At 37.2% G+C, this 72,089-nt stretch overlaps 4 protein-coding genes and 1 non-coding gene across 5 annotated transcripts; all 5 read right to left on the bottom strand.

The window, feature by feature from the left end:
- Positions 1 to 6,661: 6,661 nt before the first annotated feature.
- Positions 6,662 to 6,735, bottom strand: TRNAN-GUU (transfer RNA asparagine (anticodon GUU)). The gene has a single exon. It is a non-coding gene; the product is annotated as a tRNA-Asn (tRNA).
- Positions 6,736 to 13,678: 6,943 nt separating this feature from the next.
- Positions 13,679 to 15,930, bottom strand: LOC104235276 (uncharacterized). Its single transcript, XM_009788996.2, has 4 exons — positions 15,662 to 15,930; positions 15,418 to 15,510; positions 14,507 to 14,682; positions 13,679 to 13,942 (listed from the first exon to the last, which is right to left on the bottom strand). Exons 1-4 carry the CDS (start codon positions 15,822 to 15,824, stop codon positions 13,877 to 13,879), a joined length of 498 nt encoding a protein of 165 aa, XP_009787298.1. The 5' UTR covers positions 15,825 to 15,930; the 3' UTR covers positions 13,679 to 13,876.
- Positions 15,931 to 16,950: 1,020 nt separating this feature from the next.
- LOC104235277 (exocyst complex component EXO84C) lies at positions 16,951 to 25,544 on the bottom strand. Its single transcript, XM_009788997.2, has 7 exons — positions 25,341 to 25,544; positions 24,346 to 24,440; positions 20,627 to 21,671; positions 19,240 to 19,755; positions 18,354 to 18,542; positions 17,594 to 17,730; positions 16,951 to 17,512 (listed from the first exon to the last, which is right to left on the bottom strand). Exons 1-7 carry the CDS (start codon positions 25,440 to 25,442, stop codon positions 17,266 to 17,268), a joined length of 2,331 nt encoding a protein of 776 aa, XP_009787299.1. The 5' UTR covers positions 25,443 to 25,544; the 3' UTR covers positions 16,951 to 17,265.
- Positions 25,545 to 29,995: 4,451 nt separating this feature from the next.
- Positions 29,996 to 34,097, bottom strand: LOC104235279 (cathepsin B-like protease 3). The gene is made up of 11 exons (XM_009788999.2): positions 33,858 to 34,097; positions 33,045 to 33,098; positions 32,872 to 32,952; positions 32,599 to 32,755; positions 32,493 to 32,497; positions 32,318 to 32,392; positions 32,109 to 32,234; positions 31,754 to 31,972; positions 30,798 to 30,908; positions 30,674 to 30,709; positions 29,996 to 30,380 (listed from the first exon to the last, which is right to left on the bottom strand). The coding sequence occupies exons 1-11, from the start codon at positions 33,924 to 33,926 to the stop codon at positions 30,246 to 30,248; spliced, it is 1,068 nt and encodes a 355-aa protein (XP_009787301.1). The 5' UTR covers positions 33,927 to 34,097; the 3' UTR covers positions 29,996 to 30,245.
- Positions 34,098 to 36,287: 2,190 nt separating this feature from the next.
- Positions 36,288 to 40,144, bottom strand: LOC104235278 (cathepsin B-like protease 2). Its single transcript, XM_009788998.2, has 10 exons — positions 39,873 to 40,144; positions 38,920 to 38,973; positions 38,749 to 38,829; positions 38,478 to 38,634; positions 38,288 to 38,367; positions 37,941 to 38,066; positions 37,615 to 37,833; positions 37,039 to 37,152; positions 36,901 to 36,936; positions 36,288 to 36,583 (listed from the first exon to the last, which is right to left on the bottom strand). The coding sequence occupies exons 1-10, from the start codon at positions 39,939 to 39,941 to the stop codon at positions 36,446 to 36,448; spliced, it is 1,074 nt and encodes a 357-aa protein (XP_009787300.1). The 5' UTR covers positions 39,942 to 40,144; the 3' UTR covers positions 36,288 to 36,445.
- Positions 40,145 to 72,089: the final 31,945 nt, after the last annotated feature.

Below are 72,089 nucleotides of genomic sequence, written 5' to 3'. Positions count from 1 at the left end.
CAGTATCATTAGTCCTAGCCGGAAGACCTCTTTTTGAGACTAACTCCTACTCAAAGGACTTAGCAATTTCGGCGTCAAAATCTATGACACCTGTTTTGGACTCTTCCAAGGTTTTGCTCCTCATGATATACATAGAATGTGTTTTCTCAACAATGAGGGAAGCCGCTCGGTGTTGAAGTTCTTCTTTAAGTTGATCAGCCTCGGCAGAAAGATTCTGCCGCACGGATCTAACGGATCGGAGACTAACATCGAGATGACGGATAGTAGAGCTGAAAAGTCTATTATGCTCGATGGTCCTTTTATACTTGTCCTCCAACTAGGCATATTTCACCCCAGCGGTAGCAAGCTCTTCAGTTTTGGAGTTTAAGGCTGCCTCAAAATTGGTTAATCTTTCAGCGGAGGTACACTCGCGATCGGATGCAGCAAGAATGACACTATGGACCTCAAGCTATTTGGCCCTAGCCTCTTCAAATTGAACCCTCAGTGGGGAGATCTCTTGGATAAGGGTCTCCACTTCCTACTCGCTTTGCTTCAAACGAGCCTCCAACACAACAACCTTAGCAGCTTTGACTTCCAATTCTCCCGCTCGGTCAAAAGTTGATCTCGCTCGGAGATAAGTTTCGCCTTTTTCCGAATCAACTTTTGGAGGCCCTCGGAAAAAAGGAAATTGGCATGCAAAACAAGAAAGGCAAATTCAAAAATAATACTAAATTAAAGATAGAGGAAATGACAAAAGAAATGAAGAATATACTGATGTGATGTTGCGCATAGCATTGTTCAACAAGCACTCTCCCAAGAGAGCCTGCATCTTTTCCCACTCTTTTTCTGAAGCCAGAGGCTTTAGATAGTTAGCAAGTTCCACCGGCCGGGATAGCAGATTGCATCAGATGGAGATCGAGAGAGTAACATTCCTTTGCGGATCTTCTGAAGGGGCGGCATAATTTTGCGCCAAATTCCCATGAACTGGGAACTAGTGAAGAGAACATCCTCTTCTCGGACAGATGCAACCGGTGGATATGATGTAGCAGTTGCTGGTAGAAGAGTGAGTGAAGAAGGTGATAAAGTTGATGGTGTTGAAGGATGAGAAGCAGCTGCGGTAAATGCATTGCTGGTTGTTTGTTGCTTATCAACCGAAGACGGCAGGGGCTCGGTACTCAGCCTCACGGTACCGGGTGCAGCGACTGGGATCGGGAAACATGAGTTGGCATTATCTACCATCTCAAACTCCCCCAAGGCGTCGAGAGATCGTCCTTAGTTGGTGTAACTAACTCAACAGGTTAAGCATTTTGTTGAGTTGATGAGGATCTCCATCTTTTATGTAGACAAGCTCCTTCATCACTAGTTTCTCCATCATCGTCAATCATCATGGTATATACGGCCGGCCCTAGCAGAGGGCTCGTTAACACAACTTCTGAAGATGGATCGGGGGAGGCATTCTTCTTCCTCTTATTCTTTCACCTAGCTGCGGAAGAACATCTTCTTTTTGGTTGCTTGTTCTCCGGCCGGGGACTCCGAGAAGTAACACTTGCACCAGAATCAGCCTCTGAGACACCTGTTCGAGTAAGCGCCTCCTGAAGCAGCCTCGTCGCATCAACAGGATCAACAAAAACGTCTTCCTCATGGACGACATTCGAGCCCTGGGGTAGACCTGAATTTGGAAAAGAGAAAAAGTATTAATCTATTTCCTCACACAAAATGCAAAGACGATATGAGTACAAGTTACCATGATTTTTGGCCCTCGACCCGTATTTAAGGGCTAGTTCTTTCCACGTGCGGGTTTCGGGGTAGTGACTGTTGATACCCAATTTTTTCCTATATATTTTATAGACATACATACTTTCAAAATAGCATATATACGCATATATAAGTATGCACAAGGTTTTTATAATTTTTCTATAATTTTAAAAGGCTTTAAAATGATTTAATTCTTCCTTTTTTTTACTTATAAATTTCAATAATTATCCTTCAAATTATTGTTGTGATAATTTAATCATCTAAACCCTATATTTATGCCAAAATATTGCTTAAATATTTTTGTGTATTTTTTATAATTGCATTTATATTTTTAAGCCAATTTGCATATAATTACAATATTAGCCTTATTAATGTACAATTACGGTTTATATGTATAAAATGATCTTCTATATTTTTAAAATGTTAAATATATATTTTAAATTATTTTAGTACACGAAATTATTTTTTAGAAATCATCTATTATTTATTATAAATTATATAGCGTTAAATTGATTATTTAAAACTTAGCCAAATTATATTTCAATTTTAGCCTCAATTAAACCCAATACCCCAGCCCAATTTCAGATTAAAATACCCGACCCAGGCCTTAATTACACCTACTCGACCCAAAACCCATCAAATCCTGGGCGTTAATCTAAAAGATCAACGGCCCTCGTTCATTCTTTCCTTTTTTAATTCTAAACGACCCCTAACCCTAACCATTTCTCTACACACCACTACCCTAAGATCCTCTCTGCTCTTAAAACACTCTCAACCTAACTCTAATCTTCAATCACCGACCTCCCATCTCTGGCCATCTCCAGTGACCTCTCATCGTCTCTTAAGCCTTCAATGGATCCTCTCATGTCATGCTTGCCTTCTCTAAGGTATTCAAGGGCCCAGGGCCATGCCGACTTGCATCTAGGGTTCATCACTCGCCTGTTCTTGGCTATTCCAGTGTGATTTCAAGCAAAATCATGCTGTATTTGCTACGATCCTTGGGTTTCTGGACAAGTTTCTTCATCTCTATATGGGTTCTTTCGAAACCCTAATTTCTTTTCTATACCTCCTAGATCTGTACAGATCCAGGACGATTTGAGTTTGTTTCTTGAATGTTTTACACTGTCCTTGAGGTTCTTTACAAAAATCATGTGGTTTCAAGTGTTGTTTGAAGACGTGCACTTATGTGATATGCTTGAGGAGGTAACTGTGAGCCTCTAACTTGATTTATATGCAGTCCCAAATTGTTCTTGCATGTCGCTTAGAATTCTCTCCTTTTAAGCACCTTAAAGGTTGTCTAGAACTGCCCAGCTTTAAAGGTCCTAAAACCCTCCAGGACCACAAAGAAGGGACGAGTAGTGCACGTGTAGGACATTGTCAAGGTTATTAGAATGCTTTAGGCTATGACCAAGGGGAGGGACTTGGGTAGAACGGGACATGATGACTACGCGCTAATATCACGTGTAGCCCCTCATTGAGAAGTGTTTATTGGGCATTGCGTGGGGTGATTCTGTAGGCTAACCAACCTAGGACCCCTCCTTTCCAAAAATCCTTTTGCTTTACTTTTCTATATATACACAAAATGTTCAAAAACTTTGTCTTATTATTTGGGTTATACAACGTCCAACGTGTTTTACTTGCAATTATTTGTTTCAACTACTTATTTGTTAATGGACTAATCCATAAATATAAGTTCGGTCGGGATCCACAGTTGTGGACCAAGAGGGGTGACTAACACCTTCCCCTCAAGGTTATTTCGAGCCCTTACCCTAAATCTTTGGTAATGCAAACCAATCCAAGAGTTAATCGCTCTAGGTGCCCTAACGCACCATAATTCGTTAGATGGCGACTCTTCAAAATACCCAATTCCCAAAAGGAAATAAGTTATTACCCCCCATAAACGTCGAAAACCCGGACCTTTTCCTCCCCGTAAAAGGGGAGGGAGAAAAAGGGGGCACGATAGTGACATCCAATATTTTCTGAACCTACTGGTTCAAGCCTTCAGCCCTAGGTGGAACCCATCGAGTTGATGTAACTGACGATAGGAGGAAGGTCTATAGGGATATGAGAAAATTTCTAATGAAAGAAATATTAAACAGGGAGCTCACGAGTGCAGTTCCATGATTTTGGAAAGGATAAAGCCGTAGCCGGAATGATATCATTGGTGGCAACTATAACAAACTGTTCCATCCACCCACGGAAGTTGTCATCATCCATGCTAGATAATAGAGCATGGTGGCCGCGTTTGCTGAAGTTTATCATTCCCCCCCCCCCCTGAAGATTTTGGGGGAATAGAGGTTCATCATGTGATCTAAGGATAGCCCCTCTCCCGTTTCTTGGAACAGGCGCCGAAGACAAGTAATCGTCCTCCACACTGAAGGACTTACTTGAGCCAAACACACCTTATAGCGGAGACAGAACTCCGCAATGACGGAGCCAAGCTCTCCGCTTAGAGAAAATGCCCCCAAAGTAAAAGGATACGTGTAAAAGTATGTAAAACCCTCCTTGAGTAGCGTTACCCACTCCGCCAGATCAGGAGCGATAATGTCTAAACCCTTGCAACAAGAATCTTCCTTCACATCAGGAATACTAGAAGAACGAATAGAAGAAGGGTATCTGCCAACAACCCATGTACGAGGGTTAGCAGAAGGAAACTTCTCTTCGAAATCTTTGGTGGTAATCAGGTTCTTTGGGCGATGAAACTCACCGTAGGGGGAGCGGCATCATCAGCTTTGCCTTTGTTCTCTAAAGAACTAAGTTTTCTTGAAAAGGAAGTCATTTCTTATAAGAGGAAGAGTTTTTTTTCTCTCAAAGAAGGAAGTTAAAGAAAGGTTGCGGTCGAAAGATGAATCGAGTAACGGAAGTCTTAGAAAATTCAGAGTATTAAAAATGTAAATTAAGGAAGTTGATGCGTATAAGTAAAGGTTTAGACAGCTAAACTCGTGGCCATAATTACCTCGATAGCCGGTAAATATTATACTGAATCGTCGGATGACATGTGTTCGGGGCATTAAATGCGCAGAGACGTACGTCTAATCAACCGTCATAAGCTTTTCAAAGGGGGGCCGTAAAATTCCCGCCAAAAAAGAATGTTTCTACTAAGTTACAGGTGACACAAAGTTATGTCACCGGAAAGTAGGAGAACTATCTGTACAGGGTTAAATATGCTATGTTAAATGATTGCATAAGAGAGTGACACGTCGAGCCGAAGATAGAGGATAGTTAAAACCGAAGACAATTATTCTATCTGTTACCGGAAATAATGTTGCTCATAAAGATGAAATAAATGTCTATCACCCGACAATATTTAATGAAGAATATTCTACAGCATTTAATATACTGCTCGTTATAAAGACTGTCATTTATGCCCGTCATTACACATTCTTCAACGACCATCATAATTGACATTAAAAAGGGCACGATCCTAGGACCTTGTTCCCTAGGTGCAACTATAAATGGTGAGTCCTATTATCATTGTATGGACACAAATTTTCTGGCAAACGTACGCTATAATTTGATTTTATTGTTGTTGTACCTGAAAGCCCTACTCTCGGAACTACTGTTTCTTTTTCATCCAAGTCTAAATATTACATATTTATTCAATTCTTTTATTATTTTAGGATCAAATTAATTCACTTGTCTAGAAACCACGTAAAAATTTAACTGTACCGTTTTATGGGTAAACATATGTACTTAACAAATTTTTTAGTTTTACTTATATAAAAAATAAATTAGTGAATGTTTTTGTTTCACTATTAACCAAAATATACAATCCGTGTCTGCCTTCTTGCAGATGAAACCTAAAATAAGATATGTATTAGTTACCAACCTTTGTACAATAACGTTCAATATATTCTATCGGTTTGGACTAAAGGTGTTTATCGGGCGGGCTGGGACGGGCTGGACACAAAAATGGTCAGCCCGTTAGGGTTACGGGCGGGTTGTTAACGGGCTGAAGTGAACGGGCTGGTGGCGGGCTGGGATTTTTCGGGTTCTATAGGGCCCATACGGGTCGGGCTTTCGTATTTATTTTTTTAACTATCTTATATTTTTCTTTTTCAATGTTATTGATAGTTAAGTACTTAAGGGTTAAAATTAAAGATTAGAATTGAACTTTTAAGGGTTAGAATTAAAAGAACAAACTAAAAGTGTAAAACATAAAACATATGCATAAGTCTATATAAAAAATATTGAATAAGAGTATAAGACATTATGCAATATAAAAAATTCACAATATTTAAGTAACTTTGATATTTTTATTGAATAATATATAGTACTTCTAATTAATTTGCAAGTTCTTTTTTGAATTTTTTAAATATTTGAACTTGCAAATTAAAAGTTTACAACAATTGTTAAAAAAAAAGAAGTAATAGTAAATCAAATGTTTTGCATCATCTTTGTAAGCTCTTCCATGTCAATGTGAGGTGCTTAGTTGGCAACGGTCAGATTTAATTTTAAAAAAATTAAAATTTAATCGGTTTAGCGGGCTGTCACGGGCTGAGGCCCGTTAAGGACCCGTTAAGGGCTTAACGGATTGTGGCGGGTTCGGGTACCCGTTTGGCGAAAACTTAACGTTACTAGCCCGCCCCCCGTCCAACCCGTCCCAACCTGCACACATATGAACAGTAACGGGCTGGACCGGGCTGACCCGGGTTGAACCGGGTTGTTAGCGGGTCAGCCCGACCCAATTAACACCTCTAGTTTGGACACGAAAATGGCATCTGCAGCCGTGGGATCGGTGAGCTGTTGATTCTCTTTTCTTAGCTTTGCTGACACGTAAAATTTATCTTAAGGTACGTTAATATCTACTTGAATGAAATGGCGTAGAATAGGGGGAAGAAGAAACTAATAAAGACTAAATTTTCAACTAAAGGAGTAATTACCAAGCAAGAAAGAAAGAAAAGAACGAAAAAAATGGATCTTCAAGCGCTAGAAGGAGGGCTTGAACCTCCGACCTTGTGGTTAACAGCCACACGCTCTAACCAACTGAGCTATTCCAGCAACCGTGCCCAGAGATTGCATTCATCTCTAAATTTTCTATTCTGTATATTTTATTTTGACCAAACCAATCTGAAGAATTAACCCTAATAGCCGTCCACCCAATTAATTAAACTAAAAATAGTCAGTTCAGGTATAATATATGCATAATATATGTATTATATGTGTATAATTATGTATAATCTATGTATATTGCTAGAAAAAGTAAACAATGAATATCGCCAGCTATTTATGTAAAGATCCCAACAAATATATCTTTATCACCGAGTAGGAAGTTTATTTTCTAATTTGGGCTCCTTGAATAATTATGAATCTTTTTTTTTTCGCTTTTGTTCCTCTTTTCTAATATTTGCCAAGAAACTGTCTCACAATTCAAGGCTCTCTAAAATTTAGAAACTGTTATAAAATAAAAGCAATGCAGTAAAATGTAAACAAGAAGAGATAGAGAGAATGGAGAAGTGTTTTCTTCTTTCACTTTGGTGTAATTTTTCATTGCAATTACATGGCCTTTTATAGGCATAAAAAGTAAAGACGATGGACATAAAATAGAAAATTTAATCTTTAAGTTATTCACAACATGGGCATCCAATGTAGCATCCAATGTAGTATCCAATGTAGTATCCAATGTAGTATCCAATGTACAAACTATTCATAACACTCCCCTTGGATGTCCATGTAAGATAATGTGCCTCATTAAAAACTTACAAAAAAATATTGGGATGTACATAGTTATTTAAAATATGCATTGCTTGCTGCCTCATTAAAAACCTTACCAGGAAAACCCAGTGGGACAAAACTTTGGTTAAGGAAAAGAGTGCAGCGTGTAGTTACTCCCCCTGATGAAAAATCACTTAATGTCTCGAAGACGACGCATTACAATCTTATATATCATCTTTTCAAATATTGAGGTTGGTAATGCCTTAGTGAACAGATCAGCCAAATTATCACTTGAACGAACTTGTTGTACATCTATTTCACCATTCTTCTGAAGATCATGAGTGAAAAAGAATTTCGGTGAAATGTGTTTTGTTCTATCTCCTTTGATATATCCTCCTTTCAATTGAGCTATGCATGCAGCATTGTCTTCATACAATATTGTTGGAATATTCTCTTTCGAAGAAAGACCACATGTTTGCTGAATGTGTTGAGTTATAGATCTTAACCAAACGCATTCTCGACTTGCTTCGTGAATGGCTATTATCTCTGCATGATTTGAAGAAGTAGCAACCATAGTTTGTTTTGTCGAACGCCATGATATGGCTGTACCTCCACTTGTAAATAAATAGCCTGTCTGAGATCGACCTTTGTGTGGATCAGACAAATATCCTGCATCTGCATAACCAATCAATGATGGCTTGGATTCATTTGAATAAAATAAACCCATATCAATGGTCCCTTGGAGGTATCTGAATATATGTTTAATACCATTCCAGTGTCTTTGTGTTGGCGAAGTACTAAATCTTGCCAATAAGCTTACTGAGAAAGCTATATCTGGTCGGGAATTATTGGCAAGATACATTAATGCCCCAATTGCACTAAGATATGGTACTTCGGCACCAAGAAGCTCTTCATCATTTTCATGAGGTCGGAATGGATCTTTCTTTATATCAAGTGATCTCACAACCATCGGGGTACTCAATGGATGTGCTTTATCCATATAGAATCGCTTTAAAATCTTTTCGGTGTATGTCGATTGATGGACAAATATTCCATCTTTCATATACTCAATTTGTAGACCAAGACAAAATTTTGTCTTTCCAAGATCTTTCATTTCAAATTCTTTCTTCAAACAGTCTACTGTTTTTGGAAGCTCCCCAGGAGTTCCAATGATATTTAAATCATCAACATACACGGCGATTATAACAAATTCAGATCCAGACCTTTTTATAAAGACACAGGGACAAATTGGATCATTCTTGTACCCTTCTTTCAACAGGTATTCACTCAGGCGATTGTACCACATACGTCCTGATTGTTTCAATCCGTATAAAGATTTCTGAAGCTTTATTGAACAAGTTTCTCGAAAATTTTTATATGCTTCTGGCACTTTAAATCCCTCAGGTACTTTCATAAAAATTTCGTTGTCTAATGATCCATACAAATAGGCTGTAACAACATCCATTAGATGCATATCAAGTTTTTCTTGCACTGCCATATTTATGAGATACCTGAAGGTGATAGCATCCACTACAGGAGAATATGTCTCCATATAATCAATTCCAGGCCTTTGGGAAAACCCTTGTGCCACAAGTCGTGCTTTATATCTAACGACTTCATTTTTATCATTTCGTTTTCGCACAAAAACCCATTTATACCCTACTGGCTTTATGCCTTCAGGTGTTCGAACTATGGGTCCGAAGACTTCACGTTTTCCAAGTGAAGTTAACTCTGCCTGGATAGCGTCTTTCCATTTTGGCCAATCATTTCTCTGTCTACATTCATTGACAGATTTTGGTTCAAGATCCTCATCTTGTTGTATTATTTCAACAGCAACATTATAAGCAAAAATGTTATCGATAACAATATTATTTCGGTTCCATCTTTTCCCGGTTGAGACGTAACTTATTGATATCTCTTCATTTTAATTATTTTTAGGTACCTGGACCTCCCCTAAGGTCTTATCATTTGTTACGTCTTGGGGCTCTTCTTGAGCCACTACCTCTGTGTTATGTTCACTTTGATCACTTGCTCTTTTTCTTCTTCGAGGATTTTTATCTTTAGAACCGATTGGTCTACCATGTTTCAAGCATGGCTTAGACTCATTTGCTTTAATTAATTGTTCTGTCGGGATATCAACTCGAATTGGAGCATTAGCAGCTGGAATGTGTGACTTAGTCACCCTTGGTAGGTTAGTGAATGCATCTGGCAATTGATTTGCAATATTTTGTAAATGAATAATCTTTTCAACCTCTTGTTCACATTGATTTGTTCGAGGATCTAAATGAGATGGTGATAATGTATTCCGATCTATCTTCTTTTTCAGCTGCTTATTTTCTCCCCCTAATATTGGATATACTGATTCATTAAAATGGCAATCAGAAAATCTTGCCGTAAATAAATCTCCAGTCATCGGCTCTAGATATTTTATAATAGAAGGAGATTCATATCCAACATATATCTCCAACCTTCTTTGAGGACCCATCTTTGTGCGTTGTGGTGGAGCAATTGGAACATATATCGCACAACCAAAGATCCTAAGATGGGAAATATTTGGCTCCTAACCAAAAACCAATTGCAATGGGGAGACTTTATGATAACTTGTGGGCCTTATCCGCACAAGTGTTGCTGCGTGCAAAATAGCATGACCCCATACTGAAATGGGAAGTTTTGTTCTCATAAGCATTGGTCTAGCAATTAATTGGAGGCGTTTGATCAATGATTCTGCTAGACCATTTTGTGTATGAACATGAGCAACCGGATGCTCAATTGTTATCCCAGTTGAAATACAATAATCATTAAAGGCTTGGGATGTAAACTCACCGGCATTATCAAGACGAATTGTCTTAATTGCATAATCTGGAAATTGTGCTCTTAGCTTTATTATTTGAGCCAACAATCTCGCAAATGCCATATTGCGAGTTGATAGTAAGCACACATGTGACCATCTTGTAGATGCATCTACCAAAACCATATAATATTTGAATGGTCCACATGGAGGGTGAATGGGCCCACATATATCACCCTGTATACGTTCCAGAAATGCAGGGGATTCCATCCTAACTTTAATAGTTGATGGTCTAATAATTAATTTTCCTTGAGAACACGCAGCACAAGAGAATTCCTTAAATTGAAGAATCTTCTGATTCTTCATTGCATGTCCATGTGAATTCTCAATTATTTTACGCATCATATTAGAACCAAGATGGCCCAACCGGTCATGCCAAATAATAAAATTATCTTGATTAGTAAACTTCTCGTTTACTACGGCATGTGTTTCAATCCTGCTAATACTTGTGTAGTATAAGCCGGAGGAAAGAGCAGGTAACATTTCAAGCACATATTTCTTACCGGACATTATTGTAGTAATATAAAGATATTCAATCTTTTCATCATTTGTAGTCTCAATATGATAGCCATTTTGGCGAATATCTTTGAAACTTAATAAGTTTCTTTGAGATTTACTACAATATAGTGCTTCATCAATAGCCAAATTTGTTCCTCCTGGTAGTAATAAATTGGCTCTTCCAGAACCTTCAATTAATCTTGTACTACCGGATATTGTATTAACATTCGCTTCTTTCATTACCAAATAAGAGAAATATCTCTTATCTTTTAAAATAGTGTGTGTTGTAGCACTATCCAGAAGACATATATCATCTTTATTAATCTTGAGTCCAACTGAAGACTGGGGAATTTTCATATTCTTCATAAAAAAGACAAATAATACATCATAAGAAATATGAAAGACAAGCAGGAAAAAAACATTAAGAAATACATTAGAAATGTAGAAACTAGCAACACATGATGCATTAGGAAAATACACTCAAGAAAAATAAACTAGTTGCAAACATAAACATAACAACTTTTATAGCTTCATTCCCCAGTAAGATGATTAGTTCTTCAGTCAATATCCTCAAAGAAGTCCCCAACTTCTAAATGAGTAATATTTGTTAGGCCTTCAAAATCATCATCTTTATATGCAAGATGTGCCTTAGAATCATATTTATTTGAGGGACCTGCTTCATCATCATTATTTTGAAAGGTCAAGTGTGCCTCCACATTATTTTCTTTTTTCTTGAGGGAGGCTTGATAAAGTTTGACAAAATGTTCTGGCATACGACAAATGTGTGCCTAATGACCTCTCATACCACATCGGTGACACATACTAGCTTTACCTTTTGAATGGTTAATTTGAGAACCCTTATTGTTCTCCAATTTATTTCCACCATAATGACGATAATTGTTTCGCCCCTGCCATGTCCTCGTGTACGACCATGTCCACGACTTCATTTTTATTATTTTGTTTTCTTTCAAACTTATCATATGTTGCTACAGCATTCACTTCCGGAAATGGAGTTGACCCAGTGGGACGGGCTTCATGATTTTTCATTAATAGAGTATTATTCTGCTCAGCCACAAGTAGGCATGTGATTAACTCAGAATATTTCTTAAAACCTTTTTCACGGTATTGTTGTTGTAGCACCACATTTGAAGCGTGAAAAGTAGAAAATGTTTTTTCCAATAAGTCCTCATCTGTGATAGTGTCTCCACATAATTTTAATAGAGAACTTTAAAGATAGCAGAATTATACTCACTTACGATTTTAAAGTCTTGCAACCTTAAATGTATCCACTCATACCGAGCTTTCGGTAATACCGTAAGTTTTAGGTGGTCATATCGATCCTTCAAATTAATCCATAATTCAAGTGGATCTTTTACGGTTAAATATTCAGTTTTTAACCCTTCATGTAGATGATGACGAAGGAAAATCATGGCCTTCGCTTTATCCTGATTTGATGCTTCATTTCCTTGTATAATAGTATTTCCAAGACCTTTAGCGTCAAGGTGAATTTCAGCATCAAGAACCCATGATAAATAGTTCCTCCCGGTGATGTCAAGTGCCACAAATTCAAGTTTTGATAAATTTGACATAGTGAAAACTATCATAAAAGATGAATAAGTTAGAGAAATAATTATAATAATAAACAATTAATGAAAACAAAACGATTAAGGTAAAAGAAATGAAAATAGAGCTATATCATGTTAACAATCTACTATTTCATTTTATTCTTGCCATAAAGTAGAAATTACATACTTGTTTCATTTCACTTTATATTATTGATATATATGTGTTAATAGAACTGAACGTGACTAACATTATTTATATGTTCCAATAAATATAAAGTAATTAAACTATAAAATTATTGCTTGTCAATTTATTTCTCACAGTTCTTCAAAATGCCTTAAAGATATGTTTTGATCTAGGGAGTCCATGAATATTATAAGTATGACATTAGTGCATAGCTAGTTTGATGACTTTGAGGTCCTCTAAGAGTTGAGCACGGAAGGAAATAGTTATTTTATCACTGCAATGTACTTAAACTATTTAAGATGCTCGAGCGCACAAGTAATCTGCAAACAATGAGCATATGATATGTACTGCCATAAATAAAATGATTATAATGATACATACCTTAATAAAATATGGCTCAACTTAGCGGGAGTTAAGAATAAAATTAGAGCTTCGTGCTGATAACGTGTTATAAAATAAAAGCAATGCAGTAAAATGTAAACAAGAAGAGATAGAGAGAATGGAGAAGTGTTTTCTTCTTTCACTTTGGTGTAATTTTTCATTGCAATTACATGGCCTTTTATAGGCATAAAAAGTAAAGATGATGGACATAAAATAGGAAATTTAATCTTTAAGTTATTCATAACATGGACATTCAATGTAGCATCCAATATAGTATCCAATGTAGTATCCAAAGTAGTATTCAATGTACAAACTATTCATAACAAAAACTACTTTAAATGGATTAATGGAGAGAAACATAACTGAAGAAAGTCTTTTTTTTCTCTTAATAGAAAATATTTTTTGGTGTGTTGCCAAAAGATATTTTATAAAATACCTTCATGCCAAACGCACCTTATAATATACTACTTAACAAGTCCAAATAAAGGGAGGAATTATCATCAATTTGAACTCTTCATTAAACGTAGTCAGCATTTTACTTTAACATGTGATAGTTTATCAGTCATCAGTCGTCCTCTTTGTTCTCTACCTTGTTATTTTTTAGAGTGGAAGATAGCTGCTATTATCAACCTCCCCCAACTACCTTCCCAAAAAAAAAAAAAGGAAAAAAGAGGAAATGTAATTACACCTCTTAAATGGATCATAAGAACAGGGCGAAGTTGTTCATGTGACAATGTAGTAAACGCATTACTTCCAAGGATGTCACATAAAACTGGATACAAATCTATGACTATACGTCGAAAATGCACAGACTTACAGAAACGAAGGGAATTTTTTGAGATATCAGAAATACATGTGTTTAATATGTTCTCGCTTATAGATATTAGATGAAGGATAAACAGAATCCTGGTTGAATAGATATATAATGAAAAACTGGAAAAGAGCATAAACGAGCTCGAAATGTACTGCTCCTTGTGGACATTATCTACTTATCTCAGCATCTCGATCAATTCATAACTCTAATTCTTGATCAATTGATGCAGCTTCCAGGTCTTCAACACTGACTGGTTGATGCAGCTGCATTAATGAAAAGCAACTTTAACAAAGGCTCAACAAAAGGCTACACATCACTAAGTACTCAAAGCAGCGTAATGAATCCATACAAATGCATCAGACCATTTTAATTGCAGTTCCTACATATATTTCTTCTATATGACTCATGTTCCAACATTAGTGTTCATCAGAGGAAAGAAAATGAGAACCAAAACTAGCCAAACATTTGGTTGCAGATCGAGACTACTGGTTCTTATTTGATACGCCTCTCAACAAAACCAAGTAAGACAGTCTCCAATTCATTTCTACCTAAGGAAAGTCAAACTTTGGAGAAGTAAAATATACTCTCAAATGTTTAACAACAAAATTAGCTGACTCGGTGATGCATGTTTCATCATGAACAGCACAATCCAAAGAACAATTTAGGCGACCATGGTGTCACGTCAAAGCAGGTATCATAGTCAGTAGAAACTGCTATTGTCTAAGGAGCAGCTTTGAGATGAACACTTGCTTAAAAAATTTACGGATAATCAAACAGATAGAGCAGGAAAGGCATTTCCCCTTAACAAGTATCAAGAAGAAACGTACTGCTGTTGTAACAGAAAATAGGTGGAAGGCACGCAAGAAAGCATCATTTTCTGAGGGAAGAGAATCATGATTCCACGATGTTATGTTTTGGAACTTCGCCTTCATCCCCCAGCAACTTGAATCTTCGACAGACCTTTTTCTTTTCTCATCAGGCATTTTCTTTCCCAAGACAAACCCTGAAGAAGAGGTATCAAATAAAATAAAGTTAACAAGATTAAGGTCCTAGCATAAATTTAAACTATAATCATTGTAAGACTTTAGGTGGCAGCTGAGTGGTGATATAGGTAGTTTCACTCTATGAAGTTCAAGAAAGAAAAAAGGAAAAAGATGATAGCACCGGAAACAGCAACACATGCAGTGATACATATTAAGAAGTTTGTATCACAGAATTGTATCAAAATTGGGATGGGAGTACATCGTTTGAAGGGACACAAATTAGTGTTTCAAGTCCACCAATACAAAAGGTGAAAGACAATATACTATCATTCAAAAAGCATATATCGTAAGTTCGTCTGGATATTTTTTTTCCAGACCATAGTTCTAAGATTGACAGTGCCTATTGAAATCGGAAGCTAAACCAAAATTTCTGTTAAATCATCAACAGTTGGAAGCCAAACTACCACCATGATTCAATCTCATGTCGTTTATATGGGATTCCACTGTGGGGTTACATGACCTTAGGCTCTGCCACATCAACAGAAAGCTTTTGGCATATGATTTGATAAAGTTCATATCAATTGGTTCAGAGCCATTCAGTAATTATGCCTCCTAATCAGTTATGCTGGATAGGCAATAATAATCAACATACCAGTGTATCCCTAGTGCTACGTTCAATTTTATTTTAAAAGACAAGCTGGTCTGAATGCTACTGTTTTTTTTCTTAAAAAATAAATAAATAAAAGAGAGTTTACCAGAGTAGCCATGAGGAATTGCAACAGTCGTTCCCTGAAGCTTCCTTCCTCTAAAATGAGCTTCCTCCACATTTAACCCGTCAACAATGACACCTTCAATTTCATTCACATATTCAAACACTGACTAACAATTTTTTTTTTAAAAGTTCTTCCGATAACTAAAATTCAATACACGAAAAATAAAAATTCAAGTACACAAAGGAGTATGAGATTGACTTGCACAATAGAAATGGAACAATTATACCAGTGGGTTTTGGTTTGAAGTACTGTGAAACATCAGATGGACCATTGAACTTGATACAGCATGGCAGCTGGTGCACTTTCCCGGTGAGATCCACAACATTCGCCGCCGGCAGATTGCCGTTTAAATCAATTGTGCCTGAAATTCCGCCGGTGTTTCTCTCCATAGCTCAGTTGATTTGGTAATGAGTAGCAAAAAAAGCCCTAATTTTAGTTAAGCTTCTATTTTCCCGCGCTTTTTCATGAATTTTATGTTTATATATAGACCAGTTCATAGAAAAGCTTGGAAATTGGAATATTAGTATCTAGTTTCGAAAAGTATAAAATTGTGACCAGATATAATTAAGTTGATTTTTGGAGAAAGCAAGGTGGCGGATAATTACGGACATAGTTGGGGCAAACTCGAAACTAAAATCGAAATCCAAATTTTTTAAACTTTTTGTTTGGATTTTCGGATTACGAATTGGATTACGGGTTTAATTTTTAAATTTTGGATTAAATGTTGGACTTGGTACTTTAAATTTTCGGATATCCGAAAATTCAAACTTTTTATACTTTATATTTAGTGCATTATCCATATGCAAATAGTAATAAATCAAATACCCTATCCATCAGAATTATCTGATATATTCTATATTAATTACTAAATTACTGTCATAATATTTTCTATTTGGACATGGTTATACTATTGCTAATTCTTATTGGCTTTATTAATGTATCTGTTGTAGTTCCTTGATGATTTCATTACTTGAATACTTTATTTGGATGATTGGTACGAGAATAAGGAACTTTTTAGGCAATTTAACATAGATACTTCATTTGATTGTTCATTTTTGTAAGAAGAAACATCTCAACTTATAGGCTCAAAACAGAAAATCTGAAATATCCAAACCGATTAATCCGAACTTAAAAAATCCGATCTAATCCAAGTTTATTTGGAATGGATTTGGATTGTAACTTCTTCAATCTAAAAACCAAAAATCCAAACCGAACTGGCCGAACCCCCCCCCCCTCCAGAAGCAAGGCAGTAAATTTGTTTTCTTTTTCTTCCTTTTTCTTTTACTTGGAAAGAAAATGTAGTGAATAATTAACCTAATTACAATTAAGTATATTATTACCATATATCTCTCTTTGATTACCTTGCCGTAGTAAAATCTAAGAATTGGAAAAAGGAAACTACTACCACTCTATGGAAAAATAAAAAAAAGGAAAAGGAAAATAATTATGTTCCCTTCCCCCCCCCCCCCCCTCTTTTTTTTTTTTGAATTAAAAGGATACTCATAGTAATAACTATTACATAATTTAACTGTCCTGGGATATGATATAATTGTGTTTTTCATTTACAGCTCAGGTTTGTTGCTCATCTACTCCCATACACCGTTGAGTGCAACACTTAATTCTATAACTCTTCTGGATTCTTCATAACATAATCTTGCAGCAAATAACCCTTTAATCCCTACTAATTAATTGATAATGTGGCTACTATCTGAATACAACAGAAGAGGGGGAACACAAGTACTTACATTTCTCCTACCATCCTAACACATACACTGGCAACAGATAAATTTTTCTAATGCAAAGTCGCCGGAAGTAATTAGACAGCATTGTTTAACTCTCAGGATCAGAGAAATACACAGGGCTATCCAAATCACCCATTTGTGCTGAGGCGAATGACTCAGAGCTATCTACACTTGAGAGGGAAGAAGGTGATCCGTCAGAGTCTGACATCCCTCCATCATGCATGATGAGGTGTTCATCATCAATCTCCGATGTATCTGATCCAGAACCACCTAGGAGAAGCTTATTTATGGCTCCTTTTGCAGTTTCCGTGAACCATTCGTCCTCAGGTAGGGCACTGATAAAGAAAAGACATGTTCAATGATGACCATACCCCCAAGGAAGGTGAACAGCAGTAAGCTAAGTGAACAAGGTATACCTTTGTGGATCTATGCCCCTGGCAGAAAACGTCCTGACTGCACGCGCAATTATGTCTGATGCTATTTGATGCACTTGCCTTGATGGATAGCCCGCAAATCGTGCGATTTCAACAGTGAAGTGCATGTCAAGAATTAACTGTTGAACAAAAAGTTGATATCAAGATAGGAAGACAGTTTTATCATAACTCAAAATATTTGCTTAACAATGGAGCATTTCTTGTTGAATATCGCAAATCTGAATGTTGACATAGCATAGTCCGGACGAAGACTAAGGTATCTTTTTGGTATTTCACCAGGTTAACGGCAATTGGGAGAGTACTTTAAGCTCTTACCTGTCGAACATACAAATAAACATCTTATACTGATCGGGCTAAAGTAATAAGGGCATGGACAAGATACCCTCACTTTCAAACACCTAAATAACCAGAAAGTTACTTTCAGAAAAAAGGAAAGACACAAATGGCTGTCCTATGCCCAACTACATATCCTTGAGAAATGTCCATCAGGAATTCCTAAACAATTGAGGACTTGAATTATGCAATAGACAATACAATTCATTCTGTTGTGCTACTCTTCATACAGAGTTCAAATTAGACAAAGTTATAACAGTTCCTACACGGTATTCCAAATTGAATGAAAAACCCGGGCAGTAGGCTTGATGCCAGGTGATAAGGTGAAGAAAAGTATAAAAAAAAAAAAAAATGTGTATTACTGTATTATATTGAGGTAGTACAGCTAAAGACAGGGTAGTAGATATACCTGCTGCAAACCCAGAGGCTGCAGAGGAGCCGACTCATCCTCTAGAACACTCCAAAACTCTTGTTCATCAGACAACCATATTACCACAGTCTCTGTCAGCCTGGCAAGCAAAACCTTCTGTATCTTCTCTCTTCCTAAAAGAACATCTCCTGCGACAGTTGCTAATTGCTGCAGCTTACCAAATAATGCCTACAGATTTGAACCGTTACCACCTTTTAAGTCACATGAAAGGATTGCTAACATGAAGCATTTATGAGGTTCACTTAGCAGAAACTCTAGAAAGCAAACAACAACATCATCAACCCAAACTCTAGAAAGCACACCAGAAAAAAAAATTACAGAATAATAGAACTTGGACAGGTTGATAAAAACTGTCAAACAGTTCTAAATGACCATCGAATAGACCACATAATTCCAAGTGTTCAGTGCGCAATGGTCCAGATTTCAAATCCCAGGGAGCTTCCCCAGCTTGAACTTCATAATAAAGCCAAACAAGCATCTGCTGAATAATATGATGAATGGTTGTATAATAAAAAAAATACTAAGATTCACCTTATGTTGCTGCTATAAAGCAGTGAGAGATGACAACCAGAAAAAACTGGAACTGAAGGCTTTGAAAGGGGAGTTACATACTAACAGGAAAGCAATAAATGATGAACCAGAAACTCAACAGAAGGAGCATTAATCCACTTGGGATAAAGGGAAATTGCACATGCAGTTCTTCCAGTTCTCAAAAAGGAAACTAATTAATCTTGCACCATTTTAGCGAAGGGGAAAAAGAAGTGAACAAACTAAAGATGGACAAAGGAATTAACTAGGGTGTGCTATTCACAGCACGAATTAGTAAGGATCATTTGGAAACTAGGACAAAAAGGAATTACAGTACCTGAAATGGCAGTGAAGGTAGCGGATCGGTGTGCCAAATTGTATCTTCCCCCACGCCACTCAAATAAATCTGTGCATCTAATCGTGCATCACCATCTCTTGAGTATATGAAATTAACAACATATTGTTGACAGAAATTGTCTCTAAGTTTGTCCAGCGAATGCTGAAGTTGACGCCTCCAGTCCTTGAGCTCCACGGTATTGTTTGCGGCAGGCATCATATTTTCAGAACCCACTTCCTTACTTTCATTAAGAACATTCCAAATTCTAGATACAACCATAGGCAATAGTTCCTCAGCAATGGTAAATGCAGTTCCCAATAGAGCAAGCTGCTCAGAGTCTGTTTCAGCTCTAAAAAGAACAGGTTCTTTTAGCTCTGTGAGATTGTCATCCTCAGAGAGACCAGGTAGACCTTTAATCAATGCATCCACATACTTGTCAAAAAGATGTGAAATTCTGGTCAATATGTTAGCTCCAAAATGTAGAATGACTAACTGGGTGAGCTTCTCCACTATTTCCTGCAGAGGAGGGCAAAGTTGTTGAACAAATTATTTATTAAGCCATTAAGAGAAACAGAAGCCTGATGCACTGCTATTGTTCTTTTGTCCTTTTTTCATATGTTGCAGTTCCAAGCAATCTCAAATCAATCTGTGCTCCTACTTGAGCAGTGAAAAATACTTGAGACATCTATTTAAGCGCCACAGCATTGTAGGTCATCCTAATATTGCAGCTAGAAGAATCCAGCAGAAAGAGAAAGAAATCATGCGCTGAGAAAGAGAGAAATCACACACATATTCATATATACTGCAATATTGTAAATAGTAGTTGCACCACCATGCTGAATATGCAGCTATAAGTACGTTACATACAAGACGTAGCTTATCTTCTTCCTTCAGCAGAAAGGTTCTTTGACAGAGTGGCACTTCCATTTTTTATACTAGAAATATTTGTTTTCTTGGACCAAGTAGACATTTTTTAGCCCCCAAGTTTCTTCCTATGGGCGTGAGAGAGAGAGAGAGAGAGAGAGAGTGAAGAGAATAAAGTATCTGATTTGATCTACCAGTCTCTTGACAGATTCAGCTGTGTCTAGAAAGGCCAATCATGGAGGTCTATAAAAAGAACATTGAAGGTTACAAATTGCATAGAATTCTTGCAACAATACGCACACCTATAAGCCAAGTTATGCAGAAGGACTTGCAATACAACTATAACAAGGGGAGGGAGGTCTTTATAAAGGGGAATCAGAAAACAAGGGGATGGAGGAAGTACGGCAATTTGTGCAAACTAAGATCGCACAATGCACTTCATCAATCTAAGTGCATTGAGATACAGTATTAACACGTAAGCAAACAGAAGATCGGACAATAATAATAAGGATTGAGACCTTACTTTGACAACATATATGAATCTCATTCCACTTTCAACAAGCAAGGTATCAGACGTAGTTGCAAATGTAGATAAAGGAGATGCAAAGCGAGGTGATAATGGTTTCCCTTCGTCACTTGAAGCAAAATCCAGAACCACTTTTCTGGCTCGTATAAAGTTCAACTCAAGGACTTCTTCCATGTATGGGCGCAAAAGTACCAAGAGTAATTTTGACAGTTTAAGCCCCTGTTTCTCCAAGGCATTACAGTGATTAAGACTGGCCTGAGAACAAACACTTGCGGCATGTAAAGCAGGAGCTCCATCAGAAGGCGGTGCATGTTCTTTAACCAACCGTACAAAGTATTCAATTTCCCTTTCTGCCCACTGGATAATTCTGTTGCTATAAACAGGATTGTCACCAAACATCGTGCCTGATTCCTTAGTAGTCAAAGAAATGGTAGAGAATACAAGGTTAGACAATGTTGCCGAATAAGTCTCGGGATAACAAGGACAAAGGGGAAGAAAAGCCTCAATACTTTTCTGGAGACGAGATCTGTACGACTTAATAAGTAGCTGATGGGCTAAAGAACCTTTCCCGAGCTTGAGCAAACCAGACAAGGCCTTCTTAAGTTCGACAATACCAATTGACGGTCGTTCTGTGATCTCAACCAGCTGATTCTCGAGCATCTTTTTTCTTTTAGACAAAGCAGCCTTAAAAGATGATGGTTCAGTAGATGAAGTCTCTCCTGAACTTTTCAGCTCAGGTTGACTTCTTTCTTTAGCATCTATTGCCTCTATTGCTTCTTCAATCTTGTGCTCCGCTAGAAGAACATCAATATTCTCCAAGAATAACACGTTTTCATCTTCCATGGCATTCATGAAAGTATCACCATAATCAAAGCTTTGAGGGCTTTCATTAGCTTCTTGGACATCACCACTAGCTCGGCTCCATTCATCCAATTCTCTACCTACACCATTCAGGAGATCTTGAACAAGAATCCCCTGGGCAGATATATGCTTTCTAAGCTCATTGAGCTCATGTTCTGTTTCCACAACTTCCTCAGACAATCTACAATGACAACAACAGATTAAAAGTTAAACTTTGCACAAAGAGGGGTCATGCACCACTACATGGATTCAATTATGGTTGCGTATCTGATAAGAGTGTATATAAGTATCCGATATGCTTTTGGCCAATTATTCAATGTACTTTAAAGAATCTGCAGACAGGACCCATATCCAAGTTGCACCCATCTGGCATGGGTATATCAAGGCGAATGAAAAACCCACATAACATACATCAGGAGATAATAAATTGAAGGTGATCAGTAGGAAAAAGAACTACATAATGCATAAAGCAGCTCAATGCAAAAAATAGCCAGCGACGCAAAAAAGAACAGCTGGACATGCAATGTTCAGAAAGCCTACACACAATAATCAGTCGAGCTAAATCTATGGAGTTGTTAACACCATCCACATTTTCATATAGAGATGGTAAGTTGAACAGTCATTAACTTTCCCTTTCAGTGTGCTTTTTCATCTCTTCCTTGTTGTGAGAATGCACGGGAGAAAAATCTATTTTTATTAACAATGAGCCCTATATATAATTACATATTCCATACCTATTACATATGGGAATAGGGCATATTTTACTCCTACTACACACGTGACTACTAGGACTATTTACACATAACTATCTAACATTCCTCCTCAAGCCAATGCATACAAATCATATGTACCGAGCTTGTTATATATGTAACTAATACGAGGATCAGTGAGGGACTTAGTGAAAATATCTGCAAGCTGATCATTCGACATACAAGGCCATTAGACTCCCCCTGAGCAACAAGAATAAGTGGTTGCTGATAAACAGAAGTTGGCCGAAAGTTCGCCAGGAAAATTTGAAAATAGTGAGACTAAGCTGAATTCCACACTACAAAATAGGTTCTAAAATACCACTAGAAAACAAAAACTTTTCTGAGAATCACTGTTCATGCTGGGAAATCATGGTTCACGCTGGAAAAAGTGCACTGTTCACGCCGGAAAAAATAATAGTTATTAGAATTTGATGTAATTTATATGGGTAGGCTCGGAATCACTGGATGAGCAAGTTGTCCGGAAAAATTTTTGTCAAAAAGTAGCCGGAATGGCTCACACGCGCCGGAAAAGTTACTTTATCTCGTTGTAACCCTAGTTCTGGCAACGCGTGGAGGCACGTGAGGGACTTTCTGCCGGAGCGATTGACTGGGGTTTTGTCGCCTGACTTTTCCGAATAAGATGGTAGTGTTGGTTTTCGCACAACACTTACCGATGAGGAGATAATACAAATCAACCTTGAGTTGTCAACCGGAAAGACGCACGGTGACTGACTTTTATCGGAACAAGAATTTCTGGGGTTTGATCACACAAGGGTTTCAAATATGATGGTGGTACTGGTATATGCACAGTACCCCTGTAGCAGTTATGAACCCTAGGAGCAAGACGAAGTTGCCGGAAAATTGCACGGCGATGAGATCTTTCTTCCCGGATGTCACTGGAATGACGTACAAAGTTAATTTTCTCATTGAAGCTATGATACCATGTGAGAATGCACGGGAGAAAAATCTAATTTTATTAACAATGAGCCTTATATATAATACATATTCTACATCTATTACATATGGGAATACGACATATTTTACTCCTACTACATACGTGACTAGGACATATTCTACTCTTATTACATATGGAATTAGGACTCTTTACACATAACTATCTAACACTTGTGTTTTTGTCGATAAGAAAGTATGTCTTGTAGCGTTCTCCAATATAAAGGATCCCATAATAATTAGGAACATACAACAATGTGATGTTAGCACGTAAAGCTTTCAGTATTGGTGTTAGCACTTCTGATTAAATCGATAATGGAACTACTAGATTTCATTAAATCCGACTGTTATTCTGTTAAATCAACTCTTATTATCCTTCTTTAAATATTTTTTCAAAAATATAACAAACAAACAGCAAAACAAAAAAATAGAAGGTTAGCTACCAAAAGGGAAACATGGAACAGGGGCCGAAATGCATTTTTCCGGTTATTTATTAGATATCTTCTAATTCTTTGCTTATAACCAACTGTTTAGAGGATTTATCTCTCCACTTTCTGCTTCTTACCATTTCTCCTGCCATGTTTGAGACACGTCATTGAACAACAAAAGTTCTCACTCGTATCTCTCCCCCCCCCCCCCAAAACAAAAAAAAAACAAAGAGGGAGCTCTTAGAAACAAATAGATGGAAAGAGAAGTCTGGTTTCCTCTATAGTTCTAAGCAAGGATTCTTAGTACAAGAGACTATAACATCAAGAGAAAACTAATAAATAGTGCACACGGCTGGGTTGGTTTTAGTCCTTCTAGGCACAGGCCATGTGCTACCGACATGAACTCAATCTCAGACTAAAGTATGACTCCAGTAACAGATAGTTTTCATTGCCTCCTAGCTGAGAAAGGATGCATTACACTATTCCACATCTCTTTGAGGTGGTAGTACCTGTATTTGACCTAAGATGATGCACGTTTCGTCATTTAGTGCAAAGATTTAAGATAGTTTTTCTATTGTATCCTTGTAAGTTTTAAGTTTTCAACAGAATGGTAACTGCAGCTTCCATATTAAAGTCATAAAACATGGTTTATGAAGACATCGTTGCATGAAACAGAATAATCTTCAACTCTCTTTTGGTCTACTAAAAGACTTTCATCAACCAATACCTCAAGAAGGCCAAGCACTTTGTTCGAGTATTACCACACAAGTTCTCCACTGCATCCTTCAAATCCAAAAGCTCAAAGCAGATTTTCCTAATTCCCTGCACAACTCAGAACATTAAACTTGGGACTCACAAGAAAAGACAAAAATGATGAATCAACAAGCACCCTAGAAATAGTGGAAAAGATAGATTTCTTTGATTTCGCGTGTGAAAAGCAAGACACCATCATATCCCAACTAGAGAAACTTAAACCATGGTCTAGAGACAACTATATTGCGGGGCTCCGAAATATATTCTTAGTAAATTCCAACACTAATTATCATTTCCCCCGTGAGCTATTGGAAAATAAATGGAAACAGAAATGGAGAAAGGCAATATGCATACTCAAGGAAATGGAGTATGCATATTTGGGAACAAAACAAAATGCATGACCATAGAACTTCAGGAAGACATAAGCCTAATATCAGACAGACCATTTCAACATTTCACCATAGCACCACAGTTTTACTTCCGGCACTCGAAAAACTAACCTAGAAAATCAAATTGAATTTGAAATCCCAAAATAAAAGTTCAGTTCCTCTTCAGCAAGCACAACTAGGTTTTTACTTGAAATATGGACACCCCAAGACACTAAACAAAATAAGAATTTTAAAAAATAAGGAGTACCTACAGAAAGTCACAAATTTAGCTCAGAAAATAGATCAACCTCGAGAAAAGAATAAACAAACTTGCACGTTTCATCAAAGCACAAAAATTTAACTTCCAGCACTTGAAGTACATGAAAACTAAAGAACACCCAGATGAATTGTCACAAATTTGGTTCAGAATATTGATCAAAATTTTTATTAAAAAAAAAAGAAGAAAACACACACACACACACACACACACAATGATAAGAGCAGTTGAATTTGCTAGCACACTTAATTTCTCAGCAATGAACCAAAATGGGGGTGAAACGGAAGTAGAGAAAAGGCAAAGAGAGAGAGAGAGAGAGAATACTTTTTCAGTTTTGGATTGGTAAATGGAGTCGATCTTGGATTGAGGGGTCACACTTTCGACACAGGGGAAATCATCTTCTTCTTCACTGCTTTCCATCCTCATTTTTCCTGTTACAGCGACAACAGACCCCAAACTCCCAGTAGATTTTCCGCTTTGCAGCTGTTGAAAATGGGAAATGAAGAGAGATACAGAGTTCACTGGACTTCACTTGAAATCAGCATTCGAAATAAGTAGCCTTTCTACATGTGCGTGTTGAGGTTCCCCCTCTTTTTTTCTTTTTTCTCTTTTCTTTTTTTTTTTTTGGTGAGAGGGGGAGAGTAGGGCCGGGCATATTGGTATATATTGGTAATACCAATAGTCCGAATCGAAAAAAATTTATTTGGGTTAATGATTCGGTAACGGTTTAGCATTATTTTGCTATTGGGCTACCGATTCGGATCTCGGTTTGCCCAATTTTATTAACGGTTTAACGAATAACCCAATAAACTTTATCAAAATACGATATTATCCTTAGGTATATAAATTTTCCCGTTCTCACAATTCTCTATCTACTGTTGTAACCCTCCCAAATTTGTCATTCAACACATAGAGAAACAATATTGTAAGGTTTATCATATTCTTTGAGAGGGTTACAAAAATAAGAAAGTTTATCATATTCTTTGTACAGTACACATTATACTTCATTACTTCTTCCCTCTAGAATCTTGATTGAGTTATTCTATCGGGTAAATCGATAAACCGAATCGATAATCGACTTAGTTATCGGTTTAACATATTTATAAACCGATAACCGATATGTCAAACGGATAATATTTACAATCGAACCGAACCGACCAGCCCAGCCCGGGGAGAAGGGACGAGGGAAGCCTTGCTTGCGGGAAACAAAACTATGTTTAGCGCATACATAATTATAATTCCCTATTATTTGCATTAACTTTATTTTATCTCCATTTGTGAAATAAAACTTAAATATCCTATGATTAACTTATTCAAATAATTTAAATGCATTGATAAAGACCCAAAAAAAAGAGTCAAATTAGACATAATAAAAGATACAAGCTAAAAAAATTGATGATTAGAGCTAAATTTCTAAGATGGGAACATAATGGCAGAAATAAAAAGTGGCTCCACGAGAAGTATTATGTACTCCATGAGAAAATGGTAGCATAAAACGAGTTGAATCTGAAAAAATAATAAAGAATCGGTGTACATTTAAGTGCAATTTAATCTATTTATACAATATAGTTTCCTTACAAAAAACAATAAAAAGGGAACCTTTATATAAATTTTGGAGCTATAACAAATTGAGAAGAGAAGAACAAGATGGATGCATGGGATCAATAGCTGATAGTTATGCCTTTTCTTTATTGAAAGGTTAAGTCTGCCTATAATAAAGATATTTAAATGTGAATAATTTCTCAGCTCGTATTTATCTTCATTTATGAATTTATCAAATTAACCCAAAGAAAATGCAATACCACACATGACTCCATCTAGATCAAGAGTGACAGTAAGTTACCTATTTACTTTCTTCCAAAATAAAACACATTGGAGGGAGGGAAGGAAATCATATGCTAACTATAATTACGATGAATTAACCAAAATTATGATAGAACTAGTGAATTTGCTGCGCTTCGTGCGGTTATTTTGTAAAAGGTATTAATGAATTAATGAGCTAATATTTTTTAAAAGTGAATTGAGGTAAAAGAAAGAAAAAACATGAGAATTATTGGTCTCGCCTATAAATATCATGTTAATGTCTATTGAAATTATAGTAACAATAATGTAGGCAAGTAAAATTACATCTTTTTTGTTATAACAATTTGATAAAACTCAATTGTTCGTCGTACATCATCAGTGTTTCACTATTCATACTCCTAAAATTTTACCAAATGTGCTTCGGAAAAGATTTGAAAGTCTTCTCGTTTTAGGAGAAGATAAATTAAAAAGAAAAATATTTTCTACTAATTTTAGAACACTATTAAAGGCTTTTAGAGATTTTAGAATCCTTTTTTAATATTTTCCTATTATAGTAGGTATATTTGGTTATATTCCTTAAAAAGTACGTTCGTTTTCTATATTTTCATAAGTATTTGAGTAAAGGATACTTGCATTTAGTATTTATTTGATTGTATTCCTAGAAGATCAATTTCTTAAAAATATATGCATATAAGACGTGATTTATATTTCCTCTATTATAGAGTGAGTTTTATTTCCAATTTTCCCTTCTTTATTTTCTTCTCACCCCCCCCCCCCCACACACACACACACGATTCTTCTTTCCCTTTCCCCCTTCTTTTCTTACTCATTTCTTCCTTCTCTTTGATTCTCTCGTTCTTATTGTACCTCTTTGTTATTGCACTTCAGATATTTAACATTTGTTATTCTTTCTAAAATAATCAAATTTATTCTTCTTTTTCCTCTTGCTAATTTTCGGGAAAAAAACTGAAAAATACATTTTTTTTTTCCTCAAATAGTTTTTGCTTTCCATGTTATACTCTCTTCATTATTTCATATATAGTCATCTTGCTCCCATCAATTTTCGCCAATAAGTACCTCCTTTTTTTTAATTGTAGAACCCAGTATGTAAAAAATATTGTAAATCAGAATCCGTGAGTTAAAAAATCTGACACTATATTTGAATACAAACAAAATTAAATTTTGTTGGATAAGTATTATACAAATAGTAAATTTTCTTTTATAAATTGCACTATCAATAAGAGGACAGAATATGTGTGATAAGATGTACTTCAAGTTCATCATGCACTAAAAAGAAAGAGAAACGTTTCTCCATAAAGGCATAACCAAATTGATCAGAATTCATAATAATGGAAATGTTCAAATAAAAATTGCCCTAAACACCGCCTTGCTTAAAAATTTATTTTATAGAGGCAAATACTTCACCCACTATTTCAAAATCAAAGGAGAAAGAGAAGGAAAGGGGGGGGGGGGGAGTAGGAGATAGTTGAACAATTTTTTTTGTACTTAAAACCTTATATATAGTTTAAGTGTAAATAAGAGAATTAATAAAAACAAAACATACAACCATAAAATTAATTGATCTTCATTTCTTTTTCACATAAAATTAAATTTGTAGGCGAAGATTTTATTTTGATCAACCAACACTTCAGGCAAAAGATAATGATACATCAATTATCATTCTCATAATAGACTTAAACTCCTCTAAATCACAATTATTCCAGAAAATGTACATTAGACAACGATTTAACAATATCCTTAGAAATTATGAAATAAACTAAATGTAGCAACTAAGCACACTACTAATTATCAACTTGCAAAAAACACAAAACTAAAATCAATGAAATTAAAAAGGAGAAAGAAAACATTACAGGCAAAATATAATACAACATCAATTACCACTCCTCATGATAGACTTAAACGTCTTCTGAATTGCAAGTGCAATTGCTCCAGAAAATACAATTTAGAAAACGGCTTAACATTATTATCCATGAAACAAATTAATCCAAATGCAACAACTACACACAACATAATCAACCTGCAAAAAACACAAAAACAAAATCAAAGAAAAAAAAGGAGAAAGAAAACATCAGAATCTTATAATACATTAAGCACAATAATATTCTAATTTTTTGCAATTAAAGCAGGAAAAGGCTTCAAACATATTTCAAAATGACAATTATTTCCGATTAAGAATTAAAAAAAGTAAAAGAAATAAAAAAGCAAAGATGATTAGTAACAATTAACGTTACAAATTTCAACCTTTTCGACTAAAAAGGTCTACAAGATACACACACAAAAAAGAAGAAAAAAGAACAACTCATAAGAGAACGTAGGAAAGAAGAACGAAAAACGGTAAGAAATTAGGAAGGAAGAGGTGGAATTTTAGGAGAAGAAATAAATAGTAGTAGTAGTAGTAGTAGTGAGGAAAGATATAAATGAGTTTATTATGTTGGTAACGGCTAAAGACATGGTAGAAAGAAAAGTGAAAGGACGTGATGTTTGGATTTTTTAATTAAGTGATTGTTGGAATTTGTTAAAGAAGAATACTTCATTTTTAAATAGCATATAAATAGGGAAAAGGGGATAAAAGCCAAAAAGAAGGAGAAAATAGATAAATAAGATCTTTGGCCAAAGAAAAGTGTCAAGTCATCTCCCATTGTCCTAACTTTATATATATAGATTTACTTGGCCACCTTTAGAAATTAGGATAAAGCTAACTAGAATTATTCCTATTTATCTTTCAAAGATTAGTAGACAACCCAAATTCTTCTAAATTTTCACTAAAATTAATAGCAAAAGTGCTATTTTTTTTTTTTTGCCAAAAGCACTTTTGGCCAAAAATTGAGATGTTTGGCCAAGCTTTTGGAAGAAAAAAGAAAGTTCTTTTGAGGAGAAGCAGAATAGTTTTGGAGGAGCTAAAAAAAGTAGCTTCTCTCCAAAAGCACTTTTTTGAGAAGCACTTTTGAGAAAAATACACTTAGAACAGTTTTTTTAAAGCTCGGCCAAACACTAATTGCCGCTCAGAAGTGCTTTTCAAACTAATTAGCGAAACACAAACTGCTTCTCGCCAAAAATACTTTTGAGAAAAACACTTTTGAAAAAAACAATTCTCAAAATAAGCTGATTTTTGCAGCTTGGCCAAACGGGCTATAAGATAGCGACAGCACACGGAGTTTTGATCACAGCAATACAGTTCATTGATAATGTTAAGTACAATTCATAATAATGTTACAACAGTGCCAAGATTGACAAAGTACTTCTGAAGAAATACATTAAAGATAAGAAAAGCACTTCCACTGATAATAAGATAGTGGAACAATTGCAGACAACGTAAGAGGTGAAGAATGTTAAACTTAAAATGTTATTGTTCCCCAGTCTTCAGAAACTTGCATTCTATTTAGTGTTTAGTTGAATAATTAGCATTCACATTGCGGCATCAAGGAAAGCATCAGAGACATCAAGTTCCATGTTCAGATTTCTGGCTGAAGGCAATCCTGCAACCACTTCATCTTCGATTTCACACTCGTTTGTTCCTCTTCTGATCTTAAAGTAACCATCCTGCCATGAACACAAATATACATCTCAGAAGAATGATATATGCTCCACTCAATTAGCACGTCTTCAAGAAGTAGCATTCACCCCCCCCCCCCAAACACCCAAACCAAACCCAAGAATGCGCATATATAAAGTACAAGAGACATATACTGAACATTATGAGTCAAGTGTGTGAACTCTGATTTTGAAAGGGAAAAGCTAAGGTTTTAAAACTTTTTAGTAATTTTCCCCGAGGAAGAATGAAGTATTTTCGCTCAAGTAAACATTGAAAGAAAAAGGATTGACTCTAGACATACATCACCCCAGCCTCTGTTCCACTGATTGGCAAGAAGCTGCAAAGCCAAAAGAAGATGATCAAATTTAAAAAAGGACGAAATGGTTTTGAAGATATAATGGCACAATTTGAAAATGTCAACAAACCCAATAGTCCTCTCCATCCTCAGTTCCCCATCCGATGAGTTTAACAGCATGGCCTCCCATTATATCACCGGTTACATGCTTGTAAACTCCAGATTTGTAGTGAGCGAAATCCTGTGTACGAAAATAAGCTTGTCATTCAGTATAGGAAGGGCATATATATCGAATAGGAGATTATAACAGATAGAATAAAGAAACTAATCCAAGGCAACAAATCCTAATTTCACCAGAAAAGATAATGCAATCTCAAGAACCACGCCGAGGCAAACGAAAGAACATAAGCAGCCTACTGCTGAAGCATGTACCACTTGACAAACAGTACATGTGTGCACAAATATCCCAGACTAGGATATCAGTATGTTCAAACAATGATCCTTAGATAGTACTCCTAGAATTGGAACTTCCAACTGGTACTCCTTCATTGTAATGGACATAATATTCTGGAAGGCTAAACGACTACAGATCACAAATTGGCATAATAATTCCACAAACATGATTGATGGTAATACTAGGATTTAGAAAGGTAAACTTGGTGACCAAAACTTATTTGAACTCTGTCTAAAAGTTTATCGACAGCAATTTGACAGTCGACCAGAGAAAGAAAGTAATTTCAATTACATTTTGTTATTTCATTCATTTCAGCCAAGCAGTATTAAAATGCTCATGTATGCTTTCTAAAGAACTCTCCAAAAAACATTTAGAATAAAGTACTCATAATATTTAACTAAAGTTTCTCAATGTATATTAGAGTTAGCCAGAAAGAAGTCTACCCAAGCTAACAATATTATAGGGTATATACTGAATTGCGTTTTGATTCTTGTTTGGGATTGAGGCTCAGTTGTCGTTGCTGTTTTAAAGGTACATGCAACATCCAACTTTATATCTAATATCTTAACAGTACGAATTGTATCTCAAATATCAGTATCATAATTTTACTCTCCTTCCTCAATCGTTCTTACCTCGTAAACGGTAAAAGAGACCTCAACTGGTCCATTCTTGTAAACTTCTGTCATTATACTGTGGGGATCGGAGCTGATCATGTATGCATTGACGCCAAAATGCTTGGACTTACTCCAGAGTAAATTCTGCTTAATGCACTTCCTGTGACACTTGGGGGTGGGATATGCAGGTTCACATCCAGGGTGGGAACATCCCTCATTATCAAAGTAAGGGTCACACTGCCAGAATAAATTTTCTTAGTTAGTTGAGAATAAGGATCCAAAGTTTCATTTTTTGACTGGTGTATAAGGATCCAAAGTATCTGAAAGCTATAATCTTTCTGAAGTCCAATAAGTCAAGAACAAAACCATATACCTCATCTGTGACCACACCCTTGCGGACAAAGTACTTCCAAGCTTGTAACGGATATCCACCATCACAACCATCCCCACATAAAAAGCCACAGCATGCTAAGAGATCATTTGCTGACAGAGAGATATTCTGCCTCACACATTACATTTGAATCATCAGTGACAATAACTAGAATAAAACTTGCAAGTACTCACATTAAGAAATGAGTTTACCAAGCCATAATGAATACAGAAACGATCAGACAGTGACTCAACAGCACCAAAAGCCCAACAAGAACCACAGTGTCCCTGAAATACAAATGATCAGATTATTAGAGTACCCGGAAAGAGAAATTTGCAAGTTTAGGGAGAAATACAAATGAGTGATACTAGAACCAAGATAAGTCACCTGATCTGCGCCATAGTACCGGTGCATGACATCAAAAGATGGAAAGCATTAGCACCCCACTATAGAACAATAGCACTAAACCAAGCACGAAAATGAAAAAACTAACCAAGAATTCTCCCAATAGTGCTACAGTTAGGCCAAGCCACTCGTGCATCAAACTCTTGTGGTAACTCCAAAAGTTTCGGATGAGTTAAAATAGGAATGCCCTTTAAATCACCCTTTCTTGTGGGCTTAACTCCAAGAAGGCGCTTAAATTGGGAAACCTGTGAATGAAGGATACACGTATTCATGATAAGAGTGGTGAAGGATGTGGCATTGCACAGAAGAAAGTGCAACGAAGTTTGTTCCAACAAAATATACAGCTTTATGGAAATCTCACCGTGAAATTTGAGAAATGAGGGTTCAGTGCAGCTTTCCATCCAGCTTTTTCATTTTCATTAACCTGTTTAACAATTGAGTCCTGCATGACCATTCACAAAAAGGTCTTTCAACTTTTAGTAAGAACAGAGTACAATGACAGTATTATCTTCTCTATCATGAAGGCACTCTTACCTGAAGGATTGCAGATTCCGCTTTAGCTTGGGATATTGGTTGTTCTGCAACAACCTGCTTGCCATTTGAAAAAAATGAGTTTCAGATTTGAAGATAAACCTACACCTATGTTTCCTCTTTCTACCATTCAATAGTTCTATTCCTTTGTCAAGCACTCAATTAACTTATACAGTGGGCAGAAAAAAGAGAGGATCAGATTGGACATTTTTGCTCCTTTCTTAGGATTTAGGCAGGATAAGGGCAGTTGATTCAAATTGGAGATTTCTGTTAAAGAACTCCTTTTTCCTTCTATAGTCTTAGAACTATGCATAAGTTTGGTGAGTAGATTCCCATCTTTTTGGAGCTTCATCCATGTACTCATTAATATTAATTTGTGAGATTACACCATCCACCCCCACCCCACCCCACCCCAAAAAGAAAACCTCCACACTGTCAACCCAACATATTTCCACTACATACAGGTTCCAGGCAACATCTGCACACACAAGACTATTCCCCTCCCCCCCCCCGAAAAAAAAACCAAGTAGACCTCCTCCTCATGTATTGCAGGCAACATAAACTGAAGCTTCAAGAAACATTTAAAAGATTTCCCTTTTAGGAGTACATTAGTAGATCAACTAATTTATCATCATGATTACCGAGATTAAGCTAACCCAAAAGCTAAAAAAATGGAAGAAAGCAGAAGAAGTCAAGAAAAACACAATAGATGGGGCTTTAATCTGCTACAATCACTCAATCCATCTATTCATCTAAAGCTATATAAACCACACCAACCAGCCAAAAACACAAAATATGAAGAATCAAGGATCGAACCTGTAAAATAAGGATAGAGGCACCAATCAAAAGCAAGAGAGCGGCTAAGGACATGTGATTCATCGCCATATTTGGCTTTTCTCTGGAGTTCTCCAATTGTGGTGTGAAGATGCAGGAACTCCCAGAAATATATAGATACAGGAAAAGATAGATCAATTATTGGCCCATCTCTTTTGACGTATAATAAAAGTTTATAACTTTATTTATCAGCTACAGAGATGATTGTTATTGATCCTCTTTAGGATATTTTGAATTAAAGAATTGGATTAAATTGGAAACATTCAGTTCCCAAGTTCGGCCAAACTTAGGTTAGGACCACGTGTGGTTTTGTTATTGGACGTAAGGGAGTACAATAATTTTGTAATTTTCAAGATAGATTAACGATTGAGATCTCTTATCAAGCGGTTGGCCGAATTAGAAAAGAGATTCCTTCAAGTTGGATTCCATTTTTTATACTGTTCCTTTGGAATGAAACTATCCACTTGGCAATATTTATTGAAGAATGGGCGATACTCTAATACAGAAAAGATAATGTAGTGGGTCTCGTTTAATTTTAAAAAAATTACTTCAAAATTTGAATATTTAACTAGGCGAAAAGACATGAATATCCACTTAGTTGAGATAAATTATGACTTTGTCATGTTGATATCTAGGACTCGGTAGCGTACGCAGAATTTTTCGTACGCGGTGTCGCATGTACATAAATAAAAAAGTAAATTATTATTTAATATTATTTTCCCACAAATTGAAGAGCCTTGGCCCGATGGTTTAGTGAATATTATTGCAAAATGAGGTGTAGGTTCTATTCTCCTTTACCTCAAATTTTTAACAAAAATATTCAAAAAATAGAATGTCTGGGTCCAACCTTCAACTCACCACCTTTACATGTCCAATACAAGCTTAATCAATGGACAAAGAAGTGTTCTTTGCTAAGAAGCGGTATCATTACTATATATTGCTTCATTTTTGTAGAATTTAAATATAAATATTTAATATTTTTTTCCGATGAAACGGTGTCGGATGACACCGCTTACTCTCATGTGTGTCCGTCCCTGCTAAGACTCATTTTACTTTAGATCCAATATTCGCTAAGGCACCATTAGTTTGCACTTAGTGAAGGTATGAATCTTAATCATTTAAATTTTTCGTTATTGGTTATGTTTGGTTTTTAGTCTGATCTTAAATATTCAAATGTTAATTATTAAGTTTGTCTGTTTTTCCTTTGACAGCCATATAATGAGATTAAATAGATATAAAAATAATTAAAATTTATAGCAAAGTTTTAACATTATTAAAATGTTGTCCATTCAAGTTTTTTATAAAGGTGGTATTTCACCACCACTCAATCCACTTTATACAGTTAAGAATCCTTTTAGAATAGAAAATTTAACTTAAATACCGGGCTTACTCAATTGTTTAAACTAAAAATTGTCGGTCGTCATCACAAACTACCACCGTTAAATACTATTGTCAATTGTCATCACAATTAGCTACGAACCTCAATCACCACCATCAATTACCACTACCAGTTAGTACTCACATGCCATAACCGCTATTGTTAGTCATCACTACCACCACCACTATATAAATTTATTTTTCTAATATTTATTTGATACAGTATTAGATTAATTAATATTTTATTAAATTTATTATTCATTAATTTTCAATAAAGACAAAATTTGTACACTCCAATATTGAAAAAATAAACCGCCTTAATTATTTAACATTCGAATCTTATTGCAATATATTAATATTTAAAATTGTATTCAGACTCAATCGTTTTAATCTCAATAAAACAAGCAACGATTTGTATTCGATAATTTCTAGCTTTAAATGCCTAAATTATATAAATTGAGATGGAACTAAATCGAGTGATATGAAGAAGGATTGATATAATTGACCCTAACTAGCCTCGAATTAAGACATAGTCATTTTTGTTGTTTGTTGATTATGAAAATATGCATCTTTCCAAACTCCTAAACTAGAAAAGCACAAAAAACTCGATAAAGTGAGGAATATTTCCAGTTTGTAAACATAACATATGTTTTTTTTCTCTTTTTTAAAATTTTATAAAATTCTTATAGATGGAAAATTTTCATATCTGAATTCGACTTACCTTTTCATCGTCTTACCTTTTAAAAAACAGCTAAATCTTGTAGGGAGTAAGTAGTAATCTAGTCAACAGAACATAAGCGGTACATACTCTTAACTAGCAAATTGAAAAAATATTTTTTCCCAGAAGTCCTGACAAACAAGAAAATCACCATTTGTACATATGTTTTCCTCTAAATTTGGGCCAAAGTTGTTAAATAAAATTGTGTAACTTGTGTGAACAACTTGGATGGCATGGCCACTGATTAAGCTCGGAGGACTTAATTATTACTCCTAACAAATAAAATTATTCTTAAGTCATAAAACTGAAAACTGAAATTGACAAACACAACTGAAAGGTGAGAATTGGAAAGTGTTAATTATGAATTATACAGATAATTAAATCCACGAGATAAATATGCTAGTTCATAAGTTTTTCTCGTCTCCAGTATACTTTGCTACAGTATTATGCAGTGTCCTGTTGAAGTAGCAGCATTTTACATTGAGGCATCAAGGAAAGCATTAGAGACATCATCTAATTCCACATTCAGATTTTTGGCTGAAGGCAATCCAGCCACCACATTATGTTCAATGCCACATTCATTTGTTCCTCTTCTGATCTTGAAGTAACCATCCTGTTATCATAGAGATAGACATACATTTAGACAAGAAGCTTATACAAATAGAGTTTAACTTTTGTGTATTGATAGTTTTCAGTTTGTTTAATCATTCAGGCTAAGATGACTTATGCAACTGTCTAAAGTAATTCTAATTTAGTAACTTTAAGAGTGCAGTAAATAACTTGCTTTAACTTTTAAGATACACAGATAGTGTAAAAATTATTTACGCTGTCAGTATAGTTAGCGCATCTACAACAAGGAGTTAGGATGTCGATGGTTTAAGGAAATTTGTGCTCATATATGAAAGCATAAGGAGAAAATAGAGTACATACATCACCCCAGCCTCTGTTCCAAGAATTAGCAATAAGCTGCAGAAGATAATTAAAAAAAAAGGTGATGATTAGATTTTGATAAAATGATATGATTTTAGATAGAAAATAAGACACCACAACTTGAACACATCAACATACCCAATAGTCCTCTCCCTGCTCACTGGTTCCCCATCCGATAAGCTTAACAGCATGGCCTCCCATACTTTGCCCTGTTACATGCTTGTAAACTCCAGACTTGTAGTGAGCAAAATCCTGTGATTGACAAAAAAGTTTTAAGTCATTGGGTTAGCGGAAAGCATTGCTAAGAAAAAGAGAAAATAACAATTATAATCAACGAGAACAATCAAATTCAAACAAGCATTAGTTTATACTAGAGAAACTGAGAAACTAACAATTATAACCAGATAACTTCTCATATTGTGCTAAGCATTAAATTATCTCATTTACAAGTATTAATTTGCAAGTAAATCTCGGACAACATAAAATGAGAAGGTACATCGGTAGTTAAAGTTTCTCAATTATCATAATAGTTACTATCAGGTCACTTAAAAGATCATTACATGTATCACATTATGGGATTGGCAGGTAATTGTTTCTATGTACACATACCACAGGACCAGCATATAAGTTTACCAGCTCAGACAATGTCATGTGTGAAAACTATATCAAATAATTTTAGTATCAGAACTTAACCCTCCCCCTTATCCTCATTACCTCGTAGACGGTAAAAGAGACCTCGACTGGTCCATTTTTGTAAATTTCTGTCATGATACTGTTGGGATCATGGTGGATCCTGTATGCATTGACACCATAATGCTTTGATTTCCCCCATAGTAGAATCTCCTTCACACACTTCCTCTGACACTTTGGGGTGGGATATCCTGGTTCACAACCAGGGTGGGAACATCCCTCATTATCAAAGTAAGGGTCACACTGCCAGAAAAAACAACTTTATTAGTGATTGATCATAAAGATCCACGGTAGCTAATGGTTTTAGAGGAAGCTGTAATCTCTTTTGGTGAAAATAAGTCACCATTTACCTCTTCTGTGACCACACCCCTACGGATAAAGTATCGCCATGCTGTTATTGGATATCCACCATCACAACCACTCCCACATAAAAAGCCACAGCATGCTAACAGATCATTTACAGACAGAGAGATATTCTGCATTACACATTAGAAGTTTAACATCAGTGACCATAACTACAGAAATAGATTCACATACGTTTTGTGCTAGGTGAGATGGTTTCCACATGCTTAGACCATGAAAAAGAATCATGAGGCTGGCACGTGAGAGCACTTGCTGAAGATATATAATTAAGTACATAAAAATGTGTCATCTAAAGCTTTTAAATGAGGCGGTCACACAGTTCAACAAAATTTACCAAGTTATGATGGATACAGAAACGATCAGACAGCGATTCAACAGCACCAAAAGCCCAACAAGAACCGCAATGTCCCTGATCTGTGACGCAAATTTGTCCCGGTGATTGATGTGCAAAGACGGAAAGCATTAGGATCACTATCATAGAATTATAATTCAATAGTAGTAAGCAAGAACAAGAAGAGACTGACCCAGAATTCTTCCGATAGTACTACATTGAGGCCAAGCTTTTCGTGCATCAAACTCTTTTGGTAGCTCCAAAAGTTTTGGATGAGTTAGAATAGGAATTCCCTCCAAATCACCTTCTCTTGCGGGCTTAACTCCAAGAAGGCGCTTAAATTGCGAAACCTGTGAAAACCAAAGAAAAACATAATTATAAATCGACGTTTTCGGTGTATGGCTGCAAAATAAGCAACTGTTATTGATGGTTAGAGAAAGCGCTAAGCCATATGATGATCTGACCGTGAAATTCGAGAATCGAGGGTTGAATGCAGCTTTCCACCCAGCTTTGGCATTTTCATTAACCTCTTTAATGATTGATTCCTACATGATTATCCAAAAAGCTCTCTTAGTTTTAAATTTGAAGCAACAAGGGCAATAACATCTTCTCTAAACATGAAAAGAAGAATATACCTGAAGGATTGCAGATTCAACTTTAGCTTCAGATATTGGCTGCTCTGCAACAACCTGTTTTCCATAAGAACAAAGAGATTCTACTCATCAAAAGACATCCTTAAAGCTTTTAGGAAACAGAGCTGCAACTCCAGGAACAAAAGCATGACACAATGAGTGACAAACGAAGAACTTCGGGCTCGTTTGGTACGAGGGATAAGGGATAATTAATCTCGGGATTAAATTTGAGATGAGTTTATCCCATGTTTGATTGTAGTGTTATTTTAATAATTATGGGAGGGTGGGATAAACAATCGCGGGATAACTAATTTCGGGATAATTAATCCTGCGAACCAAACAATCCCTAAAGGTTTCACTTTAATCAAGATGAAACTCTTCCACAACTTTTATTTTCAACATTATAATACTATTAGCCTGGAAAATTAATCAAAAGTTTGTAGGAAATTCATCATATGTCTAAAGCACTATAACGTAGAGGAAAAAGAATCATAGAACAAGCAGAAATTGTAATTAGTCCATTATTTCTCCTCCTTCTTCTCCCCTTTCTGTATTTCTTTGTGAAGCAATACTTCCTCTCATGTTATTATATTTCGACAAGTAAGTTAGCTAACACATAACATAAGTAATTTGCATCAAACCATATAATTAACTTCAGAAACATGTGTATACTTCTCTTTTCTCATTCTCACTAGGTAATGAGAAAATCATTAAAATTTGCTTCTACTCATGATTTCTAGTCAACGCTTAACTAAAGCATAAGAAGTCCAAAATACCCAACAATATTTGATCTTTCTGAAGAAACACAAAAAGGCTAATCCTTGTGTTCATCAAAAGCTATACAAATCAAATCAATACGCTAAATCCACCTAAAACAAAATCATCAATTCAATAGGCAAGAACTACCCATAAGACATACTCCTACTGTGAAAGGTTCAAAGAATGAAGAAACAAACCTGCAATATAAGGATAAACAAAGCACCAAAAAGCAAAGGAGTTGCTAAAGACTTCAGGGTCAAGGCCATATTTGCTTCTTTTTTAGCTTTCCTGTTGTGGTGTGTGTAAATGGATATTTCTCAAAGGTATATATAGATGGATGAAAAAAGAAAAAGGAGAATAACAATCAATTATTGGCCCATTCTCTTGACATATAAAAATGATGGCTTTTTCAAACGGAAGATGATGGCTACTTGTGGTTTTATAAGATATTTTTGAATACTTTCGTATTGAAGAATTTAAATCAAGTCAGTCCGTTTTATCTTTCCCAAAAGTCTGGTTCAAGTTGGAACGTTAGGTATTCTAGTTGGACTATTTTACAAGCAATATTGCATTCTCCTTTTTTGTTTTTTTGTTTGGTTAACAGCAATTTTCAAGTCTCATGTAGTCATGTGAGATTGCTTGGGGAAAAAAATTCGGGCTTTTTTTTTATTTTTATCTCGCGCCAAAAACTATTTACGTTTCGTAATCATAGAAGTATATAAAATTTATATAATTTTTATATATAACATATAAAATATATATATATATATATATATATATATATATATATATATATATATATATATACATACAAAATATATATATTTTTTCGGCTATTATTTTGAGAGCGTATATGCAATGTCACTTTCCCAAAAACATCATAGGGGTGAGAGTAAGGGTGACAATTTTAGCCCAAACTCATTTGACCCGTCTAACCCGTTCGAGGTTGGGGTAGTCATTGATCTGCCTAACCCGCCCAAGGTTGGGGTGTCTATTTGTTGAACTCAGCCTATCTTGATCCAACTCATTTCAACCCATCTCAAGTTGGGTTGATATTTGTCCAAATTGATTCATGAGTAACTTTGTTAAAATATTTTTAAAATAATCTTTTTATATTTGATATATTATATATGACCATACAAAAAAAATATCTTATTTGATAATTAAATAGTATATATGAAAATAATACGTAAAAATAGCATGGGCTGGCCAGTTTTCAGAATGGTCATTCAAAAATAGCCAGTGTTTGCCAAGTCATTGAAAAATAACTGTTATTTTGCTGCAACAGAGACTGGTTCAGCATAATATACTAGAGTTCAGTGCACCTGTGTATGAACTTTCAGCATATTATGCTGGAACTCCAACATACGGAAAGTTCCAGCATAATATACTAGAGATTTGAGCACTTGTGTATGAACTTCCAGCATATTATACTGGACCGGTATATTTTGCTGGAACTCCAGTATATTATGCTGGAGTTCTAGTGTACTTATGCTGGAGTTCAAGTATACTTATGTTGGAATTCCAGCATAATATACTGGCGCATTTTTCGGGTTTTGAACAGTGTTTTCGCTCAGATTTATCTTTACATGAAAAATGTCTAAATTTCGATTACTTTTGAAAGTTTGGCTATTTTTGAATGATCACTTGTAAATCTGGCTATTTTTAATTTCTCCCAAATAATACACATTAATTAAAGATTGGTAAGAATTGGGCGGTTTGTGTTATGACCCAAGTTTTAGCCCAATTTGAGCCAATCCATCTCAGCCCAAGTTACTTTTTGGCGGGTCATTAACTCTTTCATTTATTGACTTAGAGTTTGTTTGGATTGACTTTTTTTAAGTGTTTTTAAGCTAAAATCGCTTTTAAGCCATTTTGTAGTGTTTGAATAAAGTAAAAAAGTGCTTTTAAGCCCTTGTTTTAAGCTAAAATGACAAAAACAAGCCAAAAGCAAAAAGTTAGAATTCCTAACTTATGGCTTAAAAGCTATTTTGATTTAAAAGTCACTTAAAACAAGCTTATCCAAACGGGCTCTTAGTCCATTTTGACCCGTCTAAGATTATTCCGACCTTCCCATTTAACACCCCTGGGTGAGAGTACACGGACCTTGTGTGTTCACCATAGTCGATATTGCCCTTAATAGAAGTAATGTCTCTAAACTTCCGTTAATCATTGGATTAAAATGCATATTTAATTTAACTGACTGCCAAATTTGCTTAACTAAATAATAGAGGAATTAAAACTAGAATAAGATAATGACTGGAGGGTTAAAGATACTAATTTTTCTAAAAATTAAATGGATATTATAGTAAAATCAACATATCTCGCTAAATTGAATTAGAAATCAAAGTCACCCCGATTTTTAATTTGATGGTATGCCCCGATCTTTTCTTTGTAAAACTATTAGTTATCTTCTATTTAGTGGTCTAGTAAACTCTTAGAAAAATATAAAAAAGCTTAATAAAACAATTTGAAAATATAATGTAAAAAGAAAGTGAAATGGAATGTAACAATAAATTATATTTACGCCAAAACATATTATTTTTGGTACATTAGCCCAAAGCATATTTGAACATTGGACTGATATTCTATTCTTGTAGTATAAACAAGACAAACTTTCATAAACCACTATAACATAGTGGTTATTAGCTAGTTGTAGCTATCATTTACTATATTACTTTCTATAGCTATATTTTTAAATTTTTTAGAGTGTATTCGATGTATTTAAGCTATTGTATTCATGAATACAATAGCATTTCTAGGCGTGAAACAAGGGATTACAGCTAGACAGATTTTTGTATTCGAGTGTATTCGACTGTATTCATGGCGTGAAACATGGGATTACAGCTAGACAGATTTTTGTATTCGAGTGCATTCGACCGTATTCATGGCGTGAAACATGGGATTACAGCTGGACAGATAATTGCATTCGATTGTATTCACGGCGTGAAATAGGGGATTACACTGTTTTTAAAGGGAAAGTGAATCAATTAACATAATAGACTCCTAATATAACCCAACAAACTCAATTATAACACACAAATTTGTATTTCCAGTTATAAAAAAGATTCTCAACCGAAAAACACCCCAAAAATATAGCACTCTTCAGAGAAATTATATCTGAATACATAAATTATATTAATTAAAAAAAAACATATGAATACATTCATGGAATAAAGCGAGACAGTAATGTGACGACCCGGTCAGTCGTCTCATGAGTTATCGCTCCGTTTCCACCATTTCAGCTTCTTTACGCTTCGTTATCCGTGTTTTATGTGATCGAGTTGATTAGTTCGAGTTCGGAGAGGATTTGGTAAGAAATGAGACACTTAGTCTCTTTTAAGAAGGCTTAAGTTGGAAAAGTCAACCGGGTGTTGACTTATGTGTTAGAAGGCTCGGAAGTGAGTTCCGATGGTTCGGTTAGCTTCGGGAGGTGATTTGTGATCTAGGAGCGCGATCGAAATGGATTTTGGAGTTGTAGAGAAGATTTAGGCTTGAATTGGCGAAATTGATATTTCGGCAAATTCCGACTGATAGGCGAGATTTTGATATTGGGGTCGGAATAGAATTCCGAGAGTTGTAGTAGCTTCATTTTGTCATTTGGGATGTGTGTGCAAAATTTCAGGGCATTCGGACGAGATTTGATAGACCTTTTGATCGAAAGCATAATTTAAGAGTTCTTGAAGTTCTTAGGCTTGAATCCTATGTTAAATTGGTGATTTGATGTTGTTGTGAGCGTTCCGAAGTTTTGAGCAAGTTTGAACGATGTCATGGGACGTGTTGGTGCAATTGGTTCGAAGTTCTGGGAGTTACGGGTAGGTTCCGGGATGTTTTAGTGCAAAAATCATAGCTGTAGCAGGTCTACAGGGGTTGCAGGCCCCAGAACTCACTCACGCGGTCCGCACAAAAATAAGTGCGCCCGCATTGAGTGCTGTGCGGATCGCATAAAAGCGGGCGCGGGCGCGGTAGGCGTCGCGCGGACCGCACAAAAGCGGGAGCGACCGTGGTAGGCGTCGCGCGGACCGCACAAAAGTGGTCGCGGCCGCGGTAGCTGAAACCTGAGGGGTACCTATAAATACGAGGTCTTGGGTTTTATTTAATATTTTAACCTAGAGAGCTCGGATTTTGGCGATTTTTCGAAGGTTTTTTCAAGAAATTTATCGGGGTAAGTGATTTTAACTCAGATTTAGCTAGAATACATGAATCAATCACTGAATTCATCATTTAATTCGTGATTTGAGATGGAATTTGAGAAGAAAATTGTGAAACCTTTCAAAAATGTAAAATGATGATTTGAAGGACCAAATGGTATCGGAATTGGATAATTTTGGTATGGTTAGACTTGTGAGGGTATGAGGATTCTGAAAATGTAAATTTTACCCGATTCTGAGACGTGGTCCCGGGGCTCAGGTTTTGCTAATTTCGAGATTTTTTATATTTTCGAATGTTTTCGCTTGGGCTTTATTCCCTTAGCATATTGTGACGTATTCGTTCTGATTTTGGATAGATTCGACGCGCGTGGAGGCCAATTCGAGGGGCAAAGGCGTCGCGAGCTAGAGAATTAGCCAGTTCGAGGTGAGTAATGGTTGTAAATGATGTCCTGAGGGTTTGAAACCCCGGATTGCACATCGTAGTGCTATATTGAGGCAAGATACACGCTGGATGATGAGCGTGGGGTCTTTCACTACTGGGGATTGTGACTTGGTCCATCCCAATTGATGATTTTACCGAATATTTGACTGAAATTCATTTGTTATCATCATGATTTGGGCTGATTGCCATATTTAGGCTTCGTGCCAACTATTTGAACCCTTTGGGGATTTTTATCTTTGTTTTCCTCACTGCTTGACTTATTATTTGAACTCAGTCCTATTGATATCTACTGTTTTATAAACTCAGCCATTTTTACTCAGATTTGAAACTTAAATGATATTTCTACATCATGTTTTGGGCTGAGAACTACTGTTTTACTAATGCCCAAGGGGCTTGTGATAATTTTGGACTGAGTGAGGCCGAGGGCCATATGTGAGGATATGCTGAGTGATATGAGGCCGAGGGCCTGAGATACTTTATATGCCACGAGGTGGCTTGAGTGATGTGAGGCCGAGTGCCGAGTGATGATGCCACGAGGTGGCTTGATATAGCGCTTGGGCCGTAAGGGGCCCCTCCGAAGTCTGCACACCCATAGTGAGCGCGGGTACCCATTGTTCTGAGTGATTGATGCTATGCCCGAGGGGCTGATATGAGTGATTGTGAGGTAGACCAAGGGGCTGATACTATTCCGAGAGTAAGCCCAAGGGGCTGATACTGTATTGAGAGTGAGTCCGAGGGGCTGATACTATGTTGAGCGATTGATACTATGCCCGAGGGGCGGATTCCTACTTGTTATTTACTTGTTAAATTACCTGTTTTACTTGTTTTAAAAAGGAATATCATTTGATTCTTCACTGATTTACTGCTTTAAGTGATTTTACTGCTTAATATGGAATTGCTTTGTGTCTTTACGTGTTTTCATACTTTCAACCATTATTTATAATTGTTACTCACTGAGTCGGAGTACTCACATTACTCCCTGCACCATGTGTGCACATTCAGGCATCGCAGAGTCCGCTCCTGAGTGCTGATTTCTCCCAGTCCAGGCAGTGATTTGGAGACTACGAGGTAGCTATTGGCGTTCGCAGCCCCGTGCCCCCCTTATCCTATCATTTCCATGTTTTTTTCCTGAACTATTGTATCGGATTTTGTGTTCAGTAGACTTGTATCCGGACTTCTTAGTTGCTCATGACATATGACACCCCGGTTTGGGCTGTGTCGGGATGGTTTCTGCTGTTGTTAACGTTAAAACTCCGCAATTTATTAGTGTTATATTATATGTTATTACTGTTTATGATGATTAACTGTTTAAAAGAGGTATTCCGTTTTGGTCTGGCTGGCCTTGTCTTCACGAGAGACGCCATCACGACCGGGTTCAGGGATTGGATCGTGACAAGTAAATACAATGAAATACATAGAATACAACGGGAATGCAGGATACATTGAAATATAATGAAAAAAAAGACAATGAATACAATAAAATACATAGAATACAGCGAGATACATTGAAATACAATGATAAAAAAGACAATGAATACAATAAAAAATACAGCGAGACACATTGAAAAACATTAAAATATATTAACAGAAAATTCAAGTTGCTCAGCCTCCAACTCCGTCGTCTTTGTCCACTCCGGCGAATATGTGGCGGCCTAAGAGAATAATTGGTTCAAAAGCTTTGTAACGGAGGATTTCAGGCTGGACTAACTCGATCGGAAGGCCGTTGGTTTTGATGAGGCCTTTCCCGCGTTTGCAGTGGGTTTACTGCTACCGTCGTCTTCTTCCGCCCGAAACATTGAACTGATTCTGCCACTGCCGGAGCCACCACTGGTGCTGCCATGTTCTTATGCTTTCTCTGGCTTCTACTGTATTGCAGAGAAACCCTAACCCTAAGCCTCTAGTTTAAGGGCAGAGAGGGAGAACATGCAATTAGATTAGAAAAATGTTTAGTGGTTATTAGAATTTGATGGGAGAGAGAAAAATAATACAAAGCTTATTTTATGGCTTAAGGGTAGGATGTGACTATAAATAGATATTTGGTTATAAAAAAATCAAAAGGTAGATATGGAATATAATTTTTTAAAAGAATATTTATTTAAAATAAATAAGGTATCAACATTTGTTATAGGAGGTAACTAATCCTATAAACAATAACTTAGAGCCGGAGTGACTGTGCTAAAGAAATTTGAGATATTATCACTTTTAGCTTGCGCCAAAAATTATTTGTATTCGGTAGCCGAAAAATATATAAAATTTGTATAATTTTTATATATAACATATATAATGTATATATATACAAATAATATCTTTTGTAATTAAAAGCGACTATATACTTACGAGCACTTAATCTTAGCCTTTTGGCTAAGGAGATGTGACAGAAAATGTAGTACTATGAAATTATAGAATTTGATTGAGTCACGTATCTTCGTTTCCAAGGGCAGTGCCAGTGATATACAAAAATTCAACAATTTTCTTTATGGTTTTATTTTCTGTCTCCCTTGGTGTGTAGTGGAAACGTGAGTCAGGTGTACATACCATGGCGAATCAGAAAGCAACACGTGTTACCTTTTTATCTCTTTTCCACTGTAATCTACTTTTTCCCTGTGCCCTTTTTAACACTTTGCTAATGCTGCTGACTTTAACCGATATGGTCTACTAGTTATGATTGCTGGTGTATTCTTGTTTATTTTGTATAACAAATAACAATAACAACGCTGAATATATAACTCTTTAATAAGTTTCTAAATTGGGAGCAGTTTTTGTCTAACTAGTCTTAGGGTGTATACTATATTCGTGAATATACGATTTAAAAAAAATCTCTCTCTATCTTTTTTTTATATACCACATAATATATTTGAGTTGTAAATACAAATTAAAAAAAGTATTCTGTCATCACATAAGTCCTCAAATGTCTTACTATTATTTTTTTCTCGTTTGCCTCCGCCAATGTTGAGTTAATATTTTACAAGAAGTAATTAATGTATAAAAAATATAGGGAGTTACCATTCTTTATAGTGAATGATGAAAAATTACAATTCATTAGAATATGCTTTGTCTTCTAATGTTTTATCCTTATCGCTTCAAGTTTGCTCTATCTCTAATTTCTCTTTTCACAAATATTTTTCTTATAAAAATAAATTTATGTGCCATATGAGTTTTATCAACTTGAAAAATAATTTTTCGTATATGAATAGTTTTAAAAGAAGTGAAATGAATTTATTTTGCTATTAATTCTAAAAACTCAAGTATTTATTTAAAAAATCGTTTATTTTTATTCATATTTTAGTATGAAATCGTCAAGAATTTTACGTTTTTAACTATAGTTATAATTTTATCCAATAAAAAATTACTTTTAACGGGTAAAATATTTATCTAATATTTTATTTTGGATCATCATATTTGCAGAATTATTAATGTTATTGACTCTTGTCGATCACGTCTCTTTACCTCTCGTTTAAAGTCTAAAATTTTTTACTATAAATTTCAGATTATTAATGATAATAAAATTATCATGTAACTTAAAGAGTTATATTAGTTAATTCTCTTTTTCAACAAATCTTCTTATTCACTGTTTTCTTTCATGGGTTTGGGAAGGATATACTTTTAAAGACCTTGAGGTTTAACCTTTACATCACTAAAATTAGGGAGCATACTAACTTTTCATCACCAAACATTATAAAGAACATTCATAATCATTATGAAATTAGAAGATGAAGAGAAAATCGAGTGGTTGGTATAAATGGAGCAACTTGGTAAGTAATATATTTTAGAAATATTTATAAAGTTCAAAATATTGGGCTAGGGATTTATATATATTTTGAGTTGCTACATATTAGTTGTTTTTATTTAGTTAAAATATAGAAAAAAGAAAACATTAATGATCAACCCATTTTTAAAATTTCAAACTCCTAAATATTAGGATTTCAAATTGCTAAATATTAGAAAAATAACCTAAATAACAATTTAGTCCATTATGAAATCAACAAATAAAAGGTAAAAAAGCGATCCACATTATATCCAAACGATAATTTCTTACTTATTCTTTGTTGACTTTGGTTTTTTTGGTTTCCTTGTTTGTCGTTATATCCAAACTCATTTCTCTCATTTGAACTGCTGATATAATAATTTTGATCGAATTTTTCAACTTAAAGAGAAGATAATATATCTTGATATTCTCGATTATTCTTTGATCCAAAGAAAAATTATTAAAGTGTGTGCAACTTAGTTTGGTGATATTCAATATTCACGATTGTTATTAGATCTTGATAAATAAGGAATTAAATTTAAATTTTTTCTTTACTTCTTAGGATATGAATTTGACCAAAGATTATTTTACGCAATTCAGATAAGAAAATAAGTTATATAAGTTAAAATTTTGAATGATGTTGAATTTCTTAATATTAGAACTCCCTCCGAATAATCCAATTAAATAAAGATTAATAGCAAAATGTTAGTTAATTTTAAAGTTTTAATGTTATAAATATAATTTGAATGATATAATATCTGACATAAACTATAACTTACATGTTATCCATCATTAATGATTAAAAGATTTATATTAAAAATAGCAAATTTATAGGTCAACTTAAACTCGTTGTGCACATGTAAAAATTTGGATTAACATTGAAAAATGCTAATAATTTCTACAAAAATTAAAACGACGGCAGAAACTTGCAAAAGTCTTTTGTTATAATTCCAAAAGTATTAAAACTTGTAAACATGAAAGAATCAAATTTGAGGAAAATTGTTACACGATTTAAATAAGGAAAAATATTTATAAGTAAAATTTTACTCAATTTAGATTCCTAAATATCAGGAGTTTTTAGATACCTTAAAGGAAAAATATTTAATAAATAAAATTTAGCGTGTCTTAAAGTTCTACGTATTAGGTAAATAATTAAACTACAATTACAATTTTGTCCAATGTAAAGTTTATTTTTAAAGAGTAAAAAAGGCGAACGATATTTCGCTAAGGGCCTTCGTGCTTTTAATATAGTACTAGCTTTAGTGTACGTGCGTTGCACGTGAACTTTGCGTGTATTAATAAAATAATATATAAATATAAAATAATATTAATTATGTGTAATAGTGATGTCAGTATATAAATATAAAATAATATGACTACGTTAGTGTTTAGATATTTTCTCAAACGTAAATCCTCTTTTAACCCAAAGCATTAACCAACATAATCTTTTATCTTAAAAAATTGAATTGAATGATGAAAAGAAAAAGACTTAAGCGAAAAATAATTCTTCCAAAATCCTATAAAAGCATCAAAAACAAAAGTAACAACAAACTAAACCAAGAAAAACTGCCAAATGTTACAATAATATTCTGTAAAATGAAAAATATTAAGGGACTCACATGCTAAGGCGTAATTCATATCTCGTTTGGTAAGGAACAAAAAAAATAACAAGTTACTTCAATATACTCGATATACTTTGTTGTGTTCGTTAAAAAGATCCAAAAGCTTATGAGATTTAGAATCGGCAACCTAAAACTTAGAGGAAGAAAACACAAATATTAGACAATACCAAGTTAAGAACATAAAAGAAGACGGTAAATAAAAGCAAAAGCACTAATAAGCAATAAAGGAGTTTGAATCACAATCAATCGGTTAAGACTTTAGCAACCCTAATGAAAATATCAAACTTGTCATATGGAAAAATAAAAAGGACATAAAAGAGAATTCAAAGCAAGACTCTTTTCAAGTTAAAACAGAAATCAACAACGAAAGACAGCAAGGTAAAAGACAAAAAAAAATTGACTCTTAAAGTAATAATGAAATCTTTAACTGAGAGAAACTAAACCCTAGTGTCATTGAAAATTGGTAACGTTTCTAATGCTCGTTAATAGGGATATTCATTTATAATAAATCTCCTACTTATTCTCTTAATTTTTTCTTTTGAACCCACCAAAATTTTGGCTTTCTTTAGTAGAGATATTAAATGTTTTGTGACGACCCAAAGGGTCATCACTTGCTTTCAATTTATTTCTACGTCTCTGAGGCCTTAAAAACCTCATTCGAGTCGCCTCGATTTGCGTGCGTAGTCCGGGCGCATAGCCGGAAAGCCTAAATATGAAACTCTGTGAAAAATGCTAAGCATTGATGTTAAAATGAATAAATTTGACTTCGGTCAATATTTTGGGTAAACGGACCCGGATCCGTGATTCGACGGTCCCGGAGGGTCCGTAGGAAAATATGGGACTTGGGCGTATGCCCGGAATCGAATTCCGAGGTCCCAAGCCCGAGAAATGAATTTTTAAGTGAAATTGTTTTCAGAAATTGTTTAAGAAAATTTGAAATGAAAACTGATTAGAAGGTGATGGTATCAGGCCCGTATTTTGGTTCCGGGACCCGGTACAGGTCTTATATATGACTTGAGTCATTCCTGTGAAATTTGGTTGAAAACGGACGTCATTTGACACGATCCGGACCTTAATTGAGAAATTTGATGTTTAAAAGAGTTTTGATAAATTTCATTGATTTCGAGGTTTAATTCGATGCTCGTGATGTTATTTTGGTAATTTGATTACACGAATATGCCCGTAGGATATTTTTGAGGTTGTGTGTATACTTGGATTGGAGTTTCGAGGGCTCGGGTGAGTTTCGAGTAGGTTCCGGGATGGCTTAGGCTTAGAAAGTCAGATGTTGCAGGTTCAGGAAGTTGCAGGTCTCTGAACACTCTAGTGCGGTCCGCGAGAAATTGCGTGCGACCGCGGAGGGGCCAGCGCGGCCGCGGTCGCCTTTGTGCGGAGTGCGGTGAAGGCTGTGCGGCCGCAGTCGCCTTTGTGCGGTCCGCACATGGTACTGAACTGTAAGTCTTCAGGGAGGCCTGTGAGGCCGCGGTCCATTTGATGCGGTCCGCGCAGGGGGTCTGAGAGGGGTATAAATAAACGAGAATTTCAGTTATTTTTCACTTTTCAAAACCCCAAAAACATAAGAGGCGATTTTTCAAACAACCTTTCTTCTCCAAAACGTTAGTAAGTGATTTCTAACTCATTTTCTTCACTCCTTAACATCTTTTAACATTATTTCAACTTCAAATCAAAGATTTTCATGGGGGAATTTGAATGTTTTGGGTAGAACCTAGGTTTTTCAAAATTGGGGATTTGGACTTCGATTTGAGGTCCGATTTCAAAATAAATTATATATTTGAGCTCGTGGGGGAATGGGTAATCGGGTTTTGGTCCGAAATTTGGGTTTGGACCAAGCGGGCCCGAGGTCGATTTTTGACTTTTTGGGAAAATCTTTATAAAACCTATTTTCATGCATTAAGATTGATTCATTTAGCATTTATTGATATCGTTAAGCAAATTATGGCTAGATACAAGTGAGTTGGTGGTGGAAACAAGAGGTAAAGCGGTAATTGAGGCTTGAATTGTGTTCGTTGCATCGATGTAAGTGTTTGGTCTAACCCTAGCTCGATGGATTAGGAGTTGAGTCATATTTGCTACTTGCTTCTTGTTGAGTACGACGTATAAACATGGTGACGAGTATCTATACGTTGGTGTCAAGCATGACCGTGGGTCTTAAATTGAAAGTTGTTGTGTTCTTGAATGACACCTTGTATGCTTTAATTAATGATCTTCTATGATTGAGCATTTCCATTAATTGAACTGAGTACCAGCTAAGTAATATTGGTTATAGCTGATTCTCCCTTGCCAGGATGACTATTTCGATATTGTTGTTCCCTTGCCGGAAAATTATTATATTACTTTTGTTCTCTTGCCGGGAAGTTATTATATTACTTATGTTCCCTTGTTGGTATTTCTTGTGATTTTGTGATAAACTGTAAAAGGGAGCGGGTGGTACGCCTACCACAAGATAATGAAATAGGAGCGAGTGGTACGCCTACCACAAAATAATGAAATGGGAGCGGGTGGTACGCCTACCACAAGATATTATGAAATGGGAGCGGGTGGTACGCCTACCACAAGATTTTATGAAATGGGAGCGGGTGGTAGGCCTACTATAAGATATGATGAAATGGGAGCGGGTGGTACGCCTACCACAAGATATGAGAAATGGGATCGGGTTGCACGCCTGCAACAAGATGGAAACTGAAAGTGAAAGCTGTCTTTACTTCTCTTTATCTGCATTAGAAGTTATATGTTAGCTTCCTTGTTATTTCTTGTTATTTTGTTTTGTCAGCTACCCCCGAAGCATGTTCCCCTTCCCCAGCTTTAATTGCTTATTACTTGTTACTTTTCCGCCATACGTTATATAACTGCACAGGTTTATCTGGAGTCTGGTCCTAGCCTCGTCACTACCTCGCCGGGGTTAGGCCAGGCACTTACCAGCACATGGGGTCGGTTGTGCTGATACTACACTCTGCACTGTGTGCAGATCCCGGAGCAGCTTTCGGACAGTAGTTGGAGGGCTTTCTTCAGTCCACTCGGAGACCCAAGGTAGACTTGCATGCGTCCGTAGGCCCTGTCGTCTCCCTCTATCTCTATTTCCTGTTTCATTTTTCATACTTCAGAAACAGTGTACTGTTATTTCTTCAGACCTTGTATGTAGTAACTCTTAGACAGTCTGTGACAATGTTGTCACACCTCCTTTTTCCGCCCCCGCGAGGGGTGAAGGAGTTTTTCCAATTAAAGGACAATCGAAACGAGATTTGTTTATTTATTTCAGAGTCGCCACTTGGGAGATTTAGGGTGTCCCAAGTCACCAATTTAATCCCGAATCGAGGAAAAGAATGACTCTATTTAACAGTCTGCGCACCAGAAATCCGGATAAGGAATTCTGTTAACCCGGGAGAAGGTGTTAGGCATTCCCGAGTTCCGTGGTTCTAGCACGGTCGCTCAACTGTTATGTTCGACTTGATTATCTGATTTTATACAATTATGAACTTATGTGCAAATTTTAACCCTTAGCCGCTTTTATTATTATTTATTTATTGTTATTATTTTACGGAGAATTGCAACATTGTGAAAACGTATTTCAGACCACGTCGCAATCAATGCACCCATGGTTATCGACACATTTCGACTCCGTTGAGATTTGGATTTGGGTTACATAAATGCACACCCATATTTAAGAAAATGATTTGTTAAAGACGCGCCTAGAACGACTAGCGTATTGTTGTTTTGGGAAAGGCCGTAAAATTTCTCTAGACGGCCAACTCCGATGTTCTAAGTATTTAATGCATACATTTGTGAGGGCCCCGCAATCTATACATTTTACTAGGCGAGGCTCATCTCATTTATTTTAAGTGGACAAATCCTAAAGCGACTACATTTTTCTATTAAAATTAGTCTCTAAAATAAAGAAAGAAAATCCTAATTAATTACGAGCTTAAAAATAATAACACATAACATACTAATTGCTAGATTAAGACAAATATTAATAGAAAGGAATTTTACTAAAAATAAATAAAAAAAATTCGAAATTGTAAAATATTTACGAAGTTCGACAATTAAAAATCAAAAGATCCTGATTATAGCTAACTTAAAGCTTGCATTGTTATAAAAAAAACTATTGAAATTAGTTATTCAAAACCATTTAAAACTAGATTTAACCATAATTACTAAAGCTTATTAAAAAGTTTATTAAACTTAAACGTTGACTCATCTTGCTCAAACTCGCACCTAATGGATTAATGCTCTTAGCCTTGCAACGTTGAATCACCCATTAAAACATCATTTCAGTTTTTTTCTTAAAAAATGAAAATATTTTGTAAAAAAAATAAATATTTTTTTTATTTTTTTACAAATTTCTTTTTCAAGTTTTTTTTTTCAAAAAAAAAAAAAAACTGAATAAATGATGAAAAAAATAAAATAATAATAATAAAAAAAAACGAAAATATTTTGTAAGCGTGCAGATTCTACAAAATTATTGACCTATTATGTTTGCCTAATATTTGCAGGCCTTTGTTATTAACAAAATTTAAAGATAGAAAGAAAACTCAAATTGCTTCTATTTCAAAATTTGCAAATTCAAATCTAGAGTTTACTAACCTTCCCTCAAATTAAGTCGGTTTCCCGTATTGAATATTTACTAACGATTTGAATGCGATTTTAAGCTAAAAAATTAACAAAGCCGAAACTAATACTTATGGTGTTCATACTGACACCCATCCACTAGTCCCGCAGTTTAATACTTCACAAAATAAATACTTCTACCATTTACATAACATGAGACACATAATGAATATTTAACTAAAATGCGAATATTCTATAATTAAAAAAAAAACTTAAATCTTCCGGCCATTTCATTTCATCTTCAATACATATGTTGAAATGATTCAGAGTAGTGTACCTAGTATTTGAATACAAAGAAAGGAAGAATAGGATCAGCAGCAGTAGCAACAGCGCGGCAACAACAAACAATCAACAGTCAGAAAACCCAGTAGTAGACTTGAAAACCGAACAGAAATTCCAGCAACCACCCAATAAAGCAATAACAAAGGACCAACAGTTAATTCAAGAAACCAATTGAAAATCCCGGAAGCAAACAATAGGCAGAAATCACACTCAGGAATATACGGAAAATAGTATTTAGATATTTTAGAAATCCTCTTCTTCAAGATTAAAAGTATGTTCTTATCTCCTCTTTAGTTCTGAAATTTTTTATCTCTCCCAAAAAATTCTCCTCCCCTATTAAGTGTCAAATGAGTCTCTTATATATCCAAACAAGACCCCATCCTTCCACTATGTGCACCCTTTAACTTTTATTATTACTCACACTTTTACTTTAGTAAAAGTAGTCAACGTGGGCCCTCCGTGTTCCCTCTTTTTGAAAAGTAGTCAAAGTGGGCCCTCATGTTCACTCTTTTTGAAAAGTAGTCAAAGTGGGCCCCCATGTTCCCTCTTTTTGCAAAGTAGACATCATTATGCGCCTTTTCCTTTTTGCTTTTATTATTATGTCTGGTCCCCACCATAATTAAATAATCCGTAATTGGTTAATTCCCGTTTTACCCCTAAAACTACTGTTACACCCCGATTCAAAATCTGTTTAACTTCAAAATTATCTAAGAACCTAAAATTAAATTACCAGCTATAACCAATCCTTAATCCAGTTCAATCAACGAATTCCAACTTAAACTATGAACAACGAATCAATAATCGGAATTATTTTGACTGAACGATATTTTTTAACAACACATATATTTGCATATTCAACAATATTAACAAACAAATATATTCAAATTAAACAAAATAAATGAACAGATTCAAATCACTAAAACTCAACTAATCAATTAATCTTCAAATTAAATCCAACAATATTATAACAAAGATTCATGATTCAAACAAAATCAAAAATTACAAACCAAAACATAAACTCACATTAATTCACTAGATTAAAACGAACTTCAAACAATCAATAAACACGAATTAAATCTAAATTAAACAACAAAGAATGGATTCAAGCGATTAAACTAACATATTTCTATATTACAACTTAATTCTTTTAAACGAATAAAATAAACCGAAGAAGAAATAATTGATTGAATTTCAACTTGAATCTAACCATATTAAAATTAAACTAACAATTTCTTTTACAAAAATAAATAAAAACACATGAAACAAACCAAAATAAGTAATTAAATTTCAATTGATTATAACAACATTAAAAATTAAACTAACAATTTCTTTTACAAAAACAAATAAAACACATGAAATAAACTGAAAAACAATTAATTAAATTTCAATTCGAATCTAACAACATTAAAATCAAACTAAGAATCTCTTTTTACAAAAATAAATAAAAGCACATGAAATAAACTGAAAAACTAATTAATCAAAGTTCCATTTAAATCTGAAAATTAAATCAACAAAACATATGAACAAACTAGAAAATTAATTCAACAATAGATACGAACAAAACAAGAATCGAATATTTATCGATTTTAGATCCGAGAATATCAAAACAAAAATACGGGCAACATGAAACTCAAATCTACTAACCGGATCGAAGCGACGACGAACTCGAACGGAAAGTAGTTTGTTTGTTTGGAAAAGGACGGAGAAGGAAGCATGGCAGCAGCGCGAACAATGAAGAAACACAACAGCAACAATGACATGATCTTGGAGAAGAAGAATCTAACGTGATCTTGGAGGATAAGGAGCGCGGGCAGCAGCAAATGGACAGTGAAGAACGCAGCAGCAGTCCGAAGCTAGATGGTCGTCTTGTTCAGGTGTCGTTTGGTGGTTGTCCATGGCAGCGTGGCAGCAGCCATGGCTGGAGAAACTCGCTGGATGAAGAAGGATAAGCAGCAGTAGCGACGAGCGAAGAAGAAGAAACAACGGGCAACAATACGACGGGATCTCGTGCTCGTTTGAAGAGCTTGGAGACGCAGCCATGGCGGACAGCAATGATGAGATCTTTTGATCATTTCGAAGAGCTGTAGATGCAGCCATGGCGGGCAGCATGTGTCGAGGAAGAAGAAACAACAAGCGACATGAACTTGAAGAAGAAGAAACCATCGCGATCTTGAAGAAGAAGAAACACGGGTAGCGGGTGTGTGTGTGTTACGTCGCCGTGGTTGTGTGTGTGTGTGTTGTCAACGTGGTTGTGTGTGTGGCGTGGGGATGAAGGGAACGGGAGAGGGGAAGCCATGGGAGGGGCTTTGAGCTCTTTGGAGAAGAAGAGAGAAAGAGAGGAAGAAGAAGGGGGGGGTGCGGGTAGTCTTAGGTTTTTTGGTTTATTTTGTTTTTTTGCTTTGTTTTTTATGAAAAATGAAAGAAAAGGGGGTTTGGGGTCTTTTGGTATGGATTGGGTCGACCCAGTTCGAAATGGACTGGGTCGTTTGGGAAGATTGAGCTATTTTTTGGGCCTGTGGCTTGAAATCGAAGAAGATGCCCAATTCCGACTTTCTTTATATTTTCGCTCTCTTTTCTTCTTTTATATCTCTAAAACTAAATTATAAAAATACTTAAATTATTATTAAGAACTAAATTAAGTTATAAAAGCGCAAATTAACTCTCAATAACAATTAACGCACAATTAAGTAATAATTAAGCATAAAATTGTATATTTGGACATTAAATGCTAAAAATGCAAACGATGCCTATTTTTGTAATTTTTAATTTTTGTAAAACAAATTTAATTACTAACAATTGTAGAATTAAATCCTACATGCAAAATGCGACATATTTTTGTATTTTTTATTAATTTAGCAAATAAACACGCACAGACAAATACAAATAATTATTCAAAATATCACAAAATATCACAAAATTGCACACCAAAGAAAAATCATTTTATTTTTGAATTTTTTGGGAGTAATTCTCATATAGGGCAAAAATCACGTGCTTACAGCTGCCCCTCTTTGCCCGAAGACACGAAGGGTTTTCGTGCAAAGATAAAGCGAGCGATTTTTGCCCATCCGAGTACTCCGTGTGAAGCATTTTTTGAAAAAGATTTGACCGAACCTTTGCTTCAAAGGTTTCCTACATATCCTGGGCTAAACAGGAATCAGGTCAATGTAGTTCGGGAAGTTTTTGGTAGCTGGGACTACCGTGGGACTGCGATGTTACTGCTGTTGCATGCTGTTATCACTGCTTACCGATCTCCTTGTTACACCGTGCTTAAAAGAAAACAAGAAGCTAGGCTAGACTAAAATTTGTTCTTGTTGCCTTGCTTTCTTGTCGGCTTGTGTTTCCTCCGGTGCTTTTCTTCCGATGCTTTTCTTCCTTTTGACACATGGACTTGAGTTTATGCTGGGACCTCTTGTTGCAACCTTCTGCTTCCCGGTGCTGGGGATTTTATTGTTTACTGCTGGGGATTCCTGTTGTAACCTTCCGCCTTCTGGTGGGGTTACTGATTCCAAACTCTGTAATACAAGACTAAAAAGTTGCTTCAATGCGCTTGAATTTGTGCTGGGACCTCTTGTTGAAACCTTCTGCTTTCCGGTGCTGGGGATTTTATTATTATTTTCTGCTGGGGATTCCTGTTGTAACCTTTTGCATTCCGGTGGATTACTGATTTCAAGATCTGCAGTATAAGACTGAAAAGTATTCCTCTCGTTATACAAGTGGGTGCCTGAGTGAAAAATATGATATGTATGCCCGCATTATACTGGTGGGCGCCTAGGACATGAAATGAAAAACTGAAAGGTATGCCCGCATTATACCGGTGGGCGACCGAGGACATGAAATGAGAAAGATAGAAATGTATTCCCGCATTATACTGGTGGGCGTCTTGGACATGGAAATGAAAAACTGAAAGGTATGCCCGCATTTTGCTGGTGGGCGACCGAGAACAGGAAATGAAAAACTGAAAGGTATGCCCGCATTATACTAGTGGGCGACCGAGGACAGGAAATGAAAAACTGAAAGGTATGCCCGCATTATACTGGTGGGCGACCGAGGACAGGAAATGAAAAACTGAAAGGTATGCCCACATTATACTGGTGGGCGACCGAGGACATGAAATGAAAAACTGAAATGTATGCCCGCATTATACTGGTGGGCAACCGAGGACAGGAAATGAGAAAGATAGAAATGTATTCCCGCATTATACTGGTGGGCGCCTAGGACATGGAAATGAAAAACTGAAAGGTATGCCCGCATTATACTGGTGGGCGACCGAGGACATGAAATGAAAAACTGAAAGGTATGCCCGCATTATACTGGTGGGCGACCGAGGACAGGAAATGAAAAACTGAAAGGTATGCCCGCATTATACTGGTGGGCGACCGAGGACAGGAAATGAAAAACTGAAAGGTATGCCCGCATTATACTGGTGGGCGACCGAGGACATGAAATGAAAAACTGAAAGGTATGCCCGCATTATACTGGTGGGCGACCGAGGACATGAAATGGAAAACTGAAAGGTATGCCCGCATTATACTGGTGGGCGACCAAGGACAGGAAATGAAAAACTGAATAGTATGCCCGCATTATACTGGTGGGCGACCGAGGACATGAAATGAAAAACTGAAAGGTATGCCCGCATTATACTGGTGGGCGACCGAGGACAGGAAATGAAAAACTGAAAGGTATGCCCGCATTATACTGGTGGGCGACCGAGGACATGAAATGAAAAACTGAAAGGTATGCCCGCATTATACTGGTGGGCGACCGAGGACATGAAAATGAAAAACTAAAAGGTATGCCCGCATTATACTGGTGGGCGACCGAGAACAGGAAATGAAAAACTGAAAGGTATGCCCGCATTATACTGGTGGGCGACCGAGGACAGGAAATGAAAAACTGAAAGGTATGCCCGCATTATACTGGTGGGCGACCGAGGACATGAAATGAAAAACTGAAAGGTATGCCCGCATTATACTGGTGGGCGACCGAGGACATGAAATGAAAAGACATAAATGTATTCCCGCATTATACTGGTGGGCGCCTAGAACAGGAAATGAAAAACTGAAAGGTATGCCCGCATTATACTGGTGGGCGACTAATTCTAAGTAATAACATGAATTTGTTTCCTCGTGTCTCCGAGAAAATTTTCAACAGTGGCAGAAAATTTTCTGCCCCAGTTCTGGTGCCTTTCCTTGTGACATGTTTTTCGCCATTAATAAGATTTCCTTTTTCTGCTTCAAATCAAAGAAAATTTGTTAGTTTTAAAACATGGTGAGTGGTCGTGCCGCTCCTGCTGGGGATGGTTCTTCCCTTTCTCCCTTATTCCTGTTTGGCGTTCCCAAAACTTGTTGGGGATGCTGTTATTTGCTGGGGATAACATTCTGTTAGGGATGGTTCTTCCATTTATTACTTCTCCGTTCTGTGTCTTGAAACTTGGTGGGGGTTATTTTGCTGAAAATGCATTTTCCTTTCCTCCCTTCCCACTCTGTGTTGTCCGACTACCTCGGAACTTTGGTCGATAATCGGCCGGAGTTCTACTGGGGATCCTCTTGGAACTTAGCCCACGATTTCTTCAACATGCTGTTTTTCCGGTTCTTTCCCGTACTTTCCTTGCCATTTTAGACAAATATTATTCGGCCTTGCAACCAACGTCTTTTGTCTTATCGCCTTGTCTCTAGTCTGTCCTCTTCTCATTTTGCATTGTACTATTTTGGCAACTGGTAGTAAGCTTTGAAAGACCTCTCTAAAAAATAAATTTCTAGAGAAAGTCTTTTAAACAAAGAAATGAAAGGATAGAAAAAGAGAAAATCTTTCTGAACAAATGCTGGAGAAAAGAAAAGAAATGAACTTATCTGGGTGGTATAACCGATTCCAATGATCATGTCGTGCATTCCGGATTAATCAACCTAGTCTATTTGTGTCGATCAATCTTTCTGATATCCTCACTTGCTAGGGATAAATAGGTGTCCCAATTCTTCGCAAAATGCGGATTCCTTCCGCCAATCTATCTTGTCGCCTCATAGTGCCCTTCGAGGGGTTTCCACTGATAACACTCTCTCAGTTCTCACAGCTCCCGTCGCCTTATGGTGCATGTGAAGGTTTTCACCGATAAGACTCTCTCATTTTGCTTCTCTCAGCCGGGGATTGGAGTATTGCCGGTTAGATTCTCTCTGCTGGGAATTCCCATGGCTATCAACTCTTTCAGCTCATAATCCTTATTGGGTCGGGGACCAACGTGTTATCTTCGACTTTCACTTGACTGTCTTGGCACCTCTCGGATACTGATCGGGAGGTCTTTTTTGGATATCAGTATGGGTTTTATGTGGGACTTAAAAGAAAGGATATAAAAATTCAAAATAACTTTGATGGGTGAAACATTACAACTCTTGGAATCAAAACCTTCTCTCTTTTTTTAAAAAAAAAATTTTAAACATAACTTCTGCCCCAGTTTTTCTCGGGGAATTTTTTTTGACTTTTGTTACATTACGACCGAGCCGTGAGGCATCTACGTATCCTCTTTGAGGAATCAGGCCAAACGTAGTTTACTCGGTTCCATTATTTTTCTTTTGCGAACTTCCTTTTTTTGTTATTATTTTCCTTCTTTTCTCTTTTTTTCATTATTTTTCATTTTTGTTAATGATTTCAAGAGAGGGGTATGAAAGAATAAGTAAGGCTCAAAGGGGTAAAGCAAGGGTAACAGTGTTTGGATAGAAGAAAGAATTGCCTCTGTCATTTCATTATCCGATAAACACCAAGTACAGACAAACAAATAAACAACAAAAGAGAATTACACGTAATATCTCTTGACTGCATCAGAATTGATAGCCATGTCGATGCATCTTCCTTCGACATCTGTCAGACATAAAGCGCCGTTGGATAATACTCTGGTCACGACATACGGCCCTTGCCAATTCGGGGCGAACTTGCCTTTTGCCTCAATCTGATGTGGGAGGATCCGTTTCAATACCTGCTGCCCCACTTCAAATTTCCTGGGGCGCACCTTCTTATTGTATGCTCTTGCCATTCTCTTCTGATATAATTGGCCATGACATACTACTGCCAATCTTTTTTCATCAATTAAGCTCAACTGCTCTAGTCGGGCTTTGACCCATTCATCATCATCAATCCCGGCCTCAACGACAATTCGAAGGGATGGAATTTCAACTTCTGCTGGTATTACTGCTTCAGTTCCGTATACCAACAAATAAGGAGTCGCACCTATTGAAGTACGAACAGTAGTGCGGTATTCCAACAATGCAAATGGTAGCTTTTCATGCCATTGTCTGGATCCTTCAACCATTTTCCTCAATATCTTCTTTATGTTTTTGTTGGCTGCCTCAACCGCTCCATTCGCCTTGGGCCTATACAGAGTGGAATTACGGTGTGTAATCTTAAACTTTTCACATACTTCTCTCATCAAGTTGCTGTTAAGATTAGCACTATTGTCCGTGATTATCACTTTCGGGATCCCAAATCTACAGATGATATGGGAATGGACAAAATCCACCACTGCCTTCTTGGTTACTGACTTGAAAGTTTTGGCTTCAACTCACTTAGTGAAATAATCGATGGTTACCAGAATGAACCTGTGACCGTTCGAAGCTGCCGGCTCAATAGGCCCAATGACATCCATGCCCCATGCCACAAATGGCCATGGTGTTGACATTGTGTGCAATTCCGTTGGTGGAGAATGAATCAGATCTCCGTGGATTTGACACTGATGGCACTTCTGCACGAAACTGATACAATCATGCTCCATAGTGAGCCAATAATATCCCGCTCGCAGAATCTTCTTTGCCAATACATATCCGCTCATATGGGCCCCACAGACTCCAACATGTACATCTGTCATCACTATCGTGGCTTGACCCGCATCAATACATCTCAGCAATCCCAGATCTGGGGTTCTTTTGTACAACATTCCTCCGCTGAGGAAAAATCCATTTGCCAGTCGTCGAATGGCTCTCTTTTGATCTCCGGTTGCCTGCTCCGGATATATCCCCATCATAAGATATTCCTTGACATCATAAAACCATGGTTTGCCATCCATTTCTTCTTCTATCACGTTGCAGTAGGCATGCTGATCACGAACCTGAATATGCAACGGGTCAACATGGATTTTGTCTGGATGGTGCAACATCGATGCCAAAGTGGCTAAAGCATCGGCCACCTCATTGTGAACTCTCGGGATGTGTCTGAACTCCACTGATCGAAATTGCTTGCTCAGATCGTGCAAACATTGTCGATAAGGTATAAGCTTTAAATCACGTGTTTCCCATTCACCCTGAATCTGATGTACTAGGAGGTCCGAGTCTCCCAAGACCAAGACGTCCTGAACATCCATGTCTGCAGCCAATCGTAGGCCCAAAATGCATGCCTCATATTCAGCCATATTGTTGGTACAATAGAAACGTAGCCGAGCTGTAACAGGATAGTGATGTCCTGTTTCAGAAATAAGTACCGCTCCTATTCCAACCCCTTTTGCATTCGCAGCCCCATCAAAGTAAAGCTTCCATCCTGGTTCCTCAGTCAGTTCTAACTCCTCTATATGCATCACTTCTTCATCTGGAAAATACGTCCTTAAAGGCTCGTATTCTTCATCAATAGGATTCTCAGCCAAGTGATCAGCCAATGCTTGGGCTTTCATGGCCGTCCTCGTCACATAGACAATGTCGAACTCTGTGAGTAATATCTGCCATTTTGCCAATCTCCCTGTGGGAATAGGCTTCTGGAAAATATACTTCAATGGATCCAGGCGTGAAATAAGGTAAGTGGTGTATGACGACAAATAATGCTTGAACTTCTGTGCTACCCAAGTTAGGGCACAACATGTCTTCTCAAACTGAGTGTACTTGACCTCATAGACTGTAAACTTCTTGCTGAGATAATAGATGGCTTGCTCTTTCCTTCCTATGATGTCATGTTGCCCCAGTACGCACCCAAATGAATTCTCCAGTACCGTTAGATAGAGAATCAACGGTCTTCCTGGTTCAGGTGGAACCAACACAGGTGGGTTTGACAGATACCCCTTGATTTGGTCGAAGGCTTCCTGACATTCTATCGTCCACTCTATTGCAGCATCTTTCCTCAGTAGCCGAAAAATGGGTTCACAAGTCGCTGTGAGCTGAGCGATGAACCTACTGATATAGTTCAACCTTCCCAACAGACTCATTACTTCTGTTTTATTCCTCGGGGGCGGCAATTCCTGGATGGATTTGATCTTTGACGGGTCCAACTCAATGCCTCGCCGACTGACGATGAATCCCAATAGCTTTCCAGATGGAACACCAAATGCACATTTGGCTGGGTTGAGCTTAATGCCGTACCTTCGAAGTCTTTCAAAAAACTTCCTAAGGTCTGCTACGTGGTCTTCCTAACGCTTGGATTTGATGATCACATCATCTACGTATACCTCAATCTCTTTGTGCATCATATCATGGAACACAGTAGTCATTGCTCTCATGTACGTTGCCCCAACGTTCTTTAAACCGAATGACATTACCCGATAGCAATAAGTCCCCCATGGCGTAATGAAAGCTGTCTTCTCTACATCTTCTTCATCCATCAGAATCTGATGATACCCGACATAGCAATCCACAAAAGATCCGATTTCTCATCCGGCGCAATTGTCGATCAAGATATGGATATTGGGTAAGGGAAAGTTATCTTTTGGGCTGGCCCTATTCAGATTGCGGTAGTCGACGCATACCCTGATGTTCCCATCTTTCTTTGGTACTGGCACCACATTAGCTAACCAATCAGGATATCGAGTGACCCGAATAACCTTTGCTTGCAGCTGCTTGGTTACTTCTTCTTTAATCTTCACACTCATATCTGTCTTGAACTTCCTCAATTTCTGCTTGACGGGAGGGCATGCCGGGTCAGTGGGTAATTTGTGAACCACTAGCTTGGTGCTTAAACCAGGCATGTCATCATACGACCACGCAAAAACATCTTTAAACTCAATGAGTGCTTTGATCAGTTCTTCCCTGATGCTAGGCTCAATGTGGATGCTGATTGTGGTTTCCCTGACATTGTTGACATCCCCCAAATTGACTGCTTCAGTGTCACTCAAATTGGGCTTAGGTTTCTCTTCGAACTGGCTCAACTCTCTGCTTATCTCTTCGAAGGCATCATCCTCCTTGTATTCTGATTCATCATCGTAATCAATCTCTTGTGCGATTAATTCAGAATCAAATTGATTATTTAGACTGGGTTGAAGATCCGTTGTGCATGCCACATCGTTAGTACCCGTGCAAAGAGAACTGTTCAGAAATAAAAGAAGAAGAAACAAAATTAAAACAAAACAAGAAAAGGAAACTTTCACTCTTATTAAAATGCAGGATAACAGAGTTTCACACTTTTACTGAATAAAAATCAAAACTGGATTACAACTCTGGAATAATCCAGGAAACAAGAAAGAAAATCCAAAGCCTACTACCAAGACTCCCTCCGGGTAGGAAGAGGAGTAGCTGTCCAATTGTTGATCTTGGCCCTAGGCCCCAGAAATTGTATATCCACCCTACTGGAACCTTCTCCAGCTTCTACCATGTTGACACCGGCAAACAACCTTTCAAAGCCCTCATCTAAATCTCCATCTGGCCCAATCATTGGTCCGAGAACTTTCGGGACCGACAACTTTCTGGTACCTGCTCTGATAAAGGATCTGGACAGGCACAGGACTGGCTTGGGAAGAACCCAAACTTTCTTCTTCATCTTACGGGTATGTCTGGCATCTGCTGATGTGGGCTTGAATCCCAGCCCAAAGGTCTCTACATTCTTGGGTAAAAAGACAGGTTGGACAATACCTTGAAGTTCAGCCCCCAGACCTTTTCCTGGCACGAACCCGTTACTCAGCATCTCTGAAACTATCATGACAGTGGCAGAAGCTATTCTGGGGTGTGGAATGCTTGTACCCTCGGGGATCTTGTTTGCTGACACTGCATCAAAAATATGGTAAACCCAAGGGCCTTTGTCATCGTTGGTTTCTATGAATGGCACAATGGCACCTCCTATAGTGCATGCAACGTCTTCCCCATGCAACACCACATCTTGTCTGTCCCATTCAAACTTGACCATTTGATGCAATGTGGATGGCACTGCTTTGGCCGCGTGGATCCACGGTCGTCCCAACAAAAGGTTATAAGATACTGCGACATCCAATACCTGGAACTCCATAGTAAACTCGACTGGACCGATGGTCAACTCAAGTACAATATCCCCCACGGTGGCTGTTCCATTTCCGTCAAATCCTCGGATGCAAATGCTATTCTTGTGGATTCTTCCGTGGTCGATCTTCAACTGGTTCAGGGTGGATAATGGACAAATATTGGCGCTTGAGCCATTATCCACCAATGCCCGAGTAACTGCCGAATCTTCACATTTGACAGTTAAGTAGAGAGCTTTATTATGCTTCGTGTCCTCCACTGGCAGATCATCATCTGAAAATGTTACCCTGTTCACCTCGAAAATTTTGTTGGCAATCGTTTCTAGGTGATTTACAGAAATCTCGTTGGGCACATGAGCTTCATTTAGTATCTTCATCAGGGCCTGACGATGTTCATCCGAATGGATGAGTAATGATAGCAGCGAGATCTGGGCCGGTGTTTTCTTCAACTGTTCGACCACGGAGTAATCCTGCACTTTCATCTTCTTTAAGAATTCCTCAGCTTCTTCTTCTGACACAGGTTTCTTTGTTGCAGCTGGATTGGGTCTTCTCAACTCCGCCGGAGCAAAACACCGTCCTGATCGAGTCAGTCCCTGCGCCTCACAACTATTCTCCTCCACTTGTTGTCCCTTGTACATCACCACTGCCTTCTCATACTTCCAAGGCACAGCCTTGCTATCAATCATTGGTGTTTGGACTACTGGTTTTATGATGACCGGTTCCCTGCAGACCCCTTTCACAACAACCACGGGTGTAGATGATGCTCCCGTTATTACCAACTTGGCTGGTTCTGGTTTCCTTGTAGCGGCAGATGGATTCTTCCCCAATATCACCACTGGCTTGACATCTTCCCCCTTCAACTGTACCCCTGCTTCCTCATCGATCGATTTTTCTTTCGGAGTGGCACGGATCATCATCACTGTCTGTGAGGGTTTCTTCGGCTCCCCTCCTTCGTGCACAAGCTCGATCATGTGGGCTTCGGGGTGCTTTGGCAATGGGTTCTGGTTAATGTTGGGTGCCTCCGGGGCCTGTACCTCGATCTTGTTGGTATCAATAAGATCTTGTATCGCATGTTTCAGCCTCCAACATTTCTCGATATCATGTCCGGGAGCTCCCGAACAATATTCACATCTTACCGAGTGATCCATATTTTGGGGTAAGGGATTTGGCAATCTAGGCTCCACAGGATTTAATAAACCCAACTGCCTCAATTTGTGGAACAAGGCAATATAAGTTTCCCCCAACTCAGTAAAAGTTCTTTGCCTCTGCAATCTTTCATTTCTGGAGGCCGGATTTCCCCTGAAACCCATCCCTGGAGGGTTCCTATAGGCTCTTGGCGGTGGATAGGGGTTTTGTGGTGGGGGGTAGGTGTTATGTGGAGGTGGGTATGTATTGTGGGGAGCCGGCGCGCGCCATTGTGGGCGAACCGGAAGTTGGGTGTATGTCTGGGCTTGATGGACGAAGAAGTGTTGTTCTTGTGGTGGGTAGTAGGGTTGTGGTGGGTAATTTGGAATGTGTGGGTAATTTAGATGATGGGGTCTGGGTTGGTAATGAGGGGAAGGACCTCTAGATCTGGACCAATTGCCGACTTCTGTTGTCGTTACCTCTTCTCTCCTTTTCTTTCTGAGCGCACCTCCCGTGCCGCTCTGAATGGCCTGAGTCGTTGCCTTAATTGCCGAGTAACTTAGGATCTTATTGGACTTAAGTCCCTCTTCTATCATGCTTCCCATTTTCACCACTTCGTTGAAGGATTTGCCAACTGACGTCACCAAGTGACCGAAGTAAGTTGGCTCTAGAGTTTGTAGAAAGTAATCTACCATTTCCCCCTCTCTCATCGGAGGATCAACTCTGGCTGCCTGTTCCCTCCATCGGAAACCAAATTCCCGGAAGCGCTCCCCAGATTTCTTTTCGAGCTTTAGCAATGTGAGACGGTCTGGGACTATCTCAAGGTTGTACTGGAAATGTCCTGCGAAAGCCTGTGCCAAGTCATCCCAGGTGTACCACCTGCTCGGATCTTGTCTCGTGTACCACTCCAGTGCCGACCCACTCAAACTCTGGCCAAAGTAAGCTATCAGTAGCTTATCTTTTCCCCTTGCTCCCCTCATTTTGCTGCAAAAACCCCGCAGATGTGCCATAGGATCACCATGCCCTTCGTACAAATCGAACTTGGGCATCTTGAACCCTGCTGGTAATTGGACGTCAGGGAAAGGGCATAGATCCTTGTAGGCCACGCTGACCTGGTTGCCTAACCCGTGTATGTTCCTGAAGGACTGCTCCAGGCTTTTAAATATCCGCATCACCTCATCCTGCTCTGGGCTCTTTGTCGGCTTTTCAATCTCCGCCGGGACCTCAAAGTGGGGATTATAGGTATGTGGCTCGGGTGCTTTGAATGTGAGTTCAGGAGGGTAATATTGTGTGTCGTGAGCCTGAAACATCGGCTCGCTAGATGATCTGTGCAATGGGGCTGGGGGAGGTGCTACAAAGACGGGAACATTTGGTGGAGGAGGGTTTTGACTGGGTGGTGGGGCTTGGTGATCATAGGCCTCTCTTCCCTGATAGTAGTGATGGCTTGGGAAACTCGTTGAAGGGTCGGTGGAAAGGTATTGCGGCGTGTTTATTGGTTGGAGGGTAGGAGTAACGGGTAGTTCTTGCCCCTTCTGGGCTCTAGCTAAGGCTATCCGCATTTCATTCATTTCTAGCCTCATTTTTTCCATTTTCTCCAAGGCATCCTTCAGCATCTGATTGGCCGTCTTTTCTGACTCAACGCTGTTGTCTGACCCAGTCATGCTTTCTGGTATAGGACCTTTCGATCTTGTTTGATAATGGTACTGTGCCAGCACGCCCTAACAAACTAACTGGTATTGGATTGAAAAACAACAAACTTGTCAGTGTTAGCGTCTTAACAAATATTGTTATTGCACATTGGGATGCAATGTTCCTAGGCAGTTAACCATTTCTAACATGCTTTTGCTCTGACTGCACGCATCATCCCGGCTTATTTTATTTACCTCTTTCGAGTGTTCCAGAATCTCCTTTTTCTTCTTCTCTTTCTCCCTTTTTTTTTATTTAACAATTACGGAGGAATCATATAGAGATTGCCTACGCATCGTGACCCCGCACGAATCAGACCAAGCGTAGTTCATGCAGAAAGATTTTCAATTTTTCATTACTTAAAACAAACATTACAAACTAAAATCCTTTTTGCAGAAAGAAAATGACAAACGCAAACTAAGGTCAGATACAAGTTCCAATACTACGGAAACACTTTGATGTGAAAAGACAATGGACAGACAAACCATAGGCTAAAAAAATATATAAAGAAATACAGACATGAACTACGCATACTCTAAAGCTTCAAATATGGGTGCCCGCGGGGCATCGTTCGGCCTCGCCGCGGGCCTAGGTTCCAAGTCCCTTTTGAGTTGCTCTAATTCATTCATGGTCTGTTTCACATAGATCAGCACTGCTGAGACAAAAGTAGCATGGGTCATGTCTTCACAAGTGCGACATCTTCTAAAAATGGCGCGGGCAATGGCTCTAATCCTGTCCCTTGCTTGCTTCTTTTCTAGAATCAGGCGTTTTATCTGATCACTGCATGTTTTCAATGCCTGAGAATCTTGCATATGCTGATTTTTCAGTTGCCGCACTTCTACCTCCATTTGGGCCAACAAGTCGTAACAGTGTCCGTTTTCAATTTGGAAATCCTCAGCCTGCTTAACTGCTTTACCCTCAAGTGTAGCCACCTTTCTCTTCATGTTGGCAAGAGCTTTCTCGTGGTCGCGTTTCAATTGATTCAAGTATCAGCGACGTTTATCTGCTCTTGTACCCCACTGTGCTTTGAGTTTTGCCATGATGTTCTCAGATTTTTCTAAACCATCCCGCCATTCCCTGACTTCATTTTTCAGCCCTTTTATCAACTGCTCATCTGATCGACTCCTTGGTTATTTATCAGGAGCCATTCTCAATTTCTGGATTTGGGCCCTAAGTTCTTCATTTTCTTGGGCCAATCTATTCCTTTCACCTCGATCCGCAGCAACTTGCACACTGTTATTAAATTTCAGACTTTCAACCTGTTGCTTCAACTCACCGATCTCCGCCCGATAACCCTTTTCCTTTGCTAACCAGTTCCATTGCTCCTGGGATGACTCAACAAAATCTATGAGATGAGGTCTTTTAGCTGGTCTCTCACAGGACGTGTCACCTCTGAACCAAGCGTGATACCCCGGGGAAACTTCTCCTTTAGCGGTATCCAATACGCAAGTATTTGCCGTCAAATGTTGACACTCACTCCAGATCTGGCGAACTTCTTTTTCGGGGAACCGACCGTCAGGACTGATTTCAACCACCTGGGTACTCAAGTCTTCATCTTTCGGAACTACTTGATACCTCCCAAGTTGCCTCAAAACCCGATACGGTGCATAGGGTTGGATGCTTTTGAGTCCCATTAACAGAAAGTGGGGCCTGGTTGCCGGTATGTATAGGATTTCCTCAACAGGCAACCATCCGAGCGTCCACTGGATTTGGTTGGCAGTGAGAGTTCGGAAGAATGACGTCCAAGCTGTGACTCCCTCGGGTAGACTAACCCCTTTGATTCTTGTGTAAAATTCTCCAATGCAAGTCTTCTCAGGTGAACCGTAACCCAAGAGCTGGGAGCGGTGGCATAAATGATCGGTCATCCATATTTGCAACAATAGGTTACATCCCTCGAAAAAGTTGCCCCCGGCTCGGCAAGCAGTGAGAGCCCGGAAGATGTCAGCCATAATCATAGGCGCCAGAGTGCTTTTATCTTGGGTGAGCAAGGTACTGACGACACCAGCTACTTTCAAATCAATGTTTCCGTCTTTCCTTGGGAATACTATAAGACCCAAAAAAGCTATCATAAAAGCTACCAGCCTGTGTTCATCCCACTTCTGTCGGTTATCTCTACTGCATAGTTTGAAGTCTGGCTTATTGAACCCGCCCACGTGGCCGTATCTAGCATATATGAGGCGGAGACTGCAGAAACCTTTTGCAAAATCTGGATGGTGAAATGTTCGGGGTATTTTTAGGGAATCCAGAAACCGGTGTACAGTGACGGCCGTGGGTGCAATCAAGTACTTGAACCTTAACGGAGCTTCATCATTTCCGATGTATCCCGCTATTTCTTCAAATATCGGGGAGAGCTCAAAGTCCGAGAAGTGGAATACATTATGTGCTGAATCCCAGCAAGTGACCAATGATCTGATAATATCACCCCGTGGCTGGATGTTTAGCAAATCTGGGAGATCTTTCAGATACTTCTTTACTTTGTCTTGCCCTTCCTTGCCTAGGTCATTCCACCATAATCGCAGCTCAAAAGGGATCTTGGTCATTATTGAAAAGGGTTCGTTTTGTATTGTGCTCATCCTGCACATTTATTAAGGTGATTATGCCAACGAAAAACTTTTATTTGACTCAAAATAAAACTATCTATATTCTTTTCCAAGATTTGTTTTTTCAAAACGATGGGCTCGGTTTTCAAATGCGGCCTTTTAGCACTTCGAGAACGAAGCATTTAAGGCTGCGAGAGTCAACTGGTCAAAAATAAAAAATGATGACCAAAGATGGCCGTTTATGCAATGTCAGCCTTCCGGCGTTCTGTTTAGGAACATTCGGCTATTTTTGCAAAAAACGGCATCATCCAACTTATTTATAACGAAAATTAAAATAGACTTTTTGGATATTTTTTTACAAAAAGGGAGGTTGGACCCGATGAGGGTTGCCTACGTATCTCACACCCAGTGAGAATCAAACCAGCGTAGTTCGGGCCAATAAACCAATTAATTTTGAAAACAAATATATTTTCCATTTTTTAGCAAAAGCCACTATTTTTCCTTCCTGTTTTTTTTTTTTTGAAAACAAAGCAAACTAAAATAAAGGATTCTTTCCTACACTGAATGCTTTTTATTTATCTCTATTTTTTTATTATGGGTAAATAAAAAAAATTAAAAAGTAAAATATTTTTTTAAAAATTCGGCAGAGTTCTGATAGTACTTGGACACTCGATTTTCTAAAGAATCAATTAACTCCCTATTTGTTATTTCTCTCTTTTTCTCCCTTTTTTTTCAATTTTCCAACGTTCCCGAGATTAAAGCCGGTCAACATGCGGGTTTGGAACAAATAAATGCACAGCATAAATAGGATGCATCAGGATGGTCTTTTCATTTCAGGTTGCTAGTCCTAGACAGACCCAACCCCTGTGTTGAGTCCCCTAAGTCAAATGCAACATGATGCAAATAATCGTTCCTACTAGGGATCCGGCATGAAGTTTTGTTATATTAAGTTTCAAACCTGGGTTTTTTTGTTCTAGACCTGGCTTACCCGAGCGGACAACTCGAGTCGAGGAGGGGGCAACTTTCCGGGAACC

This window comes from Nicotiana sylvestris, chromosome 2, assembly GCF_000393655.2.
Source record: "Nicotiana sylvestris chromosome 2, ASM39365v2, whole genome shotgun sequence".
NCBI classification, from domain to species: Eukaryota; Viridiplantae; Streptophyta; class Magnoliopsida; order Solanales; family Solanaceae; genus Nicotiana; species Nicotiana sylvestris.
The sequence above is the reverse complement of the archived record's forward strand: the minus strand, read 5'-3'. Positions and strand labels throughout refer to the sequence as shown.

Bases quoted from the DNA above. Each gene is read 5' to 3' on its own strand.
- LOC104235277 (XM_009788997.2), bottom strand. From the start codon at position 25,442: ATGAGGATGGAAAGCAGTGAAGAAGAAGATGATTTCCCCTGTGTCGAA. The intron at 18,543-19,239 runs GTACTGTAATTC...TCAAATCTGTAG, and splicing joins TACCTTCACTGCCATTTCAG to GCATTATTTGGTAAGCTGCA. The intron at 17,513-17,593 runs GTATACCTTGTT...TTTCTTTATCAG, and splicing joins AGGGGCATAGATCCACAAAG to TGCCCTACCTGAGGACGAAT.
- LOC104235279 (XM_009788999.2), bottom strand. From the start codon at position 33,926: ATGGCGATGAATCACATGTCCTTAGCCGCTCTCTTGCTTTTGATTGGT. The intron at 32,235-32,317 runs GTAAACTCATTT...TGTGTGAGGCAG, and splicing joins TCTGTATTCATTATGGCTTG to AATATCTCTCTGTCAGCAAA. The intron at 30,381-30,673 runs GTATGTCTAGAG...TGTTCATGGCAG, and splicing joins GGAACAGAGGCTGGGGTGAT to GATGGTTACTTTAAGATCAG.
- LOC104235276 (XM_009788996.2), bottom strand. From the start codon at position 15,824: ATGGAGAGAAACACCGGCGGAATTTCAGGCACAATTGATTTAAACGGC. The intron at 15,511-15,661 runs GTATAATTGTTC...ATGAAATTGAAG, and splicing joins CTTCAAACCAAAACCCACTG to GTGTCATTGTTGACGGGTTA. The intron at 14,683-15,417 runs GTAAACTCTCTT...CCTCTTCTTCAG, and splicing joins AATTCCTCATGGCTACTCTG to GGTTTGTCTTGGGAAAGAAA.
- LOC104235278 (XM_009788998.2), bottom strand. From the start codon at position 39,941: ATGGCCTTGACCCTGAAGTCTTTAGCAACTCCTTTGCTTTTTGGTGCT. The intron at 38,635-38,748 runs GTCAGATCATCA...TGGTTTTCACAG, and splicing joins CTCGATTCTCGAATTTCACG to GTTTCGCAATTTAAGCGCCT. The intron at 36,937-37,038 runs GTATGTTGATGT...TATCTTCTGCAG, and splicing joins AGCAGGGAGAGGACTATTGG to CTTATTGCTAATTCTTGGAA.